The 72,089-nt window shown below is 34.9% G+C and overlaps 1 protein-coding gene across 2 annotated transcripts; it reads left to right on the top strand.

Moving 5' to 3' along the window:
• Positions 1–33,121: 33,121 nt before the first annotated feature.
• On the top strand, positions 33,122–71,463 carry LOC149414227 (phenoloxidase-activating factor 1-like). 2 transcript variants are annotated; one of them, XM_089643841.1, is made up of 13 exons: positions 33,122–33,260; positions 48,487–48,590; positions 50,263–50,371; positions 50,452–50,555; positions 51,217–51,277; positions 51,524–51,627; positions 51,734–51,824; positions 52,312–52,424; positions 54,683–54,792; positions 61,204–61,362; positions 64,263–64,377; positions 67,789–67,920; positions 70,014–71,463. In XM_089643841.1, the coding sequence occupies exons 1-13, from the start codon at positions 33,191–33,193 to the stop codon at positions 70,194–70,196; spliced, it is 1,455 nt and encodes a 484-aa protein (XP_089499967.1). In that variant the 5' UTR covers positions 33,122–33,190; the 3' UTR covers positions 70,197–71,463. The 2 variants fall into 2 exon arrangements, with proteins under 2 accessions (XP_089499967.1, XP_089499968.1); XM_089643842.1 differs by lacking the exons at positions 50,452–50,555; positions 51,217–51,277.
• Positions 71,464–72,089: the final 626 nt, after the last annotated feature.

The raw sequence follows: 72,089 nt of genomic DNA, 5'->3' as shown, positions 1-72,089 counted from the left end.
TTTGTTATAATCCATAAAATAACCTTTATTTACTTTTCAACCAAATAATATGAATTGATAAAAAGTATAGTGGTTAGGTTAGGTTAGGTGTGAACTTGAAACAGTTTACGTTAATGTGGATTTAACTAATCATAAGGTTCAAGATCAATGATAAAATAATATATAAATAAACATTTTTTTTTAAATATCTTGTTAAATAAATTCGATTCTCAGATTTGAAACTTCAAAGCAGGCTTTGTGTAAGCAAGTACTTTAGAATATTAATAGTGCGCCCTACTTCAGGAAATTATTGGCAGTATTTTCTTGTATTGGCTGACAACTGTCTTGCTGACAAGTCTGGCTACTTAGGGGGTATTTCACTATGTCGGGCTAAATATCTGACTAGCTATCCGTTGGCTGGATTTAAAGACCAGAATAACTTCGTTATTCAACGGCGACCGTTTCACCATTGTTTCGAACTTCCGGATAGATAACACTCGAAATAGTCTGGCAACATCGCAAAATGTTTGCAGTTACTCAATCTACTGCCACGGCTGTCATGCGTCACAGTCCGCACACCGCGAAGTGTGCATTTTTTTGGTTATGTTATGTTGATTATCAGGTCATTTTAGATAGATTCGTGTCGAATTAATACATTGTTTCTTATTTTGAACACAATCAAATAATTCAGGATGGATCATACAAGCATTCAAATTCATTCTACAAAATTCGACTCACTTCTCAGCTGTTAAACTCGGAATGTTTTGACGCCATCTTTGATTCGAGGAATAGCGCCTAACGTGAAGTTCGAGCACTGATTAGTCAAATCTAACTTTAACCCGAGCGTTAGCGTTATTCAGATATAGTGAAAATGAAAAAATGACTAATCCGCGGATTAGTGCTTGGTCAGAACATAATCAGAGATAGTGAAATACCCCCTTACTCTCGTTACTCAGGTACCGGCTGCCGGAGTGGCGAGGCGATCGCACATAAATTGTCAGCACCCGAGTGTTGCGACCCACTCTCGCAATCCGGGTGTCGGCTGCCAGTGTGTCGCGGCATGTGACCATAGAAGATGGATGAATTTAAGACTGGGCATCACGTCACGAATCTTTCTCGTGACATAGTGTACTTAATAGAGATGGTAGATTCCTGATATGTTTCTAAAATATACTATCATTGTAGCTCCAGTTTCTAGTTACCGAAATCCTGCATACATAGAACCACTTCTTCTTCCAGATACTTTTGGAACTGGTTCCCTATGACGGGATATTGGTACGACCGGTAATAGGTTTGATAAAACAATAATAAATTTATACTATGAACATGTTACCTAACGAAAGTGAAAAGAGACGGGTAATCGGGTTTCGGGTAATGTATGATCTAGTACGGTAGCTAGCAGCCGTAAAACCCGCTCTAAGAGCTCTAGCTAGTAGTACGGTATTAAAATATATGAAAAAATAAACCAAGCCGCATAACTTGCGCCGCCAGGAGGCGCCAGTGTAGCATATTGCTGTCAGAATGTATGGGAAATATCGTAAGTTGGAGGTATTCTAGTGTTGGATTAGAGTATTGCTAAGAAAAATAGATGAGGAGAAAAATCAGTTCATTTTAATACGATAACATTACAACTTAAAAAACACACAAAAATGTTTAATACGGTGACATCACAAGCTAAAAAAAACACAAATATATTTAAATTAAATTAAAAAATATAGTACATATTATTATTAATTTTTGTAACGTTTCCACATTCCTAGTACAAAAATATATTCACTAAAGACCAATAAAAAATATAAGCAAGTGGCTCATGTGTCTTTCCATTTACTAAGCATTATTATATTATAGAATGTTTCTCAATAATATGTAAACAAATAGCAAGTCTTCAAATCTTCATCTCATACCTCGTCAAGTTCGTTAAAAGCAGGTTGACAGTAAAATGAAAAGACTTACCTGAAGTAACTTCTTTATGTGAGGATTGGCACGAGCACTGACTAGACAAGTATTAGTTATATTACAAAGATATATACGAAGTTAAACCAAAGAAGTTTCTGAAGCTAATGTTGGTTAGAGTTTTATTTTGTCTTAAAACTTATAATATAAGTGACTGGTGAAGGCACTGAACGATATTAGTTAATGTAAAACCGAAGGAACAAGAGAACATTCAAAAAGTTGAATAAGCCATCCACTTCTGTGAGACTATTTTTGCCAACACCTTGAGGGGTATCTTATCAGTTCTGATATGTAATCAATTACCTGAAAAACACGCCCAGCTATCAATATCCACTGATAATACCCGCTTACAAGGGCAACTTATTTAGCAACGAACTTAAAGATAAGCACTTCAGGTGATTTTTCACAGAAACGGATCTCAAAAATCTTTGTAATATTATTAACTCCTAAAGCCTCTGACATTTTGCAATGTACTTCATTTACGAAAACTGTCAGAATACTGATTCCGCAGAAAATATGTTCACATTACATTTGATTTTGGATAAATTTGTTGTTTTTAAACATATTTCAAAATAAAGTCTTGTCATTGAAAGCAGATAAAAGACTTTTTCAGATGTTAGTATTAGGGAGGCGGGTATGGATACCGCCGCCCCGGGAACCATTCATTGGATAACCAAAACCTCGGCCATAGGTCACCCCAAGTGTTCACTACGTTAGGTAACTTAGCAAGGGTTCAGTTCATGGGGTGAGGATTGTTTAGGTCTTGGCGGCGGATACTTCTGTCCGCCTACTGTGTGGCTGGTCGGAATTGGAGATTGGTTGAGGGAGGTTTGCCTCTCCTACAGAAATCTCACGAGCCACCGCCCTTGCACCGCAGTTTGTCACTCCTGGACAAACTGACCAGATACCTACCCACCCCCTATACCTAACTTCTAATTTTTAAGGTAAACTTTTAAATGCAAACTGAAATTTCCGTATTCCCTCATTTAAATCGTAATTCTCACCGTAAAACAAAATATATATAAATAGTCTTCTCAACGCGGCTAAGCCACAGTTTTAAAATGGCCTTAAACACCAAAACATTTTTCACAATAATAATAAACTAAATAACTTGCAGAACTTAATAATAATATTATTTAAATTGATTCACGTTAAATTAAATATAATATTTTTAAAAAGATTAGAGATTCCCGCCTCGCCCCTATAAGAACCAATTGGCCCGTCTTAAAAGGTTTTGCATCTCGTTAAAGCAATATATTTTCTTGGACGTAATTGCTACTAATATTAATATTGATAATACTTACAGAGAAAAATTACTATAGTTTTTTTACAAATCAGATAATATTATGCACGGTGTCCGGAAACTCATGGTCCAAGCGAGAAACTTGTGAATCTACATCACACAGAGAACCCAAAATAACATATTTTTCAATCTGAGGATTTGGATTTTCATGCTACGGCACGAGTCGTTTGTCGTATCCATCAAAACGGATTGCAATATTTGTCATAAAAACATTACCTGTACATGATTGTCATTTGTCGCAAGAGAACAGATCTCTATGACTAGTTCTTGAGTTCAACAACTCTGCTGTGGAATGATTTGCCGGCCTCTGTGTTTCCTCCCTCCTATAATACAGGTCTGTTCCAAGACCCAGGTTCACTCCTTCCTCATGTAAATAAGATCCTCTACACAGCATCCCCAACACAACATTAGGGTAATTATTTCCTTCAGGGTCTGCCGTGTGGAGTTATTCGTGGCCCTTAGGCATTAGCATCTTCAAATATTCTGCAAAAGTCAAACATTAACCTGGCTATGCAGGTCTGGTCACTAAACATGGCTTAAGCCATTTCAAGCAAAATGTCGACTCTGAATGGTAGTCTTTAGATAGGTAGGGCATACTGAGAGTATCTACCACTGGGCATGAGCCAATGAGCAAATGCGATAAACAGACTTATCGAAATAACGATACATTCAAATTACGCGCCATATATATTGTGGCAGCGTGTGTAGTATGAGGGCTGTACTTATTTGTAATTTACGGCGGCTGCCCAAACCGTAAATTGTGTTGAGGAGATGGGAGATTGAAACGAGTGTCTGCACAATTAATTTAGTTTATTCGTGAGGACGAATATTACAATTTTACAGAACGCGGTGACGGTGGCAGAAAGAGTGGAGATACTGGCGATTGAATCGAAAGTTGAAACAGGAATGGAGATTTCTCTTCTCATGCTCGCTTGCGTTTAGCAGCGGATTAATTCGCGTTAGTATTTCCACATGTGGGGGGAAATAAAGTAGTCCCACAATATAATAAAATTTATGATGAATGATCTTGAGGTTTTTAATTTTTTGTAAAACCAGCCATACGTAGGATATGGCTATTGTTATATTTCTATTTTGACCTGCACAATTGTCAGGTCATACAGTTATTTCTTCAACATTATCCTCCATATCGCTGTATATCCACTTTAAGAGGCAAGAAGCTACTTCATTTGCCCCTCGTTTTTCATCCCTATATATAGTCCATTCAGTAGTATAATGATGAGGTAAGGTAAATGTAAGTAAATAAATAAATAAGTGACATGGTCAGGTATTCAATAATAATATCACCACCTATGTTTCCATCAGTCTCTTCAGAAGAATTTTTTTCTTGAGCCTCGTCATCCATTCATACACGGAAATACTCTTTTTCATCATTATTTATTGCATTCCATACTAATGTATGACAGCTCTAAAGACTGGGATTGTTGTGTTTAGTTCCACAGAAAACATAGAAATTAGAGGCAGAAGGACGCAAAATGGACTTGAGTCTACACACGAATGTTTACTTCCATGGAAAGCGCAGTAATGTTAGAGGCAGAAAGATACAAGTCCAATGTACATCTTTATGCTTCTACGATGTAATGGTTCTTGCATCTTTAGATATTTTTGAAAATACCATAAATATTCAAGACAGGGCTTGCATCTTTCTGCCACTAATGAACATGATAATTTACTTCAAGTTTTCATCAAAAACTCATTTCTTCAAATTTTGGACTTGCATCCGTATGCTTCTCGGGTACAGATTATGTTCACACCAAAATGTTGTTTTACAATCTCAACCACAGATGGCAGTACAAGGCCTAGAGAGCGTTCCGTAAATGACAAGATTCATAACACAGTTTACATAATACTAATAATAGATATAGATTTGAGTTATATGATCTTACATTAAATTGTTTATTGAGGATAAATAGAGTCTATGTTCTTTTTCTTGTCAGAATTAATATATTGAAGAAGTTTTCCTGACAAACGTCCAGAGTAGTGATGTTTTGGTCTACGTTCAACATCTAAATGTACATCACACAGACTTCAAACTAGGATCGAGTACGTTTTGACTAATGAAATGGAATGTTGAAGAATAGGATATCATATGACAAGAAGAACTGATTGGAAAAAGCACTAACCAAGAACTTAAGGGGCAGTTCTGACTTCAGAATGAAATACCTTTGTATTTAGAACCTGTCTGCACAGTGTGAAGACAAGGGAATTATATCGCCACCCAGTTGTTGGGCAAGCAAGAGAAGGAACGCTTGGAATAATACTGATTGGCTGAAATCCCGATAAACTCAGCAGTGAAACTGACACTGAATAAATTGATTTTATCGAAACACAACGTTCAACATTTGCAAATGAATTGATTTATGCACAAAAAAATCGATAAATTGATTAAATTACAATGCTGTCTATTAATTCAAATTCCTTATCTCTAAATAGTATAAAATATATTGCTTCTGTCTGTTTGTGCGCTTAGTTTTTCTAAACTATGTAACGGATTTTGATAGGGTTTTCACTATTATTTAGAGAATTTATTCACAAAAAATTTACATATAAGAAACATGCATATTATATTTCTGTACCTTAAAGGATAAACCACGGAAGTCCACTTTTTGCTACTTTTGAGTTGAATATGCTGTATTTCATTATGTTAGTGCATGAAACACTGGGTGACCGGATAACTCATAAAAATGACAATTCAATCACCTATAAAAAGTGATAAAAAGTTATGAAAAGTGATGAAACAAAAACTAGGTTACATATGTAACTATTTAACCTAGTTTTTTAAAGGTGTGTTGAATTGTCATTTTCAGGAGTTATCATGGAACCGAAACACTTCTTCTTCTTTCGTATGGTGGGGGGTCAGAGGGGGACATCTAGGTCTGCGAGCCATGCTAGGGTCTCAGGCGTCGCCATGTGAACCTCATCAATCCCACCGGGGAATGAATGGAGCGGGCATTCGTTGACCACATGTTCGGTGGTCTGCACCGCACCACATTCACACATCGCCGACTCTTTACGGCCCCATCTGTGCATCATGTGTGCCAACTGCCACACGCAACGGTTGTGTTCGCCGCGCTGTTCGCGATGCCACCGGCACGCTATTGTTACCGCGCGTGTAGGCAGTGCAGCGGATATCAAATTAAGTGGGCCTCCAACTACAAACTATGCCGCTATTTAAGGGGCCGAAGACCGATAGGTCTCCCGGCCAAGGGGAATCGATTAATATCGAGAAACTGAAACACTAACGTCCATAAACAATAAATGAACTGATTTAACTAGTTACAAAACCACTGAAGTCCAATTTACTTTAACAAATAAACGACGGATGACCCTTTTACGAGGTTTATGCTCTAAGAAAAATAAATCAAACAATATCTTAATTCCATAACCTCGGGAGTACAATGTATGTTGCTTATGCTTTAACAATTTTGCTGGAATACAAGTATTAATTGAAGACTTATTTGTCAAATACCTTAAGTTAATTTCTTCTTAAATACTCTAGAAATCAAAGAATCTTTTTATTAATGTGAATTAAATCTGCAGAATTAGGCTTCCCTAATTTTAATATATACCGCACGGATAGAAAACCTAAAACAAGTGCCAAAACACGAGGGGGAGAAATATCCACGAAGAACCCAAGCATTGAGCAAATTTTTGTAAAAGTGAACACTTCTGGCGGAAAAATAATAGTGGGATATGCGTACCTACCTCCAAATTATGACGTTCAATGCTACAGCAATCACTGGGAAGAGGTTGAATCAATTTGCGCCCAATACCCTCATACAAAATGACTTCTAGTTGGTGATTACAATCTGCCACATTACGACTGGTGTAATTATAAGTACTGACAATTATTGTTCCAATGTTAAAATTCGTGAAGTTAGAGACATGTCCCTGTTCTTGGGACTAACTCAGTGTAATTGTGTTCATAATATAGGTGGCCGTACGTTGGACTTGGTCTTGTCTAATGTGTCTGATATCTGTGTTGTGAGAAGTACAGAAATAATTTTGCCCGTCGATGTTTACCATCCGCCACTAGAAATATGTATGTCTAATCTTGAACCAATTCCCACTGTAAAAAAGATAGAAAAAACTCGCAATTTCAAAAAAGCAGCTATGTTCAAATTTCTAACTTTCTTAAACAGAGTAACTGGTCATTTTTAGACACAGATGCTGATATTAATGTACACCTTGTAAAATTTTACTCCATTGTTAATTCTGCAATCAAAAATTTTGTACCTTTGACAGTTTATAGGGAAACTGAATTCCCGAAATGGTTCTCAAAAGAACTGATTGACTTAATTTACGTCAAAAAAATATCGCACAAGAGGTTCAAACAAACTAGCCTGGCTATCGATTATATTGCTTTTCAAAAATTGAGGGCAGAATGTAATAAGCTCTCTACTAAATATTATAACAGTTATATGTGTGTTATCGAAGTCATGGATGACTCAAATTTCTTTTGTAAATATGTTAAATCCCAAAAAGAAAATGGAACTTATGTACCTAGTTTTGTCATTTGATTGTAAACAATCACAAAATCTACAGGAAACTGTTTGCTGAGTTTTTTGGTGGTGTATATGTTAGTAAAAGTGTAGACAGTAAGTACCCTTGTTCTAATTTGGTTGAGAACCTTGATATATCTGACTGTACAGTAACTAAGAATGACGTTATGTCTAAGCTGAAGAGTCTTGATTCCCGCAAATCCGCAGGACCCGATAAAGTTCCACCTAGATTCATAGTTAATTGTATGCATTCATTGGCACATCCCATACATAAGTTATTTATGAAGTCACTCTCATCAGGTCTGATTCCTGACCTTTGGAAGTTTAGTCATTTGACGCCTATTTTCAAAGAAGGAAATAAGAGCGAAGTAACAAATTATAGGCCAATATACATAATATCTTCAGAAAAACTTCTCGAAAGTCTAGTACTAGACAAGGTGATATCTCAAATTAAACGAGTTATCTCACCCCTTCAACATGGATTTATTAAAGGAAGCTTGTACACTGTACACTAGTGATATAGTTAATGCCTTTAACGCACCATATCGAACTATACTATACTACCGATTTCAGCAAAGCATTTGATAAAGTAAGCCACAGAATCTTAATACGTAAATTAATACGAGTTATCTGTTGGGAAGGTACTTAGCGGTAAAGGTAGATTCATTCGCTTCTTACACATTTGCGTCATCAAGCAGAGTACCGCAAGGATCTCATTTGGGCCCAATATTATTTTGTTTGTTCGTCAATGAAAAAGTAAATATTTTTAGCAAAGTCAAAGTTCTGTTATTTGCCAGTGATCTGAAGATCTACAGAAAAAATAACTATAAATGATCACGCTATTTTGCAGTTGAACCTGAATAAACTATTTGCTTGGTGTTCAGAAGATGATTTGCAACTAAATATTAGTAAATGCCAGATTGTTAGTTTTTGCAAAGATAAAAATCCTCTTAATTCGTATGCCTCATTATTTCTTTAATTAACAATAATTTATCCTTACAATACTATCTGAATACCTCATTATTTATTTAACAATAATTTATCCTTACAATGCTACATATCTGTATGTATTATTACCTGTATGCCTCATTATTTTTTAATTATTATTTATCCGTCTATTGCTATCTGTATGTATTGTTATGAAAAAAATTGTTTGTATGAAATAGTCGATGGGAATTATCTGTCTGTAGGTGCAATCTGTTCATAGGAGCGGTCTTATGCACGGATTTGCAGGCAGATTTATAGCTATGAAAGTGTTATGTATGTTGAGTGTGTCGTGTGCCCTTTAGTATGTTGACTGTGTTATATCCACCTGTCATTGTATTGTAGTCACTTGAAATGTTATTCTTTTCTATATGGTGGCTTCCCTGGTATGTGTGCTTTAGTGTTATAATTAATATTGTGAACATGGAATGCTCACAAACTGCTTTGGAAGTTAAGCGGGTGCTTATAAGTAATATAAAAAATAAGAATTCTTATTACTTTTCCAAAATTTCAGTCCGTTTTGTACTATAGAACCTAAAAAAATGGCTTTTAAAGTTCGAACCAAAGTTTGAAATTAGTGCACATAGGAATGATGATTTTTCCTAAAATTCAACATTATTAAGATTTTGTGACTTACTTAGTTTATGACCACGATTCTTATTACGATTCCAAAATTTCAGCACGTTTGGTATGGTAGAGCCTGAGAAAATGGCGTTTTAAGTTCGAACCCAAGTCTTAAAATAGATTTCTTTTTGGACGATCATTCTTATTACTATTCCGAAATTTCAGCCCGTTTGGTACCATAGAGCCTGAGAAAATGGCTTTTAAATTTCGTACCCAAGTCTTAAAATAGGACCTGTAAGAATGATGATTTTTCTTAAAATACAACTTTATGCATATTTTTTGAATGATTTCGTTTTGGACCACGATTCTGAATACTATTCCAAAATTTCAATCTGTTTGGTACCAAAGAACCTGAAAAAATGGCTTTTAAAGTTTGAACCCAAGTCTGAAATTAGTGCACATAGGAATGATGATTTTTCCTAAAATACAACTTTATTCAGATTTTGTGACTTACTTAGTTTCGGACCACGATTCTTATTAAGATTCCAAAATTTCATCACATTTGGTACCATAGAGCCTGAAAAAATGGCTTTTTAAGTTCGAACCCAAGTCTTAAAATAGGGCGTGTAAGAATGATGATTTTTCTGAAAATACAACTTAATGCTTATATAGTGACAGATTTCCTTTTGGAACACGATTCCAACTCCTATTCGAAAATTTCAGCCCGTTTGGTACCATAGAGCCTTAGACAATGCCTTTTAAAGTTCGAACCCAAGTTTAAAAATAGGGCCTGTGAGAATGATGATTTTTCTTAAAATACAATTTGATGCATATTTCTTGAATGATTTCGTTTTGGACTACGATTCCTATTTTCTATTATTAAAATTTAGCCCATTTGGTTACATAGAGCCTGATAAAATTGCTTTTAAAGTTCGAACACAAGTCTGAATTCAGTGCACATAGGAATGATGATATTTCTTAAAATACGACTTTATGCAGATATTGTGACTGACTCAGTAACAATTCACGTCGTACTTACAAAGCGTCGCGCTCTGTCAAGCTTTCGTTTTTATACATGGAAAACAATTTTTGATAATTTCGCTGGAAGAAAAAACTAAATCGTAGTAAAAAACAATTTAAGTTTATCACGTGGTAGTGTTCTCTCGTGATTTTTTTAACATTTAACCATTGATTTTTTAATATTTAATATTTTAAACAATTGATCTCACTGTTTACCTTACCGAAGTGTTGTGTACAACGTATCAAGTGCGCGGATTAGACGATTAATTATGAGCTCACTTCTCAAGGCTCCTACTCGTTGCGATTGTGCTGCGAATCTGTGATACCTATTGTTTTCAATCGAAACTGTCTTCAATATAAATTCAAAAACAATGTCGCAATCTGAAGCTTCTGATGATGAGAATGACCTTATCCCCTTGAACTCACAAGGAATTTTAAAAGAAACTCAAAATGCCCTCAAAACTTTACAAGATACCTTGGGAAATACAAAGGTTTCCAAAGAGCAACAGTTGACGATTGCCAGTAATATAGCCTGCGTCCTGGGATCTGTTGGACAACTAATTTTAGAGACAGAAACTCTCCGAGGTGAACTCGCATTAGCAAAAGTAATGTTTGCAGAAAAAACGGTGGTAAACCAGGAAAATAAGCAACTCCAATCCAAAATTATTCAGCTAGAATTAGACCTAGGACCAGTGATGAAAAGAGTGGCAGATGCTACGAAAGCGAGTCTCTCTTTTGCAGAGGTTGCAAGTAAAAAAGTGAATTTACCTCCACCATTATCGCGTTTGGACGTCCCCATAGGAAAACCGAGGCCATCCGTCTGTTTCTTTCCAAAATTACCATCGGTGGAAGATAGCGAAGTAACAAAGAAAATAATCAGGGAAGCACTGAAGCCATCCCAGCTAGGAGTAAGAATTACCGGAGTAAAAAATATACGAAACAAAGGAGTAATCATCCATACGGCTAGTGCTGCGGAACAAGAGAAACTACTAAGGTCGGAAATAGTAACTGAATCTGCGACTCTGCGCGCCGGACCCCCAGCAAAAAGGCTACCAAGGGTCATCTTCTTTAACGTTCCAAGGGAGTTGTCAGATGAAACTTTTCTTGAGTGTGCCCTAAATGGAATACAAAATATCGAGGAGACAAATCAAAACATAAAAAAATGTAAGCTTAGTCATCTAGCTGGCCCTCGAACTGGACCTGCATGCCATAGAATCTACGTGGTCCCCACATACCTGAGACATGCACTGGTCAAGCAAGGACGCGTTTTTTTTTTATTGGACAGTTTGCGGTGTTCGTGATTTTATTGGATTAACTGTGTGCTCAAAGTGTCAGATGATAAGACATTCTTACAAGTTCTGCAAGGAGACGACGAGATGTGGACACTGTGCCTGGAAAGGACATACCCGTGAGACATGCCCTTCTGCTACAGCGGAGCCAGTCTGCGCGACATGCACGAGATTTCACAAGCCCGCAAACCACCCGTCCGGAGATAGGGACTGTCCGGCTTACAAGGCAGCCCTTCAAAAGGACTTAGCTAAAATTGACTATGGCGTCTAATATTGATTTTGAGACCTCAGATATAGTATATGAATATGAAAAGTTCGAAAACTGGACCCAATTCAAACATGAAACAGGCGATAAAGCAATAACTGTCGTTAATTTTAACATTAGGTCTATCTCCAAGTACTGGAATACATTCTTACTAAGTATTTATAGTCAACTAAATAACATTGATATTATAATAATCTGTGAAACCTCGATAGACGAAAACAGTGTAAATCTATACAAAATATCAGGATTTAACTCATTCTATGCCGAACAAAAAGATCGGGAGGCGGGATTATGGTTTATATTAAAGAAAACCATATATTCGAAAAAAAAAGATATAATAGCTACTAAATTCGAGTGCGTCTATGGAACCTTCTCCGTAAACAAACACAAACGCATACATCTATTTGCGTTATATCGACCCCCGAACACGAACAAAAAAACCTTCCTACAACAGCTCGAAAATATAATACGAAACATTGATATTTAGGAAACCATCTTGATACTTGGAGACATTAACTTACCTATTAAATAAACACGACTCAATAATTCTGCAATACGAAAATTTAATGGCTAATTACGGTCTAGTGAAATGTATATATGACATTACGAGAGAAGCGGTGGTAAATACCTACACAACTGCGACGTGTCTGGATCACATATATATTAGAGAAAAAGAAAAGTGTGAAATTAACTCATGCGTATGCGAAACAAGGATAGCAGATCATTATATAACTGCCGTGTCTGTATACCTTTATACTAAGGACAAAAGCAAAATATCGCACCATGAATACAACACTGTACTATCTGAAAAAAAAAGTTGGAGAAATGATTACAAAAACTGATTGGAACTCAATTATAATTCACACTGATCCGGATAACATATATCAAGACATTAAATCACACTTTAAAAAAATCTACGAAAAAAGGAGTATCACAAAATTAGTAAAAAATACGTATCACCATAATCAAAAAAGTTGGATGAACGATATTCTCATAGAAAATATACAAACGAGGGATAAATTATGGAGAAAATGGAAAAACATGCCAACAAACAAGAAATATGAAAAAGACTACAAAAAATACAGAAATAATCTAAATAAGCAAAAATTAGATGCAAAAAAAACCTACTTCAATAACAAATTCAATAATTGTTTTAAGGATATAAAAAAACGTGGAACGAAATAAACAAAATATTAGGAAGAAAAAACAAATCCAGTTGTGACGCAGTTATATCTAAATACTTCTTGAAGACCAAACCGACGGATGAAGTTGCAGAAAATTTTGCTAACTTCTTTGATGAGGGAGTAAATGAGTTACTACACAATAGGGTGGATCGATTTTTTGTTTTTATGTTTTTCTTAGCAGCGGGGTGTGGAATGGATGCTCTATGGGGATACTTTTAAAAGTCATTATGACAGCATTAAGATATTTTGAGTGCAAGTACTGCCCCAAGTCAATTCAAATTAAAAAAAAAAACAGCGTGAAACTAGAAAAAGAAGGGTTTAATCTTTGCTCAATAAAAGTAGTTAAAATATTTAAAAAAAATTACTTTTCATTTACTAATAATATTATCTACTAATCAAGAAACAATAAAAGTATCATTGCTACACAAAAAAATCACAAACACTGTAAAAAAATATAGTCAAAAATCATAAAATTTATTGTATTTTATGATCCTTCTTCGAATGGAATACTGGCATTATACGACAAGATTGTAGCTTGTTTTGTATCCACCCTTCACGTCTTTCAGGGCCGCAAACATCAGAGCATGATGCCGTTACCACTTTGATGCATCTTTACGTGGCTTGCATGTGACAGGGCATCAATCGGAACTTACACAAAATGTTGGATTCGATAATTTCGTGGTCTGCAATGGCATCAATTATTGTCTCGCTAGATATCAGTTTTGTAAGAGGTGCTTCTGATAGTTTTTCCCAGTAGATAAAGTCAATATAGTCTTCTGCGTTGAAATTAAAACTAGGTAGCTTAAATACTCTTATTGGAGAGAACCCCAACGTAAGTTCTCGGATACTTAGAATCCGTCTGAGAGCCAACTCTCTAATTTGTCTTCGTTCGTCGTTTAACATACTAATAAGTATATTTTCGCTTGGCCAAAATAACCGTTGCGTTGAATTACAAGATTTACCACCTTTATCAAATGCTCTGCAAGGTAACGAGACAATTTTATGGTTTTGTGGAGGTGTCTCGACGGTTGAAGTCTGCTCTTAGTTGTCTCGAAAGTTGTGTTTGTATTTTAAACCACATCGGAGCATACACTCTTAACACAAATTCAGTCAATATCACCTGATTTCTGTGGGATTCTTGGTTGATGTGTAAAGTCGGAGAATAGTATTGGCTGTTGTTAACCAACGCGAATGACAGATTTTACCCGGGTTTCTTTTCGCTAAGTTTTCATTACATTGTCCTTCGGCGATTGCTCGGCACATTTCCAATAAATAAAGCTGGTCTGTGCTAAGGTCGTCACGGGATTTTGTAATTTCATAAGTAAGGTTCATAGGTAAGTTGCATTCTATTGCTTGAAATTCTATCACAGGAAGATGTTCATAGTTCTTGAGTAACTTTCCTAGTTGGCCGCTTAAGCTTCTAGGACCTGTTGTCAATCCATCAAGGTATTCAAAAAGGTGTCTCAAACTTAACTCTTTAGCATGTAACTGACAAACCTACCACTGAAGTGGATGATGGAGCTTTCCTTCAAGAAGTCGAATAATGCCAGACTTAGTTCCAGTATTATCTGCTGTTCCGTCACATCCGATAGCCACGATGCACGCTAAATCAATGGATTTTGCCACAAAATATGCAAACAATTTGTGAGCTATTGTTTTAGCATCGCCGAACTTAACGCCCATGTGGACAATGTATTGTGAGCTAGGTTCCTTCAAAACACTGATATGTTCTTCTATCACAACTTTTCTGCCTCCATCCTCCATGATTAATGTTTTATTCTTTAACCGTCAAACGATATGCAAATGCACAAATCAAAATGGGGCTGGTTGATGGCAGTCAGTGTGGTCCTAGTTTTGGCACGAGCACGTCGAATCTTATTACGATCGATCACGTTTGTTAGATTGTCTGTTGTCACTAATCCAATATCTTGCAATGTAGCGCAGACGATGGCAGAACCTGCCTGATCAGAAATACTGTATCGATCCATTGTTCTGGATACAACAGATAGTCCACTGTCTGTTGGATTTATTACATAAGAAGAAGGAGTAGATGAATCAAAGTAATGTTGGTCAGTTGGAAGATCAACGTTAGTAAAACTTGAAACTGTACTGCGAGATATGGACAGTTGATCTAAAGATGCGCGGTGCGCGAGCGAGGCGCGAGAAAGTGGACTCGGCAATTTGTCAAATTTTCGCGGGAAAATAAATATTATCACATTTTTTTAATATCATTATTTAAAGCGCGGAAATTTTTATTCATTGTGAAAAGTAAAAGTAAAAATTAAAGTATTAATATTGACACAAAACTGTTTTATAAAGGGCCAATTTTTTACCAGATTTTAAATAATTCAACTGCTTTGGGGCACTACTTGCTATCAAAATTTTAAATTGATATTTTGTATGCTTTATTGTATGTACCTAGAGCATCTATTCCGCACCCCGCGAAAACTAATTTATAAAAAAAAAAAATTCCATACAATGGCGATCCACCCTACTACACAAATGTGATGTCCGTGCGTCTCCATACCAGCTAGACGATTTACCGTATTCTATGTACCTACCCAGAGCTAGCGTAAAACAAATCGAATATGTTATCGAAATATTTAAAAACTCAAAAACACCAGGATTGGACCAAATACTGTGTATGATATAAAAAACATGTAAAAATACTGAGTCCAGTAATTACTCATTTTATACACACAATAATTGATACTTGCAAAATACCTGAAGAATTAAAAACTAGTATTGATAGACCTATTTTTAAAGGCGGTGATCATTCAATTATAAATAATTAAAGACCTATTTCCCTATTACCTGCCTTGGAAAATATTCTCGAAAAATATATAGCAATATACCTAGATGGATATTTAAATAAATTTGGTATCATTGACGAATGTCAGTACGGGCTCCAGAAAAAAAAAGCTGTGACGTACTACTTAATAATTTTTCTAATTTCATAAACACCCAGCTCAACTCTCAAAAACATGTACTTGTACTCTTTATTGATTTCTCTAAAGCCTTTGATATACTATGCCATAAACAAATAATAAAATTTCTACAAATTATTGGAATCTGTGGTAAACTGCTAACTTTTTTTAATAACTACTTATCAAATGGAAAAATGAGGGTAAAAATATTGAATGAGATGAGTAAATCTAAATTTGTAAGGTCTGGTGTCCCACAGGGGTCAATTTTGGGTCCAAAATTATATATTATATATATCATAGCTATGTCGAAATTATTTAGAAAAGCGCGCAGATTCATTTTCGCAGATGACACCGCACTTGTAGTATCTAATGAAAATCCTCAAATAGCGATTCAAGAATTGCAAACCGACTTCAATGAAATGCTAAAATGGGCACACGATGTAAGATTGGTTATAAATGTAAAGAAAACAAAATGCATGTATATCAGATCACCAAGTTTGAAAATGTGGAATATTCCCAAACTAACCGCACATAACTTTGAATGCATCCATAGAAAAATAATATCTAACTGCCAATGTGAGAAAATTGATTTTGTCAACGAGTATACTTATCTGGGATTAAAAGTAGATAACACATTTAAATGGGATAAGCAAGTTACTAAAATATGTAACCAGCTAAGAGCTCTAGCAAACAGTTTCTATAAATTAAAATTTGTCTTGCCTCATAGCACACTCAAACTAGTATATTTCTCATTAGTAGAATCTATTCTTAGATATGGAATAAGAAGCTGGGGAAATACAAGCATGAAATATATTAAGTATGTACAAAATTTGCAAACCTCTATAATTAAAAAAATTGTATCACCTAATATATATAGGCAAAGACACAATGTGCAGCTCTTATATTGTGCTGAGGGCCTGCTCCCTATAAAAGGTTTATTTTGGTTCCTTACCATTAAAGATAACTGGGGCGATAGTACTTATAAAAAACCACTGGTACATAGTCACAGCACACGTCTTACAGAAAAAAGGGCTGAAAATACCTAAAATAACAAATGTTACACGTGGTCGGTAGGGAAGGATTTATAAGGACATATGACGGCCTCCGTGGTCGGGAGGGAAGGCTTTATCAATTTATTTAATTTGTGTTATTTCACAATTTATTCATTTAAAATAATATAATATTATTTTAATTATAAAACATATAGTTCCAGAGTGAAAGATACTCTGAGTATCGCCCTGGTGTAAGACAACCATTCAGAATTGAAACCTATCTTGAAATGTCTTTAGCCATGTTTGACGACCAGATCTGAATAGCCAGGTACTTCCTCACTCTCCTCTCCCCATCTCCTTCTCCTCCCCACTACCTTCAGCCTCACAACATACCCCAATCGGAGATTCCATAGTCTCACGGGCTCCAGACGAAATGAAGCAGTTGGAACACTTGCCCGGTAATCACAGTTTTCTTTTAAATCCACGTATTGAAAAAAAAATTATGTATCTTAAATAAATTACGTTGGTACCTATTTTGTCGCTATATTAATTTTACTTATTATCAGTTCCAAGTTTGAAAATTAAAAGTTCATTGAACTTGAATAATGTAAAGCATTACGCTGCAATATTTCACATTACCCGTGCACTGAAATTGGGATGTTTAATTATTCACAAATTAGCATTAAAAGAAAGGATTGGTTCGTTTTCGTTGGAGATTGGAATGTATACCATTAAAGCAGGGGTAGGGAACCTTTTTTCCTTCGGGGAGCATTTGAACGTTTGTAGGATCACCCGCGGGACGCACTTAGTTTTTCAGGGTCTGTTGTGAGAGGGTGGGGGGGGACGTGGTTGCAGAATCCTCAACATATTATCATGACTCATTTTACCAAATACCTATTTTTAAATATCATATCTGAAAAAAAATGTTAAATAGTAACCAGACGTCATGTTCATAAACTCTGCATCCAGCAATTTATAATTGCACTCGGAAAGAGATAGTTGTTTTCCTTGAATTGTGTCACCAGAGAAGTTTGATTCCAGTATTTCTTATAAGCGTTTTGTATACAGGACTGGTTTTAACTTAAAAGTAATTCTGCATAAAAGTCAACAAGCTTAAGTAAAAGTCATACGGAATATAACAACGGTTTCCTTTGAAATGAAACCGAAACGAGAATTTGAACTGTGCATTTGGAATTCAACATTGGTTTAAACTTGTTTGAATCTTTATGCTAGTCCCATGCTTTAACTATAAATGAACCCATTTACATTCTCAACACAAAACTGGTTTTAACTGATTGTTTAGTTTTGTGTAAAATACAATACACAATAAACAATTGAATAAACATATGATTCCGCAATTGGATATTTTTGATGCATTTTGAACACAAGACTGGTTTTAAATAATAAATATGCGTTGGAGTCCTTCAGCTTAAATTATAATTGTACTTTCATTTTATAATGAACACGAATTTAATTAATTAACGTATCTGACATACTGCGAAAGAAGTAGATTGAAAGAAGGGTAAATGCAGGTAATTCCGTTAATGGAGGACTGAACGTAGTTGGCGCTAAGAAACGAAGTTAGCAGTCCACATCGGAGTGCTGGTACCTACCTTGATGTGTGGAAGTGAGGCATGGAACTGCCAAAGAAAGGATGAAAGTAGATTGAATGCTGTTGAAATGAGATCCCTGAGGCGTATGTGTGGTAAAAAAAACATGTTTGATCGTGTGAGGAATGTGGAGATCCGCAAAGAGTGCAAGGCTAATGTAAGCGTAATGAGTAAGATTAAGAAAGGGACGCTTAGATGGTTTGGGCATGTAGAGCGAATGAGCGAAGATAGGAGTGTAAGGAGGATATGTTGCAAATGCGAATGGTAGCAGAAGTCGGGGACGCCCGAGGAAGACATGAAACGATCAAGTGAATCAGATACTCGAGTCGGGCCATGTCAAGAGTCAGAATAATAGACGAGTATGTATGAATGTAAATAAGGCAAGAAATGTGTGCCAAGACCGAGTTGTTTGGCGGTCCGTCCTCTCTGCCTACCCCTGCGGGGAAACGGCGTGATGGTTAGTTAGTTAGTGTACTACGAAAGAAAACCGTTCTGAATGTTTTTGGTTTTTACTTTGCGGTTTGTTTCAGCACGACCTGAAGCACGCACCAAAAAAAGCCACGAGGGCCGCAGTTTCCCCACCCCTGCACTAAAGAGTACGAACACATCATCAGCAATTCATTTATTTATGGATCTTTCCATGTATTTTAATTTATCTCGTTTACTGATATCGTAACTAACAAAGCGTTGGTTTTCCCGCAACTCACTCTGTACAGACATATTACTGATAAAAGAAGCGGTTACGGAATAAAAATATAATTTTTCGTATCTCTCTCCTTTTTTAGAATATTAGTGTTTGATTGTTTGTTATTTAAATGTGACTATAAGCTCCTTATCTCGGGCCCAGAGGTCGGAGAGGTCGCTGATATAAAACTGTACCAATGAAAATACAATTTAATGAAATTTGTTAATAAATTATAATCGAAATTTCCTCTGAAACGTTTCGTAAGTAAGTACTTCAATATGTATTTTAAATTTCAAATAAGGAATTATACAATTTGTTCATAGAAACAACATCTCTCAGACAGGTAGGTATCATAATATTAAAATAAATGTGAATAAGAAAGTCATAATGAAACGCGACGTACAAACAAATTTACAGAAAGACAGTCCAGTTAAAACAGGACTGTAGTATTTGACTGTCGGGAAGCACTTACAGTCCAGTAACCATGTACATCAGACAGATCCGGAGCTGTTTATGATGTTGGTTCAATGAATAATCCAAGATTCCGACTTCGAGCGTCGAACGCAACATTATCAAAAATCCAACAAACTTCGTCATTTTCTACTTTTCTTCATTTTTGGCGACTTTAACGCTAAAGGACTAGTTTTCGACTATAACTATGTTGAAAATTAGTCCTTCGACATAGTTATAATCGAAAACGTATATCCTGCTTTGTGCATGACAAGCAATAAAACAATCTTTCAGCGTTGCCAAATTTGTCCATTTATCCTCCACAAAATGTTGGCATTTTACATGGCAACGTTGGAATGTTTTTCTTGCTTGTCATGCACAAAGAGCACGCTCACTATTTGGGGCCATTTCGTTATACGAAATTAATAATGACAACAGTAGTTCTTTATTTTTTAGCTCCGTACGTTGTAATCCTTCCTTGCCGGTGCCGTTAACTGATTTAGTGAATTGACAAATACAGGGTGTCTGGGTGTAAAGTGGGGTAAAGGCACAAAACTTTTTTTTAAATTCCATTGTTTTTTCCCAAACTAAAATATTTTCCATAGAAGAATTTTTTCCCATACGAACGATTTAAATTTTATACATGAAATCTTTTTATTTTTTAATGTGAATACCGCCATATATCCTATAATATTAATAATGCCTCAAACTTCTGAAGTTTCCCGTAAATTCTGGTGGCAACCTGCGACACTAGCGCCTTCTTGAGTTGTGCGCCTTGGTTTTCACTCAAACATTTTTTTTTTGTTAATACATAAACGGCTATACTGCCTTTTATAAATAAACATATAATAGAGTACAAAAGTAAGAAAAATAATATCATTACATAATAGTAGTTTTAAACTTAAAAATAACATACAATTATTTTGTGTATCACAACCAAAAATAACAAAAAAAGAACAATGAGAAATATCATCATTTCATTTCAACATGTCCATATTGCGTATATAAAGTTACATTATGGAAAAATAATTTTTGAGTGCATGTTTATATTGCGCTAATTTTAAGAAATAAATGTCGCCGATGTTAGCATATTCATTTCCCAAAATGTGTAATCGACTGATTGGTGAGTAATAATGTGATAATGTATGTGTGTTATTATAGTAGAACGGTAAAGTCAGTCTATTGTTCTATTAAATCAGGGGTATCCAGGACCGAGTGAATTATTTTATATAATATTTATAGATCACAGATTTTTCTGCGATCTGATAAATTTAAGAGATTAGTCCAGTTTAATAACATATTATAGCCGACGGATTCTCTTGGAATACCTAATTTAAAATTAATATACCTAAGGAATCTACGCTGGACTTTTTCAATCGCTTAACTAAACGTAGGCAGAGAGGACGGACCGCCAAACAACTCGGTCTTGGCACACACTTCTTGCCTCATTCACATCCATACATCGTCTCATACATACTCTTCTATTGTTCTGACTCTTGACATGGCCCGACTCAAGTATCTGATTCACTTGGTCATGCCATGTCTTCCTCGGGCGTCCCCGACTTCTGCTACCATTCACATTCGCATCGTATATTCTCCTTACAATCGCTTGAATATGGATATTGTAATGTGGAGCCCAAATCGTAGAGTTATATTCCAAAATGCTTCTCACTAGCGTTATATATAAAATGCGAAAAGTATCAATGTTACAAAATTGTAAGTTTTGAGTTAAAAATAATTCCTAAATCATTTATTGTTTCTACTGAGTTTAATATAATTTTGTCAAGATTGTATTCATAAATTTTCGGTTTCTTTATTTTATAAAATCTTATTATTTGACATATACCAATGTTAAGTGCCAGTTTATTGCATATACACTAATTAAACAAGTTGTTTAATTTTTTTTGTAAAATTATGCAATCAGAAATATTTTTAATTTTTTTATATAATTTTAAATCATCAGCAAATAACAGGATATCAACATCGGAAGAAACGTCTACAATGTCATTAGTAAATAAAATAAACAGTATTGGTCATAAATGGGAGCCCTGTGGCACACCACTAGTGGCAGAAAAGGCATCCGAAATTACGTCATTTAACTTTACAAACAGTTGCCTATTTGTTAAATAACTTTCTACCAATTTAAGAAAGTATGGATTTAATGTGAAATAATTTTCTTTATTTTACATTAATTTGTAGCGATCGTAGATTCATCCAGATTGTCTCGCTAAAGGTAAACAATATGAGCTACCTGTCTATGGGCTACCGACGTTTGGAACTACCTACGACAATAATATTTTAGTTTGGCGAAGTACACTACGCGCACTCGCCAGATGGGTCTAGCCTGTTGTCAAGGCATAATTTCAGCGCCAACGAAAATTCCAGTAGCACCCAGACTGAGCGAGTTGTCTCCATTTTACCCGTGATCTCGCACAGCTACTGATGCCATCGGCCGGTCTATATAAATATGCCCGACGCAGCGAGCAGTCAGTCAGTCATTAGTCAACCAACAATCCGCAATTTCGCGAGTGACAACCCGCGCGCCTTCCCGCGCACCGGACCTCCGCTACTTACACCCGGCTCTGCATGGTTCAACCATCGACTCCATCGGGATATCATCACAGCGCCCTGGCCCCGGCCATCGTTCCTGGCCAGCGCCACCTCGGATCACAGCGCCCTGGTTCAAGCACATCTGACCAGCGCTACATCCACGTACCTAGACCACGCGGCATCCTCGCCGGTCTATGCGCCTCCTGTGCAACCGCCTACAAGGTCCACCGCACCTTCGGCTTTCCTGTCAGAACTGGAGTACCTGAAGACCTACGTTCTTCCCCAGTTCCTGACCGTCAACGAGTCCGGTCACCAGCAGCGGCGTCGACTCACGGACCCGCGCTTGACCGCACATCACCGCCTGAATTGAGAGTGTTTAACATCGGTCCCAAGTCATATCACATTCGGCAACCTGACTCAATAAAACCCTGTGACCTTCACGACCTCTTTCATTTCGTGCCTCCTCACGAGATCCCCAAAAATGAATTATATATATATCTATTTTTTTAAATAGATATCTCACAAACTACCTTTTTTTATTGATACATTAAAAATATATTACACGGCTATTGACTGTCTTTAATGATTTAGAAAGGTAACAAAATACTTATATAATTGTGAGAAATTATACAAAAAATATCAATAAATAATAAAATGAATGTAAATATTTTTTAATATATTTAATATATTCGATAATTAAAAAATCAGATAAAATTCTGTGTTTCCTCCTTCATATAATCCGGGCCTCTTCGAGACCCGCATTAATGAATCCTTTCCTACAGCCACCACCTTAACCCGCCTCACAAGGCTGCCCAACGGGGTGGTGACATACCTCTCCCACCTTTACAGTGTACAGACAGGGGCGCTCTTGTGAGGTGTCACTTGAAACAAATGTGTTTTGAACATCAACATGACGATGATTCATAACATCAACTTGAACACAGAATTGAACTAACACAGTTTTGCTGAATTAACCTTAAAATTTGTATTGTTCAATCCACGTTTTACTTAATCAAGAACATTTTTTGTTTTAGGATTTAATGAACTTATTTCACCAACTTTACTTATAACCTGTCGACATTTGTTGGCATCTTGAAAATCGACATGGGAGTGTTTTTGCAGTTTGTTCGTAAACTGAACCACGGACCCTACTTTTTTAAACATTTTTTTTAATCAAAATTGTCAAAATATAAATTATAAAGTGCAAAACACCGCCACCAAATACTAAATAAATTCAATTTGCAGCCGCCATTGAAAGAAATGTAAAAGTCAACATGCTACACTAGCTCCCTCTTGCGGATAGAGTTGTTGATTATGCCACTATTTCTCTGGAGTTGGACGTATTATTAATATTATATGGTATTTGATATCGCACAAGAGTCCCAACTGCTCCCAACCATCTGGAGCCAGTGAGACTATGGTAGCCTCGAGAGCTTAACTCCTTCACAAAGGAGGCCGTCGTAATTATATAAATCTGTCATGAATCAAATGTATGCACAATAGATACGCTCTGTCTTCTTATTATGGGTTTTTGTTTTATTTAATTGTGTAAATTTCTTAACGCAATGAGGTAATCTATAAGTTGTTGTATTTTTGGTAAAGTGTAAAAAAATTATGAATATCTTCTTTTGATTTCAAAAGGTTATTAAAAAAATAAAATAAGCGATCAATGCAAACTATTCATTTTTTCCAACTTAAAAACGACAGAATTCTAAATGTGCATTTGTGTATCTTGTGTACTGAATACACAGCACCGGAGCTCGAGTGATTTTCTAGCACCGTAAGGAAAAGGTTAATGAATTGTATATAGTTGCTAGGTCGCTAGTCTCTGGTGTAGTGGTGTGATGGCTAGGGGGAATGTATGTGTATGTAATATGGATTAGCAAAGGATTGACAGTACCCAACCCAACCTACTTGGTGGCATCCAAAGCTCGGTAGAAACTTTCAACTAAGCGTAAATCTCCGAGAGAGCTCACGATCATGAAATTTGCACAGATTTTTCATTCTGTAATTTCGTGGTCCACCCATTTACTTTAAAATCCAACATAATAAAAAGAGCATGCCGCGTGGTTTGTTTCATATTAAGTTAAAGAGCATGCCGCGTGGTTTGTTTCATATTAAGTTAAAGAGCATGCCGCGTGGTTTGTTTCATATTAAGTTAAAGAGCATGCCGCGTGGTTTGTTTCATATTAAGTTAAAGAGCATGCCGCGTGGTTTGTTTCATATTAAGTTAAAGAGCATGCCGCGTGGTTTGTTTCATATTAAGTTAAAGAGCATGCCGCGTGGTTTGTTTCATATTAAGTTAAAGAGCATGCCGCGTGGTTTGTTTCATATTAAGTTAAAGAGCATGCCGCGTGCTTTGTTTCATATTAAGTTAAAGAGCATGCCGCGTGCTTTGTTTCATATTAAGTTAAAGAGCATGCCGCGTGGTTTGTTTCATATTAAGTTAAAGAGCATGCCGCGTACTTTGTTTCATATTAAGTTAAAGAGCATGCCGCGTACTTTGTTTCATATTAAGTTAAAGAGCATGCCGCGTGCTTTGTTTCATATTAAGTTAAAGAGCATGCCGCGTGCTTTGTTTCATATTAAGTTAAAGAGCATGCCGCGTGGTTTGTTTCATATTAAGTTAAAGAGCATGCCACGTGGTTTGTTTCATATTAAGTTAAAGAGCATGCCGCGTGGTTTGTTTCATATTAAGTTAATTTCTTGAATAAAGGATTTTTTAATAAAATGATCAGTTTGAATAGATAAGTACTGCGACCTTGACTTAATTTGACACACTAATAATACCAATTTAAATTCAAGGATGGGAGGCTAGTGCAATCCCACACGTCCCATATTGATTAAAAAATAGCAATTATGGAAAACTATGTAGGGCGTGGTCTTGAGTCAGCTAGGGCCCAGCTTTCACCTAGGAGTGGCGCTTGGTAACTACAATGTTGGCGGAGGTCATTAGCCGCATCTTGGCTCCAGTGACCCGGTGTCTCATCAGACCTGAAAATCCATTTAGTCCTTATTCCGTGAACATTGTCTATGCGCTGCTGTATCTTCGGTATCCAAATATGATTCTGCAGGCGTCATTATATTGGATTCGGAGTCGTTCCATCGAGCAAGTTGGGTAGTGACACACATATACAGGCCGTTGGGTAGTTGGGCAGTAAGTAGTTGGGTAGTCTCACACGTATACAGGCCGGTACAGAATGCGTTAAACAGTGTTTTTTAAAAGTATTGCTGCATTTGCAAAATCTGCGGGCAATCATATTAGACACTATGCTTAGGCTTCTCCTTTGTCCTTCGATATCGCCATCGTCCGATAGGTCTTGAGTAATAATGTGCCCTAAGTATATTACGTTCGTACATGTATTTATTCTTGAATTCAATTCTTAGTAAATAAATGATCTGATAATTAAACCCATGGAACCCATAACCAATTTCCTTGAGATCTAAAAGCCCTAGTGATTACTTTCTCGCTACCCAACCGTCAACTTGTAAAGACTCTGTAATCTCTGTATTCATTTAAATAAATATAAAAGTATTAATAACGAAGGTAATTTGGTGCTACATAATTATCCACACCATGCAAATATTTAAATTTCCCTTGATTCCTTAGCCTATCCGTAATAAATCCGCTTTGTTAATATTGCCTTGATTCCTTAGCCTATCCGTTATATATCCGCTTTGTTAATATTGCTCTGATTGCTTAGCCTATCCGTAATATATCCGCTTTGTTAATATTGCTCTGATTCCTTAGCCTATCCGTAATATATCCGCTTTGTTAATATTGCCTTGATTCCTTAGCCTATTCGTAATATATCCGCTTTGTTAATATTGCCTTGATTCCTTAGCCTATCCGTAATATATCCGCTTTGTTAATATTGCTCTGATTGTTTAGCCTATCCGTAATATATCCGCTTTTTTAATATTGCCTTGATTCCTTAGCCTATCCGTAATATATCCGCTTTGTTAATATTGTCTTGATTCCTTAGCCTATCTCTATATATCTGCTATAGTAACAGTAATTATTTTTACAAGCACTCATTTTTATTGTGTCTGTTACTCTGGTTCAATGAACTCTATAAATTTTGCTTTGAATCAAGGCCTCATTTTCAAAATAGGAACTAATTGTTGGAAAAATTCTACCAAGCGATAAATTAGGTACCTACCGATAACAGATATTTAAACAGAAAATTATTTTAATTTATTCTCTTTTCAAATTTTTTTTTTTTTTTTTTTTTTTTTTTCTTTATTCATGAAATATTAATGTGTACAGTTTTTACATGCTTTTCGACTACCACACTAGACACACGCCCGTATTATGGTAGTCGAAATTTATATACATAGGTTTATATAATTATATAAATATAATATTTGATAACTTGTTAATCTAAGTATTTTTTTTTCTTACATGCAATGTATGTGTATAATAGGTGACACTTTTACTGGTTCCCAGTTCAGTAGATTGCTCAAGTGTACATCAACCGTATTTTAAACTGTTGATATTAATGAGATAAAATGAACACAATAATTGTAATTATAATATCCCGTGATTCTTCTCGGGTCTGCGCTAGGTAATAAAAAAACTAATTTCGGTTATCTTCCTGTCTGTAAATCCAGTTCAATGAACTCTAGAACTTTTGCTGCGAATTTGATCTTCATTTTAAATATCTGAAATGTTTGTTGTTGACTTCGGACTAGTGATAAAGTACCTACCTGTAATATAACAAATTGTATATAACAGAAAATTGTTTTAATAGGTTATTTCATAGTCGGAATTGATATGTCGAGAATTCAGACATTCCTCATTGATGTGTATTATGTTATATCGTTGGGAAGGAATCGAACCTATCTTCCGACACAAAGGCAAATAGTGGAGTGGATAATAGTGGAGCACGTTTCAACGAGATATGCAATATGGCTATCACGGGTCTGCGCTAGTATTGGTATATGGGAAGGAATCAAACCTATTGTCTTCCGACCCAAAGGCAAATAGTGGAGTGGATAATAGTGGAGCACGTTTCAACGAGATATGCAATATGGCTATCACGGGTCTGCGCTAGTATTATATCGTTGGGAAGGAATCGAACCTATTGTCTTCCGACCCAAAGGCAAATAGTGGAGTGGATAATAGTGGAGCACGTTTCAACGAGATATGCAATATGGCTATCACGGGTCTGCGCTAGTATTATATCGTTGGGAAGGAATCGAACCTATTGTCTTCCGACCCAAAGGCAAATAGTGGAGTGGATAATAGTGTAGTACGTTTCAACGAGATATGCAATATGGCTATCGCGGGTCTCCGCTAGTATTATATCGTTGGGAAGGAATCGAACCTATTGTCTTCCGACCCAAAGGCAAATAGTGGAGTGGATAATAGTGGAGCACGTTTCAACGAGATATGCAATATGGCTATCACGGGTCTGCGCTAGTATTATATCGTTGGGAAGGAATTGAACCTATTGTCTTCCGACCCAAAGGCAAATAGTGGAGTGGATAATAGTGGAGCACGTTTCAACGAGATATGCAATATGGCTATCACGGGTCTGCGCTAGTATTATATCGTTGGGAAGGAATCGAACCTATTGTCTTCCGACCCAAAGGCAAATGCTGACCGGCAGCAGTTTTACCAAAAAACCCAACAAATACATTTTCAGTCCCGTTTGTTATCAGTTCACATATAATTGTTCATTTTTTAATCTTTGTATGTAAGATTAGCGACTGCTAAACGAAAATTTTAAATAGAAAATTCAGAAAAAGATTCGGTCGCATCTGCCACCTATATTATAAACAAAGATCTATACATATTATGAAGTTAATTCAAAAAATTGTTATGCCAACGAGATTTATTGTTGAAGTCTGGTTGTGTGGAATCTGTATGAGTGGGAAGAGTGCGCTTGTATTGGCATACTTCTCGCACAAATACCGGCCTTACCAGCCAAATTGTTGTTGCAATTTTCAGAATACATTAAATTAGTTATGTACCTACTTGTCTCAAACATGAACAGGTTGTTGAACGCCACAAATACTAAAAAATCAACTCGTTCAAAAGAAAGTTTTTTTTCTATACCCAATAATATTTAAAAAAAAACATATTTTGATTTGACTGAAGATTGTATCTTCCTTCTCAGGGACTGGAATTCAACCACGCTAACAATCTCACTAAATTCCAATCGGGTAGGACCGAAATTTATTTCGTGTATTTGCTGTAATGTCATTTAATTTCAGAAAAAATGCGTTTGTTTGTTCGCCACCAAAAGTTGCATTGAGTGCATTGTCATCGACAACGAATCATCCGACGAGTTTCAACTCGATTAGATGTCAGGAAGTGGGTTTATGTGTGTTTCCATAATTTGCTCCAAATTCGATGACTTTGATTCACTCCCGAAAACAAATGTGAAATTCAAATAATTGTGTTTAAAAATAAAATATCATTTCTTATCACATTGACTTTCTGGTATTGTTATCGCATTGACTTCCTGTTATTGTAATTTGGCCAGTTATTATACTGTTAACATAATTTTATTAAATTTAATTATAATAATGAATAATGCTGGGCAATCAGGGCCGCCGCTAGCCGCTCGAACGCCCGTGTACATATCCGTTAATGCCGCCCCCCCACTCGATCTGTACTGTACTTACCAACTTTACGATATCGCACCAAAAATAATTAATAATTTAATGATCACTGATATTTATGATTCAGAGGAGCTGGTTGCAATAAGTACTTGAATAAATCGTATATTTTAACCGTGAACAATCAACGTAAGTTACGTTAGATGGCGTGTACACCGATTTCAGTAAAGCATTCGACAAAGTAAGTCATAACCACTCATTGGATAAAAACTGGTTAGTTAGTCACAAGTTATATAGGGCGTACCACAAGGATCATACCTTGGACCCTTACTTTTTATAATAAGGAAGTTGAGTGTAAAATATTTTGACTTATAAAAAATATGTTCATGTAGATCAAAAAATATCGATTCTAAATATATAAATATATTCCTATATTATTATTCTTAGAATTAGTTAAACGTTCTTGAAAAAGCAATAGACTGTATACGCTCCACGATTGGTCGAAAGAATTCTGACGTCACATGTGTCGTGACTTGTACGTACAACGGATCACCTATGGTGCATCTCTTTCTATTACATGAGAGATGGTCGGTTTAGATGAGAGAGGTGTATAGGCCAAACGTTTATTTGGGCTTGTCAAATAATATATGTACGTATTTGTTGTTATTATTATATGAAATGGATTTCTAAAGATACATATTCGTATAGTGCTTTATAATAATATGTTGTTTATTACATAACTTAGAAGTTTTTATTATTATACATGTCACATAACATGTGATACACTTCAGGCCGCCGGCCGCCCAGAAAAGTCTCACAGTGAACTGGGCTGTAAACCGTTATTTTACTTTTGGTCTTTACTTTTCTGCGCGGTGGTCCTGAATTCGCGCGGGGCACGTCAACAAATAGCGACGGCAATACCGTACAAGTACCGTACCGGGCGGGAAAAGCAAATATTCTAACTTAAAATATTAATTTAACTATGAAATCTTGATCAATTTTCTTTTTTTTTAATAACATCAATTCTAATAGACGGTTAACATTGGTAAAAAAATTACTGGAATTCCTTGTTGAAGAATTAAAATTATTCCGTACAAAATGCTTAAGCGACGTGGTTTTCACAGTTCGAATGACGTCACACCCACACCCCACCTCTTACCGCTCGGATTCCGCTCGTTTTGGCGGGCTTAGTAAAATTCAAACTTTGAGAATTAATTTAACTATGAAAACAAACTTTAAAAAAAAAAAAAAACTCGTATTTAAGTTTGAATGCGAACATTGATAAAAAAAAATAAAAAAAATGGACTCAACTTCCTTATTACACTAATGACCTTACTTTTGGAGATTTTTTCTCTATATATTGAAATTAAATCTATAGAAGTTTGTGAACTCGAACAATAATACTTATCACCTTATCTGCCGAGTGTATTGATAACGAAATGGAATTTTTTTTTTTTTTTTTTTTTTTACAGTATTACCGCACAAGAGTCCCAACTGCTCCCGTCTGGAGCCAGTGAGACTATGGCATCCCCAATTGGGGTATGTTGTGAGGCTGAGGGTATTGGGGAGGGGAGGGAGATGGGGAAGAGGAAGGTGAGGAAGTACCTGGCTATTCAGATCTGGTCACCAAACACGGCTAAAGCCATTTCAAGCAACGTTTCAATTCTGAATGGTGGTCTTACACCAGGGCGATACTGAGAGTATCTTCCACTCTGGAACGTGCCGCAAATATACTATATATTATTTTAATTAATTAATTGTGAAATAACACAAATTAATCAAATAAAATTTATTTGCGCACGCCGGGTTCGAACCCGCGACCTTCGGATCTGTAGTCAAAAGCGTATACCACTAGACCACGCCGGCCGTCTAGTATGCAGCTTTAAGTTAAAAGTCATCATTCCCTCTAAGAACACCAAAAAACTCTATTTTCATACGGGATACATTGAAAGAAAAATTGGAATAATATTCAACAATAAATAACAAATAAAAAAATCAAATAAATTATTCGGATTGATTGTGAGATCACCTAAACCATTTAAGAATTCAAATAGCTCTATATTTCTTTTCAATTTACGGAAATCGCAGTATTTTATCTGTAATAGTCTGGAATCCGCATTGTATTATGTTAATATATATCTAGAGTTATCTAGAGAATTTGTTCAAATAAATATTTCGCAGATTTAATCTTATAGGTCAAGTGTCCACCACCTACTTGACAGTTACCAACATAGACTTACATAATGTTTCACATAAGAGAGAGAGAGAGAGAGAGAGAGAGAGAGAAACGAAGGGATATAAATGTTCTATGTTTTATAAAAGTGTGTATAATCATGAAGATAGTAATTTAATCAGTCAAATCAAGTAACATATCAGGCCCAAATCCACAAGAAGCCCGAACAAGTTATATACCAGGCCCATATCAACGAGAAGCTTTAAGGGGTTATATACCAGGCTCATATCTACTAGAAGCCCTAACAAGTTATATACCAGGCGCATATCCACGAGAAGCCCTAAGGGGTTATATACCAGGCCCATATCTACGAAAAGCCATTACATATTTTGGACCAATTTTTTTGTCAATAACACTGCATATTTAAAATGCAATACCTAGATTGTCTAGGTAATACAAGTTCTTGCCAAATCAAACACATTTAAAAATAATGTATGGCTTGTTTCAAAAGATATCTCCATATTTCTGTGCCACTTGAATAGTGTTTATTTGAGATAGTTTTCTCAGGGAAAGCATTTCAGAAGTTAGGAGGGGTGTAGTGAGGTGGGGGGAGGGCTAATGAGGGTTGACCCAAAACTAAAATTTGTTACGTTGATATGGCTACATTTCGGTAAAAAACTCGGGATCTACCGAAAAGAAAACTTCTTTATCGCCAATTTCAACCATAACTATGGACAAATTGTTTGCTAAACAATGCATACATTAAATTCAATGACAATTGTAATGCTGGAATGATTAATGATAACGATTTAGAACATTCCGAGTTCAGTGTATCTGCCGCCCCCTGAAAGTGCCGCCCGTGTGCAGTGCAAGCCCTATTTGCAAGCTTACGGCGGACCTGTGGGCAACCAGAAAAACTTTAAATCGTTATTTTTAAAAAGGTAGTTTAGGTACATAATTAATTGATGAATATTGAATCAAATTTTACTTTCATGTGGTTGTACTGACTTTAATACATTATTTTAGGGTTTTGTTTTGATTTTTTTTGCAGAAAATCAACACAATTTCTCTAATTTAGACAAAATAAAATACAAAACCTATTGTAAGGTTATGAATACATATTGATTGAACTGGTAGAAGAAACAGTAATAAATGAACAATCAAGTATGTAGTTACTCGATTCAGGTCATGTCAAAAGTGGAGATAACAGAAGACGCAGTATGTTGGATGAGACAATGTATAAACTAAATGTATATTATTTGGGTTAGTTTGTGTGCCTTTGGATACCGACTGATAATTTACCTAACTAAAATCTATTATTTTCCATTAGTGCTAATGGCTAAAAAACACCAGATCCATAAAGTGTAAAGTAAGCAGAACCTTTGTTTTCTAACATGAATGACAGCAATTCTTTAAACTTTGACATCTTAAAAGATTTGCCATTCCGGCAAAATTAATCAAATATTATTGAACACCATTGACATTTTCCCTGTGTTTTTTGAACTTTCCACTGCGTATAAATGAATTGATTATTTACAATCATGCAATAGATTATGTCCTCAAACTGGAATTGAGTCCTCAAAACTGTAAAGGTTTTCCAAATGGCATTCTTTTGCTTTGGTGAACTATTTCATTTGCTTTAATAAGCTTTATTCGGCTTCCCAACGCCTTCATTAAGTTTAAAATTTGTAACGTTGTTGCCTTCCGTCCGTATTCGAATACTAATATTATTAATTCCGTTATGCTGTTATAAAATATATGTGGAATCAATTTATTATATTATCATGTTCTTGTTTTAAAATTTCTGTTTTGAATTCATTACTTTTCCTTCGGTTTATATTTTCCAACAAGAACGATCATCGTTGACAGATCTCGCATATACCACAAACATTTTTTTATCGTTAAAAAGTCCCTCTAGACAGCATACTCAAAGAAGACAGGGAAATTAATTCCTTAAATAATTTCAAATTGCTTTCTGTTTGTGAAAAAATAACTGGCGTTACGATAAGAATAATTCGTTGTCTCTTTCATACTCTGAGTGTACCTACAGATAAAAAACTTTATAAATATGACTGCTTGGCTGTTTCCATTCATTGTAGATGTAACATCGTAGAGTGCGGTACATTATAGAGTACGGTTTTAAAATAACTTCCCTTCAAAGTATTTTTCAAAATGAGTTTCTTAGAGGAAATCGCGTTCACTGTGTTAGTAATTACATCTTTAGTTTCGGGACAGCGGCAAGGTAAGAATTATAATAATATTTTCATACTTTATAAACATACCCACTTTAAATATTCAATTTGAATTCTGAATAATGGTTTTTTTCTAGTTTTTCTTTTATGTATTCAAACTGATTGATAATGCCTTTGAAAGGCGAAACATCTGTCACGCTCATTAATAATTATACAGAACATTTATAAATAAGCTATTTTTAAATAAATTAAATAATACTATTGCATATTGAGTAGATTAAAGAAAAACTTCAAATTAAAATAGAGTTCCGAAAATTAAACTTGATAACAATAAATAGAATATAATGTGTTGTCTATTTTTCTATTCTTCTGTGTTACATATAAATTGGAAACAAGTTATATACCTTACAACTATCCAATTTGTTGGCCATTAAAACTAGATTAGCTGGCATTGATTATAATATACCCATTTTTACTGAAACCCGTGATTATTTAAGAGGTTTATTAATACATTTTTTACACAAAAATCTATTCGACACAAATACTTACAACCCTAAACAATAGATTTACCGACATTTATTGTATGCTAATTTTTGTTACTAAAATCTTTCATTTCGACAAATTTAATGCTGTTTGTTAAATAAAAAGCCTTTATTATTTTTTTTAATCAACGTTTTAAATTTAAAAAAATAAGTTTTTTCGTGTATGTTTTTAACTCAATTTACTTTTTTACTTCACAAATATTGTTACGTAAATCCAATCTGGTAGGATTTATAATATTATGTAAGAAGTATTGGATGATAGGTGACTGGAACTTTGTTATTTTGTGGAGTTGTCTGCAATGGTCACTTCCTAATTCAACAGTCAATTGAAAAATGTATATCAATTTTTCTGTCCATTTTTCTACAATCACGCACACAGGATTTTATCTTGTTGCGACCAAGTTTACAGAATTGAAATATGCGATGCATATTTCAATTCATCATTGCTTAAAAATTTTAAATTCTCTGTAGGTATGAGTGAAAACCATTTCCGAAAAAATTGGTTACTTAATTAGTGACCTAAATATTTCGTTATTTTTTTAATACCGCACAATACTCCCAACTGATAACGTATTATTGTAATCATCGTTTTTCAGTTTTCTCGAAAAATGTCGACATTTTGATTTTAGTTTATTAGGGAAAAAAACGAACACATATTTTATCAAAATAATGACATAATACATGGTTGCATGAACCAATGAAATTTCCGAATAAAATTCAAAAAAACATAAATAGTTATACAGTAGAACCTCGTTAATTCGAAATCCACGCGACATCAAAAATAAAATTTCGAATTAACGAATTCCCACGTAATTCGAAATTTTATGAAAAAAAAAATACGCCGAAAATCGATTTTCTCGGCCGCCTTTTCAAATCCGGGTGGTATTTTAGGAGTAAATTAGTATTAATACCAATTATTTCTTTATTTTCGCGGCCAATTGCCGTAGCGGCCGGCCCTTTAAATTCAGATATTCGCAATAAATTCGTAAAAATGCTATACATTTCCGCGTAAATCGAGAATTCGCGGCCGCATTCTGTCGCGACCGGCTCTTTAAATTCAGATATTCGAAATAAATTCGCAAAAATACGATATATTTCCATATAAATCGAGAATGCGCGACCGATTTCCGTCGCAGCCGACCCTTAAAATCCAGATATTTAATGTAAATTCGTAAAAATATGGCATATTTCCGCGTAAATCTAATTTTATCGCCAGTTTTTCGTCGCGGCCGGCCTTTTAAGTTCAGATATTCGAAGTAAATTCGTAAAAATATGTCATATTTCGGCGTAAATCGAAATTTTTCGGCAGATTTCCGTCGCGCCGTATTTTTTAACTCGGATATTCGAAGTAAAGTTAGTAAAAATACTATATGTTTCCGCGTAAATTGAAATTTCGCGTCCGATTTCCGTCGTGGCGGGCCCTTTAAAATTCAAATATTCGAAATAAATTCGTAAAAATACGATACATTTACGCGTAAATCGAAATTTCGCGGCCGAGTTTCGTCGCGGAAATTCAGATATTTGGTGCAAACTCGTAAAACTACGACATAACACGTATTTTATCGGCCCTTCAAACTCGGCATTCCAGTGTAAATCGATTCAGATTTACAAAATAATAATACTAATTAGGACGATGTAAAAATAAATTTTTCGGCGTTTTACCGCCACGGCTGACTTATTCAGATTTACGATATATTATGATTTATTTTCGCAAAAATCAATTTTTTTCGAATTACACCAACAAATTTTCGTGCGCGGACAAAAATAAATTTCGAATTACGAATTATCGAATTTCGAAATAAAAAACCATTTTGTACGTGAAAAAATTTCTGCGGAAATTTTTTTGGCGAAAATTTCGAATTACCCGTTTTTTAGACCGGTCGGTGGCCGAGTTGACATCGCGCTTGGGTCCCACCCAGGCGTAGTGTGTTCAATTCCTCGACTGGCTAAGTCCTCCATCACAACACAAGCAACATTTTCAGCTTACCGTGGTGGTAGTAGGAGATTTTCAAATATTGTCAGGTTATTCGTAACCCGGGAATGTTTGTCTTTCTTTTAAAAAAAAAAAAATAAAATAAAAAATAAATAAAATTTATTAGAATTATCGAGGTTCGAATTCACGGGGTTCTACTGTACCACTTTGCGCAAAGTTTTTCATAAATAATTTGATTTTGAATAACCATCTCAATTTTTTCATCTAAAACGACCGGTGAAAAATATTAGCACCAATGAATTATTTTAATCCTATCAAGAAGCTGTCCGTTTCCTATTGTTTTTCCTTCGTGAGGTGCAATCTAATGACTTGTGATACACTTAAATATTTAACACACTTCTGTGATCCTCGCGAGGCGTAGTCCGTTTCTGTACTGTTCCTGCCGCGAGGTGCAGTCCTTAATATTGGAAGGTTTGTCATGATTTACTCATTAACTCTTATAATGTAGAGTGCTTGATGCAGTACCAGTAAAGTCACCAGTTGAAGTAATTACATACCATTACACAATTCTTCTCTTTGTCTTCTTGGAAACTCTTCTATAAATGTATATTTTTGTGGTGCGCCACTGGTCTTTATACAAAATCCATGCATTGATATCTGCTAAATCCTAAATGTTACAAACTGTTGCCAGCGAGATTCTGCTTTCCCGATATATGTTTTCTCCCTCTGACCAACCAAATAAGATTACCTCTAATATGAATAACCAGGTCTCTTTTTTCTGTCACAAATTGACATATTAAATGACCGTCATCTTTTCTTAATATTAATACATACAAATGTATTACCAAGAGAACCTCATATCCGTGTGAAAAAAATCTATTAACAAAACACTAATTAATTATTCAATAAATAAATTAGTACAGCACCCTTGAGGTAATTTTTCACGAAAATGACGCTAATTAGCCAAATATTATAATATAAAAAGATAAATTATTTTGGGTCATTCTACCGAATGTATTAGAGCGTTTTTTCATGTTAAATATTTTTTGTATTATTAGATTAAGTGCTATTTTTTTTTTATTTTTTATGCTTCCGATTTTGTTGTCCGGGTTAAATCTTCCCCATAGGAAAAACTAAACCCTTCCACTCACTTTTCCACAAATGATCAGCTAGTCAATCAACACTATGCAAGTGCATTATATAAGTAAAATAAATACAAAACAATACAAGAACAACAACACGTCAACTCACCAGAGATCAAATGGGAAAAAAAAATTCACCGACTCCAGATATTTTCATATCAGAGGGTTCGGCTCGGTAGTACTTCTAACAGGGCCTATAAATCCTACTGATCCCTCAACATAAATATTTAAAAAATCTTTCGTTATCCTACATGTATTCAAAATGACCGACTTTTGCATCTTTATATATAAATTTTTTGATAGATCTAATACGCCTAAATTTTTAATGAGAGAGCTAGGTATAATGCCAGTAGCCGAAATAACGAATGGTAATATTTTTATAGTCTGAGAATGCCAAATTCTTTTTATTTCGTTTCCTAAATCTGTGTATTTTCTAATTTTTTCATTGACAGATTTTTGAATGTTACAGGAATTTGGAATAGCGACATCAATGATATAAGTTATTTTTTTAATTTTGTCATGTAAAACTATATCGGGTCTATTATGACTAATCGTTCGGTCTGTTAGTATAGTTTTATCATAATATATTTTATAAAATTCGTTTTCTAAAAATGAATTTGGTTCGTATTCATAATATGGTACTATATTACGGGAGTCAATCAAGTTATGTTTAATTACCAAATTTTGGTGAATTATTTTTAAAACTTGATTGTGCCTAAATGTATACTCGGACGGTGCTAATATAGAACATCCAGATATAATATGTTCTATAGTTTCCGGAAAAGCCAAACATTTTCTACACAAATCATCAATTTGATTTGTATCTTTGATTATATGCTTTCTATAATTTTTAGTATTTATGACTCTATCCTGAATGGCAAGCATAAATCCTTCTATTTCTGCGCTCAACTCTCCAATACTCAACCATTTGTTTGACGAAAATTTGTCAACATATGTTTGGTTGAGATAATTGAAGTGTTTTGCGTGTAAAATTTTATTTGACCAGGAATCTAATAATTCCTGGTTGGGATTTATAAAAATGTTGGCATTCTCATCGTATAAATTTAAAGGTGTAATATTTCTATCTGCCTTGCAAATTATTTTGTGCATTTCTGAGCTATGAGCTTTCCTATGGAAAAAAGTTCTTAGCATTTCTACCTGATTATGTTTTAAAGAAGTTATTTTGACTATACCTCTACCTCCTAAATTTCTAGGTAAATTAACTCGTTCTATAGCTGAATTTGGATGATGGCAATTAAACTTTGTTAGCGTAGTTCTAATTAATCTTTCTAAGTTATCTAAATCTGTATTAGACCATTTAATTATGCCAAATGAGTACGTTAATAGAGGTATTGCCCAAGTATTTATTGCTTTTACTAAATTTTTAGCAGATAGATTGCATTTTAAAATTTTCCTGATCCTAGTTTGAAATTTAATCCTAATATCATTTTTAATACTAGTATGGTCTAATCTATTTGATTGTGGGTATCCTAAATATTTATAAACCTCATCTCTTTTCATACTAGTAATTTGGAAATTTCTAAATATACTCTCGTCCCCATCTACAATTTTGCCTTTCTCTATATGGATCGTTCTACATTTATCTAAACCAAAAGTCATTTTGATATCATCTGAAAAGTTTTTAACTACCTCAATCATTTTCTCTAAATTTTGTTCAGAATTCGAAAATAATTTTATGTCATCCATAAATAATAAATGCGAAATTGTACTACTCTCCCCTGTATTACCCTTAACTTTTATTCCAAACTTGCTTTTAATTAACATTTTAGATAGAGGATTCAATGCTAAGCAAAACCAAAGAGGACTCAATGAGTCTCCTTGAAAAATTCCTCTTTTAATTGAAATGCCCGGTATTACTATTTTCTTACCTTTTAAATTGATAAGTAAATTGGTATTCCAAAAGGACATAATATTTTCCAAAAAGTTAATAATAATGGGGTTAATTTTATATATATTTAATACTTTGATCAGCTACGAGTGCGGGACACTATCGAAAGCCTTTTGGTAGTCTATATAGCAAGTATGTAAATTACGTTTTCGAGTTTGAATCTGTTTTAGAATTACAGAATCAATAACTAATTGTTCTTTACATCCCATATGTTTTCTGCGACAACCTTTTTGTTGTTCAGATAAAATATTTTTTTCATCTAAATGAGTATATATTAAATCTGTTAAACAAGAGGTCAAAATTTTGTATATTGTCAGTAAACATGTAATGGGTCTGTACTGAGAGGGATTATTAATATTTTCGCTTTTGGGTAACATATAAGTAATGCCCTTAGTTAGAAAATTTGGAAAATTTTGAGGTTGACTGAAAAATTTTGAAAGATTTTTTGCCAAAAGAGGATGTAAAGTAGTCAGACGTTTGTACCAAAAATTATGTATCCAATCGCAACCCGTGGCTTTCCAATTATGAGTATTTTTAATAATTTTGGTTAACAATTCAACCGATATATTAGAAAAACTCATTTGTTCAATACCTGAAAAATTGAGTTCTTCATTTTCTATCCAGGGAGTTGACTCGTTATGTTTTATATCTTTACTCCAAATTTTAGTCCAAAAATCGCGCATATCTGATTCAGATGGCAACGGAATATTATTATTCGAAATAATATTTTGTTTATCGTCAAGTTTGGAATAAAATATTTTTTCATTTTTCTGGAATAATCTATTATTATTTTTTTTATTATACGTATAATTATATCTTTTTAATCTACTAGCTTTTACGCCTAATTTTTGTTTTAATAAATCCAATAAATCATTGATTATATTTTCATTATTATGACTATCAATGTTATAACCAAATTTTCTACCAATTTCATCTACATGTCTCAAAATTTTCCTACTTCTATTTCCATTTTTATATTCTATTACTCTAGCTATGTTACTTCTTAAAAATACTACATCATTTTCTAATCTGATCTGCCATTCTGGTTTACTATAACTATATGATCTATCGTCAGAGGATGATAATTTAATTCCTAACTTATTACAAACAGTAATCGCACTAGCGTATACTATTGTATGAAGATCTAAAAAACTAATTTCGTCAAATATGATTTTTGGTAAAATTATGTTATTTAATTCAAAAATTAATTTAGATAATTTCTTTGACGTATGCAATTTCGGTAATTTTGGTCTAACTGTTGGCTCTACATCTATATATCTGTTTATATTATTATGAAGTAAGTTAGCTAATTCTACTATATTTTCATCAACAAAGTTTAAATTTGCAATGTTGATTTCCCTAAGATTATAAATAACGTCTAAGTTATTTGAATCTACTGTAATATCATTATTATTATTATTATTATTGCCGTATACATCAGGCCAGGCTTGCATTCAATAAAAGGTCGAAAATAATAGAATCCAATAATATAGACCTAAAACTGAGAATACTCCTCATCAAGACCTATGTATGGAGTATCTTGATGTACGGCTGCGAAACATGGTGCCTATCCGAAAGAGATAAACGGAGACTAGAGGCTTTTGAGATGTGGTCCTATAGAAGACTGTTAGGAATTTCCTGGAGAGACCATGTTACAAATGAGGAGGTTCTCCAAAGAATCGAAGGAGGAAGGCACCTGCTCAGGACCTTGTCCGAAAGGCGTGCAAGATGGATCGGCCATGTTATACGACAAGAAGGCCTCTTGCATGTCATAATGGAGGGTATGACCGAGGGGACCAACTCTAGGGGACGCCCACGCCGAGAGTACCTGGAGGACCTGCTGGTGGACGTGCGCTGCTCATCATATGCACAAGTCAAAAGAGCCGCACAAGACAGGGAAGAATGGAAGAGGAGATTAGATGAAATTGCTGCAAACCAATCCCAGGATTGAAACCAGAGAGAGAGAGAGATTAAGTGACACTAAATAACTAACCAAGTTTAAGTTTTCATTTGAAAATCTTCAATTTTTTCCAAAATAATATATATTTTGTGGTCCGCTGGAGTCTTTTTTGTAATTAGTGATTTTTGAACCACAAAATATTGATTATTTTGGAAATTTTGAACTCAGTTAGTTATTTAGTAATGCCACAACTTAAAGCTACTTGTGCTAATAATACGTTTAATATTTAACATGAAAATCACTTTTTGACCTGCTCGGGGGAATGATTCTTTTATGAAAAACATTCGACCAATTTTCCAAATCAAAATTTTTCGAAATACAAATTTTTTCAAAATAATTTTTTTCACAAAAAATAAAAAGCTTCACATAATATCAAAAAATAAAAGATTTTCGATTATACAATTTTCCGGGATTTTTTTTTTCGAAAAATAACAATTACCCAAAATGGAAATTTTTTACACATAATATCAAAAGATAAATATATTTATGAGAATTTCCCGAAATTAAATTTTCAGATTTTCTTAAGAATAATTGATCTTTTAAGTATTTTTTTTAAACTTCATACATAAACTAAATTTCCCTACCTTTTTCTGACAAATTTTTCCCGAGGAAATTTTTCAGCAAAACAAAGGATCCAGAATCAAAAATTTCCCAACAGAAAAAAAAGTATTCCAAGATGAAAATTTTCCAAACTTCAAATAACAAAATCAAAAAGAAAACTAAACATAACGTTTTCCAAAATTAAAAATAATAATTGTTATGAAAAAACTAACTTATGAACCCAACATCACATATGACTATTTTCCTGTCATGTTTATTTTCCCGGTGACTTTGCTGCAAGTCATTTGAACAAGTCATCAAATTTCAATGTTTATTTTCAAGTTCTGTTATTTTTTTAAAATTTTGATTTATTTATTTTATAAAATACAGTATAATTATTTAAATTTACATAGTAAGAACATATTTCAATAAAAATTAACATGTTTACCTTTACAAGAGTCTAAAACTCGTGTGTAAAGGGATTATTGTTACACAAACCGAAATAATAACAGAACATTCAAAGAACTTGAAAAACAACTTTTGAAATTTGATGAATCGTTTAAATGTAATGAAACCACCCGTCCTACGATATATACCAAAAACTTCAATGCCTTGACTTGAGTTGACAAGTCTGTCAAATTATGATTATGGATTTTATTTCAAAATAAACAATTTCTTTGATTTTTCAAGTCTATTGGTAATAAATTTCTTAGTTAATTGAAACTCCCAAGCTTATATGTTAGTATTTATCCGTCCAGTGGATTTAAAATGAACCAAATATCACGTACATATATTACGTAGGCATTCACAAATGGTTTTTATTTGGTATCTATGTGATAAGTCACTTTTTCATGTTTGAAAAAAAAAATTACAAAATTACTTATGCTTCCAAGAAAATCGGAAAATGTTTCGGTAATTTAAAAAAAATGTTTTTATCTTTTTTTAATTTCGATTTTCCATGTTGGGAAATTGTTATTTTTAGAGAAAAAAATCCCGGAAAATTGTATAATCAAAAATTTGGCGGAGAAGTCTTTATAAAAATGTTTATTTTTTGATATTATGTGATATTTTCTTATTTTTTTATTTTTTTTTTCTTTCGGGAAGTTAACATATCGAAAAATTTTAATTTGGAAAATTGGTGGAAATTTTTCATAAAAGAATCATTCCCAGAGCAGGTCAAAAAGTGATTTACATGTTAAATATTTACTGTATTATCAGCAAAAGTATCTTTAAATTGTAGCATTAGTCGGTTTAACTTACACATCGATGAAACTACAAACGATGCAAAGAGAATGCTCGCTTTTATTTTGAGAATGGGGGCAAAGTTTAAAAATGTGTTAACTTTAAAACATCTATATTGCTCATTAGCACCAAGTTAATTAGAAATATAATTCGACAGTATCACTGTACAACAAAGTTTATTCTCAAGCCTTAGAAAAGGTACACAATAAATTCTTTCAGTACATCAATTATAAAATGAATATTTCCATCGAATTTATAAATTATAATAGAAATCATCAGATAGAAGACTTTTGACTGATATATTATTTTTATTCTAAATTATCAAATTGCTAATTGACAGCCCTGAATTATTGGAATTAATTTATATAAATGTAGCTGCCAGACAAACTCGAAGCAAAGACACGTAATGAAAAATAAAGACTCGTAAAGAAAGCTCAAATAAAAATAGATATTCCACAAGAACATGTAGTGACTCCACATGCGATGTAGATTTATCGGTTGTTCTACGAGTTTCCGGACACCGTGTACATCCATGAATATCATTATACCCGACACACTAAATAATTTTATTACAGTAAAAAAACATTTGTTTTATTCTGTATTTTTTAATCTTAATAGTTGAACCCGTGAATTTGACGGTTTTCGAAAATCTTGTGTTAATAGGTGAAATGCAACGTACGTTATAATATACGTATCCATAGATGGCGTTAATTTAATTATTTTATTTAAATTCACTCCAGACCCAATTCTTTCAAAAAATTCATTCAAATACAATATTGTATCGATAATTCCATCCAATATTGTATTTGTATGCCTCTCTTGAAAGAATTTAGAAAACAATTTAATCATATTGCGTATGTACGGGCGCAAAAAAATAATTTGTTTTAGTATTTAAAAGCATCACTTGCCAAAAGTGTATTAAAATGATGAAATTTATGGAAAAAAAAATTGAGGACTTATCAGAACAGTTAATGAAATCTTTTAACGAACAACTGAAAAATGAACTCAGAGAACTTAAAAAGTCTGTGGAATTCTGTTGTAATAAAATTGACGAATACGAAGAAAAAAATAAAATCAAAGATAATTTAATTAAACAATTACAATCAGATAATAAGGAAATCAAAATGCAATTGAACAAAATGGAACAATTTCAAAAACAAAATAATATTGAAATACAAGGTGTTCCTTTCAAAGAGAATGAAAACTTACCTAAAATAGTTCACAATATATTGGAAACAATAAAATGCGAAACTGAATTACCTAAAATAACAAACACATATAGAATTAAAAACAGAAACCCATTAAGTAAAAATCCAGGGATAGTAGTTTCTTTTCAAAACAAAGAAAGTAAGGACAATATTATAACCCAGAAAAGAAAATATGGTACTTTGTACCCAAAAAATATACATTTTTCTGAAGATTATAAAAACATTGTTTACATTAATGAACAATTGTCACAAAATAATAAACACCTCCTATTTCTGGCGAAATCATCAAGACTAGGCTACAAGTTTATCTGGGCAAAAAATGGTAACATAATGATGAGAAAAGATGAATTAGCCCCAATCATCCACATAAGGCAGCCGGAAGACATTCCCTCCGAATAAACAAACAAGTGACCATAATACATGTATAAATACTTCGTCATTGTTCAAAATGTCTGATGAAAATTTTTTGCATGAAAACTTTATATGTAAAAACACAAGTGAACTAAATAATCATTTTAAAAATGTTAATTTTTCAGTTCCAAATATGAACATACGGAGTTTAAGAAAGCACTTTGATGAACTCTGTGTCCCAATCGAAAGTCTAGATTTTTCTCCTAGTATTATTATATTAACAGAGACACAGATGAAAGAGGTAATACCCTATAACCTGCCAGGATATATAACCATTTCATCTAAATGCAAACATACTGGACACGATGGAGTCACGGTATTTATGAATAATTGTCTCATGAAAACTGCTTTCGAGATTTTAGATTTTAAAACAGCAAATGCTATTAAATTAACATTTAACCATAACAATTATAATTATTTGCTAATAGCTATTTATAGATCACCTTCACTAAATGAAACTCTCTTCAATAACGAACTTAATTCGCTTTTAAAAATGACTAACAGAAATAACTTCAACTTCGCAATATTAACCGGTGATATCAATATAAATATAAATGAAAATAACAAAAGAACAAACTGTATAAATGAGTACTTAGATTGTTTGTCGTGTGCTGGATATCAGTCTTACATAAACTCACCAACTAGAGAAAATTTGAATAACTCCACGACTCTAGATCACATATTTGTTAAATCACACAAACACTTTAAAACAACATCTTCAACTCTAATAACAAACATTACTGATCATTACCCAACATTTTACGGACACAACATCTTAACTGCAAATTCAAAAGAAAATTCTGAAACAGTTGAAAAAAATAATATTAATTACCTCACATTAAATAATCTACTTCTTTTGGAAAATTGGGATCAAATTCTATCAATTTCAAACCCATATTCAGTATAAGAATCGTTTTATAAAACTCTCCATGAATATATTTCAAAAAGTACAAATAAAATTGTTATATCTAAGAGAAAATATAAAAAAATTAAACCTTGGATAACTGTAGGAATAATAGTCTCCATTAAACAAAGAGATAAACTATATAGAGAGATGCTAAATTATCAAAGAGCCTGTCAAAAAAACAATGTCAGAACAATGTCCTTCATGAAAACAAAATATTTACTGTATAGAAATTTACTTAATAGGTTAATAAGAAGTTGTAAAAAAAAATACTATGGTGAACAAATTGATAATGCAAATAATGATACCAAAAAAACGTGGAATATTATTAACGAAATAACGAATAAAAAAAGAATAGCATCAACTGAGGTTAAGGAGATTAAAATAAATAACAATATTATAACTGACAAATCTGACATTGCAAATAACTTTAACAACTTCTTCACAAATGTCGTAGACCAAGTACTTGAATCATCCAGTAAGATTGCTAATACAGCGCCCGTTGACTCATCTCTGCTTTTGGTACCAACAAACAATTCAATTAACTCATTAGATTATTTTACACCTATCACAACTAATGAAATTGAAAAACACATTGACAGCCTAAAACCAACAAATTCTTCAGGAATTGATAATTTATCAGGTAATACACTAAAAAAAATAAAACAATATATTTTAACTCCTTTGCAACATATTTATAATATATCCCTAAAAGAAGGGTATTTCCCAGAACAATTTAAAATCTCCACTATAATACCAGTTCACAAATCGGGTGACACGCACATATTAGACAATTACAGACCTATCTCCTTAGTTTCAAACCTTTCAAAAATATTTGAAAAATGTATCAAAAATAGAGTTATGAAATACCTAGAACAAAACAATATTCTGTCCTACAATCAATATGGCTTCAGAAGTAAATTAAGCACTGAAGATGCAATATTCGATCTGACAAAAAATTTATACACATCTGTTGATCAAAATAAAAAAAAAGTCTAGCTATATTTTTAGACTTAAGAAAAGCGTTTGATACTGTAAATCACAATCTACTCATAAAGAAAATTAATCAAATAGGTTTCAAAAAAGATGCACTAAAAATTCTCACTCACTATCTCAAAGACAGATTACAAAAGCAAAAATAGGGAACTTTTATAGCACAGAAACAGTGATAAAAAATGGAGTACCACAGGGGACTGTGCTTGGCCCAATTCTGTTTCTAATATATATTAATGATTTATGTAATGTTGTAATCCCTGGTAAAATTGTATCTTACGCTGATGATACAGCAATAATAGTAAATGGAAAATCCTGGCCTGAAACTTTTTTAAATGCAACAAAATGTATTTCATATGTCTTATCATGGCTAACTTGTAATAGACTTTTCTTAAACTATAGTAAAACATCTTACCTAACTTTTTATAAAAACAGTAAAAACAAACCTCCCAATAACCTTAAAATTAGACTACATAATGCTAACTGTAATAAAGTAACATGCACCTCTTGCTTTGAAATTGGAAAAATTGAAAAGATCAAATATTTGGGTATATATATTGACACAAATTTAAACTGGCAACCACAAATTAATAACACCGTTTCTAAATTAAGATATCTGACGTACATATTTTATAGACTTAAGGAAGTACTCAATGTTGACAAATTGAAAATGATTTATTTTTCTCTAGTGCAATCCTCAATTATGTACGGTATATTAGGATGGGGTGGCGCACTAGATACATTTATAAAACCACTACAAATAGTACAAAATCATATTATCAAGGTTATATATAATAAAAAGAGGACATTTTCGACTGATCAATTGTACAAGGAATCTCAACTATTCAATCTCCGTAAACTATTTTTACTTCAAAGCCTGAAATACGTCATGAAAAACCAAAATAAATTTAAAAAATATGAACCCAAAATCAACTTTAGAAGAAATCATGTATTTTATACCCCACAAACCAATACCAAACTAATGCAAACTCACAGTAGCTTTATTGGACCTCGCACTTTTAATCTACTACCAAAAAAAATTCAAGTAACAACTAAACTAGCGCAATACCAAAAAGAATTAAAGTTGTGGCTGTACAATGCAAATGTTGAAGCATTATTCATTTAATTTTTACTTTTTTCTATTTTGTTTCTGTATAGTTATTATTATTTTATTTTGTGTTCTTTTAATTCATATATATTATCTTACAATCTTTATTTTTACTTTGATTTATTTTTAATATGCTCCCCTTGCACAATATTTTAGAATAACTTTAATTATAATCCTACCGTTTTTCTTTATTATGCTTACTGTTTTTTATTTTATTTTTACTGTTATATATTTTTAGGTACAAAAATCTAATGTATTAAATTATATTACCCACGCACAGGCTGCGCCTTAGTGGGTTCCCTTTCATATTATTAAAAAACTTGTATTGTGAAATATGTAAATTGGGAAAAAATAAAGGAAATTAAAAAATTTAAAAAAAAAAAAATTATTTTATTAAAATACGCTTTTTGTTAGTATAAACATTACATAATGTTATCAACGTATTTGCAAAATTGGAACTGATTTGTCAAGAATTCAGACTATCCTATGATTTTTCACGGGTGTGCGCTAGTTCTGTACTATTTAGATTAATGCCTAACTAATTCATAGAATTCCTATAAGACAAGTTTGGTTTGACACTATATTTCCTACAAAGATGGACAGATAGTTTATAATATGTTATTTTGCCGTGGACGGAATCTATATGTAAGTAAAAATGTTAATGTTTGTTCGAAATGTTAAATCACCGATTGCTTGGAAATGTTGACACAATGTTGCATTAGAATATGCGTGTTTTAATATATCTATATTATAAAGATGTCACCTGTGACAGGTTTCTCTATCTGCACAGACAGGCTGAGCCACAGCAACGCGTGGCGGGGTACAGCTAGTAATTAAATATTTTTTTAATATAAATTAGCATTATTTGCGCCCGAGCCCTTCATTTAATATTCTTAGAAACTTGAGGAAAAGACAAATGGGATCCACCTCTGGTCTGGAGCCCCAAAATGCTAAAATAAACCTTGTCTTTGCGCAAAAAGGGCGGTTTCGTTTGACAGATTCTCCTATCTTAATAAACGGATTTCAATTTTTAGAGCACAGGCGTTAAGTAAGAATGCTATCCTTCTTCTACCGGTATTTCAATGGAAGATGCTCCGAATAACTAGCGCATTTCCCTCCTACAACAAAGTTTTCTTCAAGACCCAGGTTCATTCATTCAAAGATGACATATTACCCCTCTTAAATTATTTTGTGAAATTATCCTGTGTGTAGGAGTTAATGTAAAAGAAAGAATTATTCGCAATGAGATGGCCAAATAAAAAACCACCTGTAATCGTGAACTAATTATTAATGCGGGGTAATGTCATCAACTACAAATCCAGAGGTCGCGGGTTCTTCTCTTTTCTGTCACTTGTTCTCACTTGGTTCTGATATAATGTTGCAGGAGACCTGTGTGTCGTGGCTGAAACCGTTCAGCCTGGCGTCTGCACACATCTCTACAAGTGCCCCGTGGTTCTGGAAGCGGCCATTCAAGGAAAAGCAGCACAGGTGAGGTCACATGGATAGTCTTGTATAGTCCCTCTATGCTTGTCAACTTAATCCGTTAATAAAATTATCTATCAAAGTTATTATTATAGGTTTGGTATTCTTATGTGGATATTTTACAATCAAAAACAAAACAGTAGAAGGTCAAAATTAATGGTATGCATAAAACCTTGTCTTATAAACATTAGTAAAGGTACGGGTTCAATTCCCGTTGGCGGCATTTATTTTTACTCGTGAGATATTTTCAATTTGTATTGATATTTCAGGCTACTAATGATTGCTCAAAATTATTTGTTATCCTTTATGCTATGCATAAAATCTTGTCTTATAAAAATTAGTTTATCATTAAAAAAATAATAATGAAATAAATGTTCTAAAAACCACAACACAGAACAATGAATATAGTAGCAAAACTATTGACAGTTATTAAAGATAAATATTTTTTAAACTTACATATTTGCAATAATCTCACAAATGAATAAAAATTAAAGAAAAACCTCACAAAACTCTGGAATAAAATTCCTTAAATTGGACTAACCAATAATGATAAATGTATAAAAGCATTCAATAATTGTAATTCTTTGATTAAAATCTTTATTAAAAATAAGACAAGAGAGAAAAAACTGTAAAACTCTGGCTTTTATCAAGTTAACCGTTCTAATTGTTCGTCACATTACATCGGGCAAACTGGTAGAGCGTCCAAAAGCTGCTTACGAGAATACGTCACCAATTATTGGGTGATGATAAAGGTGAACTGTCCAATGTTGCGTCACACCTACTAGACAACAAAAACTCGTTTGACAAAGACAGAGGTAAAAGTTCTCCATACGTGTAATAAAGGACAAATCATTACAAATATTCCGCCTGACTTTAAAGTGGACCCTAACTTTGTAATGAACTAAACTAACTTTCTAATTAGAAGCTTATACCAAGTCTCAGCTCCTAACTCCAATGTAATACTATCACCTATATGCCAACTGGGACTTTAGACCCCTTACTTAATAATGTGTTAATAAAATGTAATTGCAATAAAATCCAAATAGTATTTCCAAACTGTTTTTGAAAAGTGATGAAATACACTTTCTATTTTTTTATGAGAAAAAATTGATGTTATTACTAATAATTATATTATTTATGAAAAATAAAATTTGTTAATGCAAACATAAAATAAGTTTTAAAAATGGCTCACCTTACGTTTTTCTAACTAAAATTGCTGTGCACGAAATAAATTATAAAAACACGCATTTTAATAGAAAAAATAAAAATAAATTTATAAAAGTTAATGAATTTGAATAAATTTTTTTCAAAATCCGTTTGGAACATTTGATATCTTAAAGGTGCACATTTTAATTCTTCTGTGGCTAACTTCTATATTTGAATATAAAGCTTGGTGTTTTCTCTTTATAACACCGTTTAGATAATACTTGCTGACGTTGCGTTGCTCGGAGTCTTTTCTCTAGTTTCTATATTTGCATTTATTATACGTATAAACCTTCCGGATGAAATTCTGTAAATGATAGTGAAAACCATTTCAAAATCCGTTGCGTAGTTTAGAAGAACAGATATATCTAATAGAGATTTCTCACCTTGACAGTAAGGAAAATACAAGCGACAAGACTGGAAGCCAGATGCCAAGCTAATACAACTACTAAAGTACAATGTGATTTGTTTTCAGATGTGCACCTCCCCGGAGAACAAGTTGATAGTGTGCTGTCCCTGGGTACCGGGGCAAGAGACGGGACTAGAAGCCAGATGCCAGACAAACACAACTAGCCCTGCAGAAGGTACCTCACTTTCATTTCATACACTTTATTCACCTTCACCTGTTGTGTTGTATAACCCTGGTATGTCTGTTTGTTTGTAGGTGATAACTGCACGATGGTGGACACGGGAAGGGCGGGAGTGTGCAGTCGATTCGCCAACTGCCAGACAGCGAAGGAGGCCGCCTTTAAAGGCATTTTGCCACAGGTACTGTTCCTCCCTTTGTGAATCTGACAAGATCAAGTTTTTAAACTTACGGCAATTTGATTTTCTACTATAATCAAAAATAAAACCAGCAATGAACAAACTATTTGAAAGCAATTATCTTTTCAGCTGTTTTTCCTAAATCACTTTCATAAAAACAAGAAGTGTCCGGTGACAACAACAAAAACAATTTCATATAAATATAGTACCTTTAATAAACAAAGATATGATAACATATACACAATGCAACACTTCTTAGCGTTCAAACGCAATCGATGAAAACATCCGAAGCGATTCGGCGAGTTAGTCCCACAGGCCGGGAGATAAAACAGTATTTAAAGAAAAGATATCCATCAGCAACATAGAAATTAATTCAACAATGAATGCAAATGGAGACTCACAATTCATAATACTTTTGAACTCTGAGTTATTTTAACTGTTTTGGCCTCAAATCCAAATTAAAGTTTTGAAAGAAAAAGGCCGAGCAGCTGTTTCTTGATGCATTCCTCTCGGAGCGAGGACAGGTCCCGAGTTCGATTCTCGTACATGAGCTAATCTTTTATTTTCTGTGCCTTTTTCTCCCTCACATCTAAACAGCAAAATCATAAAGAAGATTAATTTTAAAAAGGTATTTAAAATAATAACAAAAGCTTTTTGTTTTCAGACATGCAACGTAGAGGGCAACGTTCAGATTGTCTGCTGCCCTCTGGTGACAGCAGTTGAAGGTATAGTACCCAGAACTTAATCATCATTCATTTCAAATCCATTAGGCGATGCGATGGCTCGTTGAATCCCTGGGCTCACTCATCACCACAATACCATCATTGCAAAAAGCAGCCAGTCTTCTGAATTTTTGATGACACATCTTACCGTAGACCCGAAAACATCAATCGGAATCTGGATTGCGGGTAGAATATTCATCGTCATGTTGTGTTGTATTGTTTAACCCTGGTGTATCTGTTTGTTTGAAGGGATGAACTGCACTATGAAGCACACGGGGACTGCGGGAGTGTGCAGACCATTCGCCAACTGCCAGACAGCGAAGGAGGCCGCCAGTAAAGGAATTTTCCAACAGGTACTCTTCCTTCCTTTATGTGTCTCTGACAATAACAACATATTTGACTTATACTTGACCCCTTGACCCCATACTTGACCCCTAACATGACCTTCTTTTGCTACAGAAATGTGACATGACTGATAACGAGTCGGAGTTGGTGTGCTGCGCGGAGGGACTTGTCACTCAGCTACCGATTGGCTCCAAGGCCGCAGAATGTGAGTTTTGTTAAACCTGACCAGAAATATTATAAAACCATGTTGCATATCTGAAAATGTGTTAGTTTACAGTAGAGAATTATAAAATAAAATTCTTACAGTTTTGTCGTAAATACACCTAATACATAGTTTGAAATTTAACAATTAGTATTGTATTTTCTCAAATTTCAAACTATGCAATTGGATGATTTACGACAAAACTGTGACATATTTTTCAAAGTTCTCTTCTTTAAATTAATAGATTTTCAGACTAAATAATAGAGTTACTCTCAACTTTAAGTAGGGCACGTCAATTTATTATTTTTAGACCTCGTACTAAACCACACATCAGCAAAAATAATTTTATATTTTTCCTTTAGTGCAAGTGTAAAACATAACATTCTTAATTTTTTTAAATAATACGTTTTTAATTTACTTGACTGAAGTAATGACACAAGAGGCACTATATTAATATACACATCTGCAAAATTTTTTGTTTCCTCTACAGATTGCATAGAGTTGTCGGAAACTTGGGGAGACCTGTGTCCTCTGCACACACCAGACTCCAACATAGAATATCACCTGACTCCCATGAGGACTGTCGCCGAGGCCCCGTACTCTGTAAGTTTCATAAATTAGTTAGCTTTATTTATTATATATTAATTAATTTCTTGAAATAACTAACTAGCCATCACTGCGTTTCCTGGCAGGAGTAGGCAGAGAGAATACACCGTTACAATACTCTGTCTCGCATACACTCCTTGCTTTATTCACATTCATCTCACATACTCTTGCGTTATTCTGACTTTTGACCCGACCCGACTCAAGTAACTTCCAAGTCGTATGTTCTCCTTACACTACTTTCTCGGTTCATCCGCTCTACATGCCCAAACCGCCTAAGCGGCAAGATACCGAGTTAATAAAGAAATAATATGAAATTCCCTTGATAGAAAAAAATGCTCCAGTAATATTATTTAACGTCCTGTAGGCATGAAAAAATTCTGCGTCTTTTCAAAATGCTACTTAACTTAATTAAATTGTTCTTGAATAAAAAATACAATTTTTAAGAAAAAATCTGAATTTTGCTTTATTTTAAATAGTCGTAATCCTTTCCATCTTTTCTAAACACACTTCCCAAATAAACAAACTCATCCACCTGCCCCAAGTATTCATCACTCACAACTATATTACATTGTCTATATTGTACTCTCTCTTTGAAATACCATGACCTTAGAGTTGGGCTGACTAGCGCACCAGGCAGCCGCCCTATAAAGCAGCAGCCAGTTGTAGCTTGTAGCAGCCAATATCACCAGTTCTACTGGCTGCCACGACAAGTGCGTGAGGACTGAGGACTGAGGCATCCACACACATGTACCCTAGTCACATTTGAGGCTGGTTGCGCAATCGCAATGTTTTGACTGACTTCCGCAGCCGACTATATTTGGCTTCCATAGAGCCCTATGACGTTGCTTGAATACATTTGAATACAAATTGCAGATCATGTTGGCTGCCTAGTGCGTGGCCAGTCAAGTATATACATACTTCATTCATCTTAGACACGAGAGTCCGTTGTTCTTGAAATGAGCAATATTCAAATCGACGCATACTTCCATACTATTTGCTTATTCTTTGCAAAACATTTATTTATTTTGGTGATCAAAAATCTTATCAAAGATTACTTTTGAAATGTAATTATTAACTAACTAATTATTTTTTGGAGAAAAACTAAATTTGTCAAACAAATTTGTGAAAGCCCATGAATAGAAAGGAACTAAAATTTCAATGAGCACAATTTAAATTTAGGCTATAGATCTGACTTTTCTCTGAAAACATCGGCGGGCGGGTAAAGTCCTTGGCTCTGGATTCAGTGGTCATGGGATCAAATTAAAAATGATTGCGTATTTGTGTAGTGTGTATTCAAAATATTTGTAATCAATTTTATTTATATTTTTCAATTAATATTATACACACATACTAACATGTAAATTACATCTTTTAATTGCGGTGATCTTTTTTGGGGTACTATGCCATGTTGCGCTACCTCCAACTCTATCCAAAATTTCAGACAGCATTACAGTTTCCATCATCGGGGCAGATGTTATTACGAGGCTGAAGGTAGTGGAGTGGGGAACAGGTGGCCACTAAACATGGCTAAAGCCATTTCAAGCAAAGTTTCCATTCTGAAGGCCTTTCACCGGGGCAATACTGAGATGTTTCATTTTAAGTGATATAGCCCTACCAGCTCCGGCCAATCGAGGGCACCCGACTAGCAATCTGGAGGTCGCGGGTTCAAATCCCGATGTGTGCTAAAAATTTGGTCATGTTGTGTTATTTCACAATGTATTCATTTAAAATATTAATTATTTGCGGCACATTACAGAGTGAAAGATACTCTCAGTATCGCCCTGGTGTAAGACCAACATTCATAATTCAAACGCTGCTTGAAATGGCTTTAGCCGCGTTTGGTGACGATCTCCTCATTTTTAACACGGTCATACGTGATTATATCTGGATAGGCAGGTACTTTTCTCTCCTGCATCTCGTTCCCCTTCCCACTACCTTAAACCTCACAACACACCGCAATTTGGGATGCCATAGTGTCACTGGTTCCAGATGGTTGGTTGGGATGCCATAGTGTCACTGGTTCCAGATGGTTGGTTGGGATGCCATAGTGTCACTGGTTCCAGATGGTTGGTTGGGATGCCATAGTGTCACTGGTTCCAGATGGTTGGTTGGGATGCCATAGTGTCACTGGTTCCAGATGGTTGGCAGTAAAAATGAACAAAGCAAATGAAAAAACGAAAATCAGCAAACATTTTGCGAGCAATTTAAAACAACACTTGCTTAGAGATTAATATAAAGATGTGTTGTGTTCCCAGGGACGTATTGGAACAGGTCAGAGAGGAGAGATCACCTGGCGGGGGGAACCAGTGACCTTACTGAGTGACCGGTGGGTGGTGTGCACTGCACGCGCCATTACAAACATTGGGTGAGTTTATTGTTTCTTCATTTTAAAATTCAACTCTTCATTGTTATAATGAAAATTGCAACGATGAAAATAGAAAAACAAATTGATTTGATATTTGAACGATCTAACCTGAAAGATTTAAGTGCATTTTCGACGATATTTCACAAACTCGTGGTATACACGGTGTCTGAAAACTCGTGGTATAAGTGGCGAACTAGTGAATTTACTTCACATAATTGACTTTGCGTTACGAAGTCCTGTTTTAACCGGACCGTTTTGCATTTCATCTGTCTGTACGTTCAGTTTTGGGTTCGGCATGGTGGCCGTTTTAATGGTTCAGTAAAGATTACTTTTTTTCATGTGAAATAGTCGTGTTTGACTTTCTTATTTGCATTTTTTCAATATTATGGCACCTACCTGCCTGAAGAATATTTCAAAATAGAAATGTCATTGAGATAGTGACGTATTTGTTTAATTCCTTATTTGAAAACAGTTCCCCTCAGGGCCTCTGTCCTCTTTGGGGATGCTGTGTGGGGCTTCTTTTTAGGAAAGGAAGGATGGGAAGTTCTGGGAAGGAAAAAGGTATAAGGGGTGGATTAAAATCTGGGGGTTAGTGAGTCTAGGAATGACAGATGTATGAATCCATCCCTCCCGCTGCGGTGCGAGGCAATGTTCCGAGAGAGTCCTGCTGAAGAGGTCAAAAGGTCTCCACCAACCAGTCTCTCCCGATCCGGCCTGTCATGCAGTTGGTGGGCAGACACATCTGCCGCCAAGATCCCGATAAACCTGATGAACCGGGCACCCCTGCTAAGTCACCAAACGTAGCGAATCACTTGGGGTGACCTATGGCAGAGGTGGTGGTTATGTAATAAATAGTTCTCGGGGCGGCGGTACCCGTACCCGCCTCAGTTCACCGACTACACGACTTCTTTTCCAATTCTAAGAGCTTCGTTAGTTCAACTCTGTTCGTTAAGAAGCCAGTAATTTTGCACAACGAACGACATTATTAAAGAAGATGTGTATATTGACAGTTAAACGAAGCTTATCTGATGTTATGGAGGCCTAAAATATGTTTATCGGTCGTCGGATCAATTGTTGCCCATATATGACATATGGCTTTATCGACTGACCGTGCTAGACCTCCAGTAAGTTTAAGAGATACAGATTGTTTTAGGAGTGTTTCCGTTTCATTTTCGATACAAGTATTACAAGTAAGTACCGGTATTTCAATGGAAGATGCTGCAAATATTTGTACACGGTTGACATTTGTCACATGTGAACAGGTTGTTTCTAAGATTTATTTTTTAACCCTACAGCTTGGCTGTAAAGTAATTTGCGGGCCTCTATGTTTGTTTCCTCCCACGATATGGGTTTCTTCAAGACCTTCTTCAAGAATTACACAGCATCCCTAAAGATGGCATATGCCTTAAGGCGAATATAAACGCCAAACATATTTAGGTTTCTACCCCTTCCATCAGAATATAAAATGTGCACATTTTTTGGTCTTATCTGCACGAGACAAGTAATTGCAGTAGCCGCGTACTATGTACCTGCAATACGTAGGAAGCGCCCGACCAGGCCTCCCCGTTCGCCAATGCTTTCATATACCTACTAATACCTTTTTAACTGGTGGACGATTACTATCAATCTTATTTTGACAACAGCGGCAGAGCTATGACTGCCGGATGGACTCAAACTGTGGGATATTAGTGATTAATATAATAATTACGTTTTATAATAACTGTATATTTTTTTATTGATTTTATTTGTATGCATTATTAATACATATAAAATATTTGTTAATAATGCTATACATTGAAATGTCACTTACATATATTATTTAAAAAAATTAAATACTTTTATCAAATTTATGTTGCTAATATATTTTTTAAATTCAATTTACAAATAATTTTTGAAGAACAATCAGATTACCAAACAAATACCCAGTATTAGAAATTATCAAGGAACAATTCTTAAGTTCTTTTTTCTAAAAACAGTGCATGAGTATATAATTCTACATGCATGTTAATTGTAGCAACTATTGAATATATAATGTAATATCAACTTGTGATAGTACTCCCTCTCTAATCACGATAATTTCTCAACTAGGGAGGTATTATTACCACTAATTAGAACATATTAGCTTTACATGTATTTTAAAAAAATGTACTTATACCTGCTTTTATTATAATGTAAAAAAATTGGAAAAACAAAAAATACTTATACTGTGAATTTATGTAGCATATTCATAAACCTAAAATTTCTCAAATGATATAACATTCTCAATATCAATAGAGTTGAAATCAGAAACAATTGTTGACACATCGTCTGTAATTATGCCATTTTGTAACTCCATTGATGATGATTGCGTTATAGGCGTAACTTCTACATCATCACACGGATCTGGTATTTTTTCTGAATATGTTAATTTACGCTTTGTTGGAGGTTGAGAGAGTGTTTTTTTTTTTAGTTTGTCATTGATTGCATCGACTATAAAAGGAGGATTCCTAATTGGCATATTCCTGTTATTTCTTGGATCAATAATTTCAGGAAGTAAGCTATGTAAATAAAATCGGACAAATTTGGGTTCCATTTTTATTTTCCCGAAATCGTCGTCTTTATAAATGTATTCAGTTTTTAAAGGATATTTTCGTCCACTCCATACAACAAATAAACAGACATTTTTTTCCGTAATGTGAAGTTGCCCTTGAACCTGAAAATACCAATCATGATTTGTATTTATGCTCATACTTCCATCTTTGTTTGTCCTCCAAAAAGTAACTTCTTCTCTTGAATAGTTCTTTCTAAGCCAAGTTTGAAGGAGGTTAAAGGACATTTTACTTCTACTAACATATCGCCGTTAGCGGCGATATGTTAGTAGAAGTAAAATGTCTTAGGACCGTCCGGAGAAGCTCCTAGAAATGGAAATTTCTTGTCAATAAATAGCCCACACGGTTGAATTTCAATATCGTGTTCAACGCTAGCCTGATGTAAAGCTTCTTTCTCATATTTTCTTCCGTGACTTATTGAAGATACATGAGAGATATTGACTTTGTACAACAACGATTTTACAAGAGCTGCACTGCTTATATTGTCTCTTCTACGTACAACTTTTCCAAATGAATATGCTGTGATCATTTTACGCCGCAACTCCATCCATTCACTGCAGTTAGTTACTCTGTAAAATTGTTTCCCGTTCTATTTTATTCCTATCTTTTTGTTTTTCTCTCAACTCATCCAAAAGTATTTCTTTCTCCGCCTCGAAAATAGATTCAGGAATATCTGGTTTTATGCAAAACTCTCCATACTCAGCATCTTTTCGATTCATGTGTCGCTGAATTCGATTTTTCTTCCGAAAATGTTGCAAAGTAAGACGACATTTCGATAGTCTGTTTCCTTCTGATTTTTTTAGTCTGCCTCCAGGACTTTTCCCTAAAAGTTGTTTATGTAATGTATACAGTGGTTTTCGAGAGTTGTGGGATACAACCGCTGCATAGCATCGCCTTTGATAAGATTGCTTATTGGAATAATTTATCCTTTTTCCACCTACAAATTTGGCTATTATTCCGTTAAACCTCTCTACAACATTATTTCGTTTTATTCCCCATCTTCAATAAATTATGGACCTGTAAAAACGCATTATTAGTAAACATAAATGCAAACTGAAACCATTTTTTCCGTAAGAAGTAAGTCATTAATTTTGTTAAATAATGAATAAAACTATACATTAAAAAGTATTTTGAGATTAAAAAAAATAATAATATTTTGGTCATGAATAATAACAATTTCACACAAAACTCCCTCACCGTTTGAGAACTAATAATACTCGTAACCAAAATAATGCCGACAAGAAAAAACCGTCGAAAAAACTGTCCCAAACCGACTTCCGTTCCGTGCCACGTTCCGCGGACTTCTGTACAGATGCTAGAATGTTTGTGTCTTATATCACCACGAATAGAGGCGACAATTGCTTGACCAGCGGAGTCTGGATATATTTGACGTAAGCGCCAAAGTGAGTTTTATTTATTTGTTAAATATTTTTATATGAATGAAAAAAAGTTAGTCAATAATAATTATAAAAAATAATCTTAGCCATAAGACGGTATTTTTTTAAAGGTGTTTCTTATATGAGTTCTTAGTTACCTCAAGAAAAAACAAAATAATCAGTGGTTTACGTTTATATTTTTTGTAACGCAACCAATAATTTTATTTTAATTCCGATCAATAATAAAGAAAGAAAAAGCTTCAATTTATGCATAGTATATTATTTGGTATTCATAATGTATACCGATTCGTAGCAAAGATTAATCTAAATAGTGATTTAGCATTTACCTTCCTCTTATTTTCCCGGGGCCTAGTTTAGTAATGTTGTTGTTGTTTTTCTTTAAATATTTCTGTTATTGAATTATTAAAATATATCGTTTTTGTCAATCTTTAGCCACTAGCCAACCACTCTAGCTAGCTAAATGAAAAGTCACGGACCGCCACTGGTAAATACTGCTATACTACTATATAGTACTGCACTTTACCCCCGGACACCCTGTATAGGTGTCACCTGTGACAGGTAAAACATGTTCCTTTATAAACAGCGCCATATTTTTTTTAATTTTTTTTTTTATAGTGAATACCTCACAAGAGTCCCAACTGCACCCGTCTGGAGCTAGTGAGACTATGGCATCCCCAATTGGGGGATGTTGTGAGGCTGAAGGTAAGTGGGGAAGGGAAAGAGGAAGGTGGGGAAGTACCTGGCTATTCAGATCTAGTCACTAAACACGGCTAAAGCCATTTGGAGCAACGTTTCAATTCTGAATGGTGGTCTTACACCAGGGCGATACTGGTAGTATCTTCCACTCTGGAACGTGCCGCAAATATACTATGTATTATTTTAATTAATTAATTGTGAAATAACACAAATTAATCAAATAAAATTTATTTGCGCACGCCGGGTTCGAACCCGCGACCTTCGGAATGGCAGTCCAATGCGTTACCACTGGACTATGCCGGCCGTCAAATGTCTGTTCGATGTAAAAGCAACACGCGCTATTGTTTCTGTATCTACACAGACAGACTGAACCACAGCAACGCGTACAGATAGTTATTTATAAAAAATGGCTCTTTTACAAATTCACTTGTTTTGATGATGAAAACATAAAACCATTTTTGAACAGAAATAAACTAAATATTCTTGGCTGACTAACTATCCCGCGCTATAACACAACCACAGACCAACCATTTTATGAAAAATATACTCACTGATGTACCCGGCATTGCCCGGGTTTCACATAGAATTTTTTGAAATCTTATGTAGACTGTAGCCTTCCTCTTGTTTTGAAAGTAAAGTGTGCAAAATTTCATCAATTTCAGAACAAAACTGTAGATTTATATAAAATCAAATTTTCACCACCCACCTGGATTCCTCCCCGCGGCCGCCCGTGATCGCCAGGTGATCACTCCTTCTTATTATTCTGTTTATATTATATGTCTGACCATAGTAGAAAAGGAGATGAGGAGTTAGTTTCATGAGGATTTGTCTTTTGGTGACAGATATAGCACCACATGACCCAACTGGTTTTAAGCCACGCATTTCGTATTTCTACCAATTTATAACACATTTCTCTTGAACACTTATAAAAAAATTATGTTGTTTATGAAGATAATATTTAAACATTTGAGTAGAAACGGTAACTATACGAAATTCCATAGATCGAAAAAAATCTCAAGTGTGCTCTGAAAATGATTATAAACACATTTTGTTTTGTTATTTAACATTTCATAGGTATTAAAAAAATCACAGTGTATCTTTAAATGCAACTTAGGCATTTGTAGAAGAAATTTTTATTAAACGAGTCGTGTTTCATTATATATTTTAACAATTTTGCAAATTTATCGTCTTATATTTATAATATTAGCGCGCTCACTCTAACATTTGTATTTACATATCTTTTTGAACACTTACTTCGGAGCCTTAAGAACTCTCTCGAACTGTTCGGAGAGTAAAGTTAGCGAGATGAGTCAGTAGTTGAACAGAATCAATTCAGATATCCACATATATATTCAGTATTTAAGAAGTTGCTTTTAAACAGCAATCTTTGTTGCCGCTAGTCCGAGGCAGTAATTTTATTTTCCCCTCCATGTTTACAAATTATACACCATAGTATATAGCTACACTAAATTCTGCTTTATAATATGTATGTACCGAATTATATTAATGTTATTTATTTTACGACGTTTTGAAATTAACGATTTTGTAATGTTTTAAAAAGAATAAAAAATTGAATTGAATTGAATCAGCAGTTTTCCTTTGAAATATAAAACCATAACAAATATATTATGGTGGTGAATCTCAGATGACGTAGTGATTGTATTAGACAATTAGACCTACTTAAGATGCACATGGCAATGTTAATATAACCTGCACTTCTTTTGTTTCAGCTCAGAGAAGGTCAACTTCGTCGGATTGGGGGGGAACTTTACACCTCAGTACAACCCTGACGCTATATACGATGTCATAAAAACACACTCCCACCCACTATACAACGGAACTTACTCTATAGCGTATTACAACATCGCCCTTCTGCAGCTTGACAGACAGTAAGCTTTTCATAATTATACAAAACATTGGAATAATGTTAGTAAAAATCACAAAAAATTAAGTTCATGAATGAATTTTAATTTCACACCATTTGCTATTCCTGCGTTTTCTGCATTCCATTTTATAAACATTTAAGTGATTACATATAATTTTATCAACATTACAAATCTGACGGCCACCGTGGTCGAGTGGTAAGATTCGCACTTTCCAGAGTAGAAGATACTCTCAGTATCGCTCTGGTGTTCACCATTCGGAATTGAAACATTGCTTGAGATGGCTTTAGCCATATTTCACCTTCTTCTTCCTCATCTCATTTCCCTCCCTACTGTCTTCAGCCCCACAACATACACCAACTATTGGAGATACGATGGTCTCACTGTCTTGGGAGCAGTTGGGACTCTTGTGCAATATTCACATTTTATTTCATTTTTCATCAGGTTGGTCTCATCTGCTAAAATGGTGTACAATTAGGTTGTCATTAGGTAATTTACTTGCTTTTAGTTTGTCATTAAAATAATAGTGGTGATACAAAAGACAATGGCATCTCCACACTGACCTACAAACAAGGGTTAGTTCAAGCAACGCCGGTTCCTTATAACTTATTAGCAGGAATAGTTCCACCTGTATAGTGCCACCTCAGTGTAGGTCGACCAACAAACACTCCTATGTCCTGTCCTATCTTCCATTCTTGCTACATGCCCTGCTAGCGGAACAGGCCCACTGTTGCTTCACATGGTCTGATGCTCTGTAGGGAACTCGCGCGCATACAAGGGTTAGTTCAAGCAACGCCGGTTCCTTATAACTTATTAGCAGGAATAGTTCCACCTGTATAGTGCCACCTCAGTGTAGGTCGACCAACAAACACTCCTATGTCCTGTCCTATCTTCCATACTTGCTACATGCCCTGCTAGCGGAACAGGCCCACTGTTGCTTCACATGGTCTGATGCTCTGTAGGGAACTCGCGCGCATACAAGGGTTAGTTCAAGCAACGCCGGTTCCTTATAACTTATTAGCAGGAATAGTTCCACCTGTATAGTGCCACCTCAGTGTAGGTCGACCAACAAACACTCCTTTGTCCTGTCCTATCTTCCATTCTTGCTACATGCCCTGCTAGCGGAACAGGCCCACTGTTGCTTCACATGGTCTGATGCTCTGTAGGGAACTCGCGCGCATACAAGGGTTAGTTCAAGCAACGCCGGTTCCTTATAACTTATTAGCAGGAATAGTTCCACCTGTATAGTGCCACCTCAGTGTAGGTCGACCAACAAACACTCCTATGTCCTGTCCTATCTTCCATTCTTGCTACATGCCCTGCTAGCGGAACAGGCCCACTGTTGCTTCACATGGTCTGATGCTCTGTAGGGAACTCGCGCGCATACAAGGGTTAGTTCAAGCAACGCCGGTTCCTTATAACTTATTAGCAGGAATAGTTCCACCTGTATAGTGCCACCTCAGTGTAGGTCGACCAACAAACACTCCTATGTCCTGTCCTATCTTCCATTCTTGCTACATGCCCTGCTAGCGGAACAGGCCCACTGTTGCTTCACATGGTCTGATGCTCTGTAGGGAACTCGCGCGCATACAAGGGTTAGTTCAAGCAACGCCGGTTCCTTATAACTTATTAGCAGGAATAGTTCCACCTGTATAGTGCCACCTCAGTGTAGGTCGACCAACAAACACTCCTATGTCCTGTCCTATCTTCCATTCTTGCTACATGCCCTGCTAGCGGAACAGGCCCACTGTTGCTTCACATGGTCTGATGCTCTGTAGGGAACTCGCGCGCATACAAGGGTTAGTTCAAGCAACGCCGGTTCCTTATAACTTATTAGCAGGAATAGTTCCACCTGTATAGTGCCACCTCAGTGTAGGTCGACCAACAAACACTCCTTTGTCCTGTCCTATCTTCCATTCTTGCTACATGCCCTGCTAGCGGAACAGGCCCACTGTTGCTTCACATGGTCTGATGCTCTGTAGGGAACTCGCGCGCATACAAGGGTTAGTTCAAGCAACGCCGGTTCCTTATAACTTATTAGCAGGAATAGTTCCACCTGTATAGTGCCACCTCAGTGTAGGTCGACCAACAAACACTCCTATGTCCTGTCCTATCTTCCATTCTTGCTACATGCCCTGCTAGCGGAACAGGCCCACTGTTGCTTCACATGGTCCGATGCTCTGTAGGGAACTCGCGCGCATACAAGGGTGGACTACAGCAAACTGTGCAACACACTCAACACTTTAATATAGAAAGATACCTAGCGCAGACCCGAAAAAATTACAGTTAGTCTGAATTGTCGAAAAATCAGTTCCAATTTCGAAAATAATGACACTTAAATTCAAAATCAAAGTTCTGGATACGATTTGAGAATTTTACGGCCAAAATTATTGTAGTGATTTATTTTTGGGGTATTATGCCATGTTGCGCTACCTCCTTCTTTATACAACTTTTCGGACAGCATTATAGTGTCCATCATCAGGACAGATGTGTAATCGAATATGAAATTACATGTTTATTTGTAATTACTGTAATGCTGTCCAAAGTGGGCTAAAGAAGGAGGTAGAATAAGGCATAACACCCTAAAAATAAATCACCATCAAAGTTCTGGAGTTCATTGAACCAGAGCTACGGACAGAGTCACAACTGACATTAGAACCCATTTGTAATTATTATTACAATGTTACAGTCAATAATCTGTTGAAAAGTAAAGTCACGAAATAAATTATTGCCATTATTCCCAATGTCAAATAACAGGTGACAGGGTCTCACGAGTGTCAAGCGTCATGCGTTATGCGTCATGCGTCATGCCGGAATATCAGCATACCGCACCTAAAGGGTTAAGGAATATTATTGCATCGCACTACCACTTACAGTTTTTCAAAAATAAATTATATAAATTTCAGGGTAACATTTACAAGCAGTATAATCCCTGTCTGTCTCCACACCGGCACAACTCTTCCTGACAGTGGCTTCATCCTCACTGCGTGGGATGGCTATCTCACCACACCTGAGCAGAAGGTTAGAACACATTTCTCTGCCTTCATGATGAACAATGACTGGTGATGTGATAACAATAAGATTGGCAGCTGTGGCTGGTACTAAATGTATATTTATTTAAATAGATATCTAACCATCACGCCGTCTCCCCGCAGGGGTAGGCAGAGAGGAGGGACCGCCACACAACTCTGTTTTAACACACACTCCTTGCTTCATGCACATTCATACATAGGTTCTGTTAATCTGATTCTTGAGATGACTCAAGTACTTGCCATGTCTACCTTGGGAGTCCCAGACCTCTTCTACCATCCACTTGCGCGTATTATATTCTCCTATTTCTACCACTCTGAAGAGTAGCAAATATACTAAATAATATTTAATTACATTCAAATAAAATGTTAATTAAAGCACACACTTAGAAGTATCTGGTTCAAATCCTAGTGGTAAATTTCACAATAAATTTATTAAATTATATTTATATTTGTGGCACGTTCCAGAGTCGAAGATACTATCAGTATCGCCCTGGTGAAAGATCTCATTCGGATCGAATGTATCTTGAAATGACTGTAAGTAATAAATACATTTCTTCAAAACCTCACTTCACATTGTTTATTTTTTTTTTTTTTTTTCATGTTCTCCGTAAAACGGTTATTCACCAATACATTATGGAGAAGATTACAAATTAGACAAAGTATAGCAAAACACATAAAAAGGTCAGTTTCACTACTTTGTGACATACGTCAAAAGATAATTGTTAAACTGCCTGTAGGTTCCGTTAAAAATGTCGATGGTCAATGCAGACTCGTTGAGCAGTTCAGTCGCTCTGTTGACTGGGGCGTTCTGATAGGCAGAAGTCCTCGCTTTTGGAGCATAAAAAAGGGTATGGGACCTTCCACGAGTATACTTGTCTGGGACATATAAGTTAATCTCTTTCAAAATAGGTGGATTATGTATAGTTCCAGAGATTATCTGAAAAAAATGTTTTCCTAAAAATATTTTTCGGCGGGCTTCTAATGTATTAAGATCGAGCATTCCTGCTAAGAATAAGGATGGATACAGGAAAGGGTAGTACATATATTCCCTCATATATAGGTAACGCATGAATCTCTTTTGTACTTTTTCTATTTCGAGAATATGGTTTTGCTCAGAAGGGGCCCAAATAATGGAGCTATATTCCAAGATACTGCGAACAAGTGCTTCATACGTTCTTCGGATTGCGATTCCGTTGGTAAATGATCTTGAATTACGAAGAACAAATCCAAGCATTTTGTTGGCACGGGAGACAATATCAGATATATGGGATTTGAAAGAGAGATTTGCTTAAAAAATTACGCCAAGGTCTCGAATCTCATTTTTACGTGTTAATTCATGTTTATTAATGTGGTAGGGGAACAGGAATGTATCTTTGGACCTTGTAAATGTAACGATACTGCATTTCTGAATACTGAAGGGTAAGTTGTTCAGTTCCGACCATTTGACAAGAGAATCAAGATCGTTCTGCAGAAGAATGGAATCGATGTAACTTTTGATTGCTTTGAAAAGTTTTATATCGTCAGCAAAAGGAGATATTTTGAGTGGTTTATAGTGTTGCCAATGTCATTGATGAATAAGAGAAAGAGAAGGGGTCCTAGATTCGATCCCTGGGGAATCCCGGAGTTAGTTTTGTATTCGTGAGAGATATGGTGTCCGTAACTGACATACTGACGACGATTGCGTAAGTAGCTAGCCACAAAAGCGAGGAAATTCTGAGAGAATCCGATGTCACTTAATTTTTTTAATAAAATATCATGGTCGACTTTATCAAATGCTTTCTCGAAGTCTGTATAAATCACATCAACAGGTACAAAATTTTCAAATGAATTATTAATATAGGTAATGAGATTCATAAGATTCGTTGAAGGTGACAGTGTGGGACGAAATCCGTGCTGATTTTCGGTGAGTGCGTGTTTTGTTTGGTTATATATCTGTGAATAAATTATGGTTTCTAAAAGTTTTGCGGGTGCTGACAATACAGCTACAGGTCTGTAATTATCTATTTCTGACTTTTTTCCTTTTTTATGTATAGGCGTTACTTTCGTTAGTTTCCACATTTCCGGAAAGATATTTTTGCGAAGTGATAGGTTAAAAATATGTTTTAGAGGTTGAACAAAATAACTTGCATATCTTTTGAGGATTATAGGTGGAATACAATCTGGGCCGACGGAGTATTTAGGTTTTAGCTTATGGAAAGCTGTAATAATATCGTCATCGTTAATTTCATGAATTTGTACAGGTAAAGAGTTAAATGACGATGAAGCTATAGAGGATATGTCAAGTTTGGGGATATTGTCGCTAAATACTGATTGAAAATAGTGTGCGAAACCTGCGGCGATCTCAGACGATCCATCATATTTATTGTCTTTGTAGTCCATGTGGTTAAGTTTGTCACAGCCGCGGCGTTTATCGTTAGTGTAAGACCAAAATCGAGTTGGGTCTGTTATTATACTGTTCTCGGCCTCACGTGTAAAGTCAGTGTAGGCCTGACCAATTAACCGTTTGATTGATTTTCGCAAAGTTTTAAAGTTAGCTAAGGCATGTTCGGATTTTGTTTTTTTCCAAAGATAGTGCATTTTAGTTTTTTCTCGTATGAGGTGAATGATTTCCCCATTAAACCATTTCGGATATTGTCTAACATCTTTGACCATACGTGTAGATCTTTTCTTAAAACAAATTTTGAAAATATTATTGAGCTGTTCATAAAACATTTCGACAGCTAGATTTACGTCAAGGCAATCGTAATGATTCCAGTGATGTTGTTCTAAGGCATTCTTAAGTGTGTTATCTGAGCTTTCGTGGAAAATCCAACCCATGTTTATGTCTGGAGGCAATGTGTCTGTTTATATATGTGATTGAGTTGTGTAATCGAATGTGAATGAATGTGAAGGGTGATGAATATCCTCTCTGACTAATGGGGAGTCATGGCGGCAGATAACAGCATTTTTAGAATTTACATTACTTAATACTAGGTCTAACATGTGTGCATTTATGCTATAAACAGTGTTGAATTGTGTTAAATTATAAAAAAGAACAAAAGTAATCGAAAACGTCAATTGGGTTTTTCCCTGAGGGAAAGTTAAAATCACCGAAAATAATAATATTTTTTGATTGTAACTTTACACTTTCACTTCTAGTTTTGTCGTAAAATAATTGATACTGTTCAGATGTTGTATTTGGAGGAAAATATACAACACATATATAAATGATGACATTTCTATGCGATACTTTCACCCAAAAGTCTTCACCTTGGGTTTCTATGCAGTCCATTCTTTCCGCGTGTGAGTGGCTGTCAGCTCGGAGGGCTAGGAGAGTCCCTCCTAGCCCTCCTATTGTAATACTATACGGATTGTTCTCATTGGATAAAACAATTAGTTGGTACGTTTTTCAACATTTCAGACGACAATGCAGAGAGTATCTCAGGAGGAGTGCTCTAGAACATTCCCCGCTGGCAGCTCTAGTCACCCTGCCGTCGTAAAACATGACCTGGAGATTTGCAGCCGCCCAGTCAACACAACTGGAGGATGTCCGGTATGTAACGCTGGGATGTATTGTAAACCAAGCTCATTTTAATACTAATGTACATTTTATTTAATATTTTTATAATAAAACATTGATTTAACAAGAATTTTATAAATAACAAAGAGTAGTCCCGCTGCCTGCCCCATGACAGCTTGTCTACAGGTCTACCATTTTTCTTTAATTTAATAAACATAACACATAATCATTTTACACATAAAAATTAGTTTTAACTTCACAATAATGTTTAAACTATGTATTGCAATATTCAATTACTTAGGACGGATTGTTTCATAGAATTTAAACAATTCATCAAATTTCAAAGTTGATTTTTAATTGTTAAAATTCCGCGAAACAAACCGTCCTTATTCTTCGTCTGATTACTCACTTCTATCAGAATGTATCTAATATTAAGGAGAAACTTCTTCCTTTATCATGTTCCCACTATTAATTATTCCTTCATTATCATTTGGGTAAATTTTTTCACATTATCAAAAAACACACTTTGGCGAGTCCATATTTATAAATTTCTGAATTCCTCCGAGTATCTGTTTGGTAAATTTTGAATCTCGAATTGAAATAAAATATTTGGCGAGTTCATTTTGAATTATTCCAAGTCAATCACAATGACATCCACAGTGTAAAAATGGCGAGATTAACACTTTTAAAGCACTTCCCGGTAAGATACCGGGAAAACAGGTATAGGGCGCTAGTCCATATAAAACTACACATACACACTTAGTTAGCAGGAGCTCACATCAGAAACATCTAGCGACATTCTAGTTCCATGCAGGTCTGTAAAAGACAAGATACATATATAGTATACATCCTAGGTTAGTCTCCAAGGAGTCTAGTCCATCTACAGGAAACACTGGTGTTCTGTTCCTGCTGTTTCCCTCTAGTTCCTGGTGCTGGTGCCAAGGGCTGTCCTGAAAGGTGTTCTGGCCAGCGAAGCCGTCCCAGGTTTAAGCATATAGTATACATCCTTGGCGCCATCGGTTAGTCTCCAAGGAGTCTAGTCCATCTACAGGAAACACTGGTGTTCTGTTCCTGCTGTTTCCCTCTAGTTCCTGGTGCTGGTGCCAAGGGCTGTCCTGACAGGTGTTCTGGCCAGCGAAGCCGTCCCAGGTTTAAGCATATAGTATACATCCTTGGCGCCATCGGTTAGTCTCCAAGGAGTCTAGTCCATCTACAGGAAACACTGGTGTTCTGTTCCTGCTGTTTCCCTCTAGTTCCTGGTGCTGGTGCCAAGGGCTGTCCTGACAGGTGTTCTGGCCAGCGAAGCCGTCCCAGGTTTAAGCATATAGTATACATCCTTGGCGCCATCGGTTAGTCTCTAAGGAGTCTAGTCCATCTACAGGAAACACTGGTGTTCTGTTCCTGCTGTTTCCCTATAGTTCCTGGTGCTGGTGCCAAGGGCTGTCCTGACAGGTGTTCTGGCCAGCGAAGCCGTCCCAGGTTTAAGCATATAGCTCTTCATACAGCAGGTTTAGTTCAAGGAAGGAAGATAGCCGACATTCATTATTGGCGTGCGTCATAGAATAAACCATTCTGACCATTCTTTGCTTCATTCATTATCATATACCAGGTTGAGACAGAGCTCGTGCTAAATGGGCTTGAACCAAAATAAACTAAGTCAGTGGTGTTAGTTGGTCAGTTTTATTTAAATCTGCATGGAAGGAATTTCGAGTACTTATTATCTATTCAGTGGCGTGCGTAAATAAGAATTAATTGTTATTTTTATTTCACGGATAGTTTTAGTGAAATTATTTATCTTTATTTAATTTCCAGCACGTTCTGGAGTTGTAGATACTCTCAGTATCACCCTGGTGGAAGGCCACCATTCAAATCTAAAAGTTGCTCTATGATTGTAGTGATTGTACTTAACAAATCTTAAGTATTCATAGGAAATTTTGGTTTTTATTTAATAAGAGATAAATGGAAACATACTTTTTGGACGTAAGGTTAGGTTAAGATAAGTTAGATTAGGTTAGGTTTACCATTTCCATTTACCATAAATGTAAACACTGACTACCTACCACCGATTAATTAATTAATAATCTGCCATTTGGAGTGTGTTCACCTATTGCTTTATTTGTTCTCAGGACTTTTTCAGCGGCTCCCCGCTGACGGTACCCAACAGCCCCAGGGTGGGCTGCACGCACCTGTTAGTGGGGTTGGCATCCTCGTATATATCTTCATCCTGTAAATACACCAACACGCGGATATCTACCTACATCCCCTGGATAGAGGGTATTGTGTGGCCTGAAAGCGATATTGTTGTCTAGGACCTTGTTTTAGACAATTTTTAAATTTATTTTTGTTGCCCTGCCCCCTTCTTGCCCTCTCTCTGCCCCCCCATGCCGACGACCATGTCTTGTATACACGGTGTTTGGAAACTTGTAGTACAAGCGGCAAACTGGCGAATCTACATCACATAGAAAACCCAAAAAAACTATGGTTTTGTTCAATCTGAACAATTCAATTTTTTGTACATTTTTTTCTATTAAAAACTTCTGTAGCCGGCCCAACCCTTCGACACATTTTAAAATACAATAAACATCTGGTGTTAACCCCTCAACTACCAATTAAAAAATATATATAGATAAATTCCAACTTCGGACTTGATTTACCCCAAAATGAAAGATCGCATAATAAAAAAAATTTATGTGATAGGTTCATCAGTTTCCCGTTTGTACTATGAGTTTCCAGACAACATGTCATAACAAAAATCCCACACAGGCAAGGCCAGTGGGTAGGCATACTTGGGATTAGATAAAGGTACTTAAACATGACTTATTGTGGAATGTAGGTTAATTTTTTATGTTTTAATAATATCAAAATCAGTTGTATTTTTTAAATTAAACACGTTTTCTGAAGAAAAACATATTTTTGTAATATTGTTTCTTATACTAAACATAAATACAAAAATGATGCGCTTAAAATTTTTCTTACTTCTATCAGAGTAATAAAGAGTAAAATTAAAATGCTATCGAGCTAATTCTGCTACTTTAAAAAAAAACAGTATACTGAAGTTATAAAACAAATCTGAGGTCAATCGGCCAACTGGTTATTGAGAAATCGTAGTTGCCGATTTGTATTTGTGCGTGTAAAATGGATGTACCATTGGGTGAGATTAAAATGAAGTAATTGATAGTTAGCAGCTAATCAGCCAACCCAGGGCCAAGAACAACTTGTTCCTCTCTCTTGGAAATTGGATTATAGTCAGTTTGGCATTCTGTCCTTCAGTTCTTGTTACTTGTTCTTGTACCTTCTCACTACTTGTCAGTACTCATACTTCCCTCTATTCTATAACTTTATCATTTTATCAATACCTATATCACTATTCAGTTTGGACAGTCTACACTCAATTCTAAAACCTTTTCTTTCTAGACAACAATACAGCATTAAGTAAGGAGGGGATGATGGGTAGATACTGCGTGGAAAAGCTTTTTTTATTATGTGTTTGTACTTATGTATTTTTTAAATTATGTATAATGTAATGTAATTTTTTTTACTTTTTTAATGTTAATAAATTATTTTTTAACTTGTGCACCTTTTGTTTTGATCCAGACTGAAACCTTTTTGTACTGTATTGTGTAAGTGTTGGTGTATTCTGTATTGTCTATAAAAGCCTTTACGATCAATGATGGATGAAGGTAAACAAATTAACGAAAGAAATAAAACTCTGGAAAAATTTGCCAGAAACAAGAGAAAAATACACAAATGCATAAAATTCATTGATAAAAATAAAACTACTTCAAGTGGTGCAGAATCGAGGACCTAACCACCGCCTTTAAAGGCGAGGCAACGGCACATATCAAGAAACCTCTTAAACCTTGCTAATCTAAATCTCTAAAACCTAAGAAAGAAAAGGAAGAAATTCCCTAAATTAAAGTGAAAACCTTATCAATATCCGTTGCGTAGTTTAGAAGAACTAAGCGCACAAACAGACAGACGCGGATAACACTTTATTTTATACTATCTAGAGATGACTAAATACTTACAAATAACAAGAATCGAAAGTCAGGTAATGCAAAGAAGAACTATATTATCAGGAGGAACTACTCTAGTAGGATAAATTTATAATTTCTACACTTTCTTGATGGACGGTGGCCGTACTTTGTTGTACGGAGTTGAGAGAAAATATAATATAAAACAGCTATTATAGGACCATCCCA

The sequence above is a fragment of the Hesperophylax consimilis genome, chromosome 20 (assembly GCF_061612785.1).
Source record: "Hesperophylax consimilis isolate HC1 chromosome 20, BYU_Hcon_1.0, whole genome shotgun sequence".
Taxonomy (NCBI): Eukaryota; Metazoa; Arthropoda; class Insecta; order Trichoptera; family Limnephilidae; genus Hesperophylax; species Hesperophylax consimilis.
The sequence above is the reverse complement of the archived record's forward strand: the minus strand, read 5'-3'. Positions and strand labels throughout refer to the sequence as shown.

Coding starts and splice junctions, on each gene's coding strand:
- LOC149414227 (XM_089643841.1), top strand. CDS start 33,191: ATGAGTTTCTTAGAGGAAATCGCGTTCACTGTGTTAGTAATTACATCT. Junction 61,363..64,262: donor CTTCTGCAGCTTGACAGACA/GTAAGCTTTTCA, acceptor TATAAATTTCAG/GGTAACATTTACAAGCAGTA. Junction 67,921..70,013: donor ACACAACTGGAGGATGTCCG/GTATGTAACGCT, acceptor ATTTGTTCTCAG/GACTTTTTCAGCGGCTCCCC.